The 72,089-nt window shown below is 50.0% G+C and overlaps 1 long non-coding RNA gene across 1 annotated transcript; it reads right to left on the reverse strand.

Annotated features, from left to right (window-relative positions):
• Positions 1–6,254: 6,254 nt before the first annotated feature.
• LOC140850520 (uncharacterized) lies at positions 6,255–43,146 on the reverse strand. Its single transcript, XR_012133471.1, has 4 exons — positions 42,648–43,146; positions 12,282–12,914; positions 10,771–10,840; positions 6,255–10,659 (listed from the first exon to the last, which is right to left on the reverse strand). It is a non-coding gene; the product is annotated as an uncharacterized lncRNA (long non-coding RNA).
• Between the last annotated feature and the right edge of the window lie 28,943 nt (positions 43,147–72,089).

Here is a 72,089-nt window from a genome sequence, read left to right on the forward strand (position 1 = left end):
AGTACAGACCCACCAGTTCAGCTTTAATTTAAATGCACAAATGGATTGCAACCCTTGGGTTGTTCTAAGCCAGTGACACAATGCAGACTCCTAAATCTTACTTCCTTGGGGGTATTTTCCTAAGCACATATCTCCCCTCCTTATTAGCTGCTGCACAGTGCATGCTGTCAGAAAAACAGTGAATGAATGGCCTGGGAGCCCAACTGAAGAGAGTCCAATCGTCCAGTGCAATCCGCTTCCTAATCCGGGAACTCAGGAATTCCAGGTGCATGGTTTGCCCTCTCTGAGACTGTCACGTCACTCGCTAGGGACACAGTTGTGCACAAGTGGCCCTGGCCCACTCCTGTGGGAGACTGTAGGGCAAAGCTGTGCCCACTGGCCTGCAAGTGCCCACAGGTTGATGGAAGCTGATGGGAGCGGCCCCAGAAGATGGGAGCCAAGGCCCTCGGGGCAGGTCCGTCTAACCGCACCTGCCGGTGGGTCTGGCATCCCACGAGCTGATCGAACTCACGCCCCGGTCCTTTCTAACAGCCACTCTCCCTGCTTGGACCAGTTTGCTTTCTATTTGCAACCAAGGGAATCTTCACTATCATTCAAGACTCAGCTTAGATTCCACGCTCCAGGAAGGCCTCCCCAATACCCGAGAATTCGCTTGTTTCCTCCCCTGGTGATTGCCACCTGCAGGCTGCATTTTGACTTTACTGTCATTTGACCCAAATTCTAAGTCTTTGCAGAGGATGGAGGTTATATCTCATCTCACCCTCCTCTTTCTGGAAACATGAGATGTAACCCCCAGAATTACCGCTAACTCGATACTGCACCCCACTCCGGGGACTTGCCTCCGAACAGACGGACCTTTTGCCCAGGGGACTCCAGGCTGAAGCCCAAGATGAAACACCCTTCTTGCGCCTCAGACTCCAGAGGGAGCCCAGGACTAGCCCCTGAGGCCCATCCTTTAAAGCGTCCCACACGGCCTAGGCCGAGCCAGACTCCCCCGTTTCCCCACCAGACCCAAGGGCAGCCCATGCGCCCTCCACCTTCACACTCTGTAAACATTCCTCACGCCTCCTTCTAGCCTCTCCCTGGGACTGTTTCTCCATAATAGTCTGAACTGACAGCCGTGGTTCTCTCACACCTACGGGATGGACACTCCCTTGCACCCCGTGGCTGCAGCTGCACGGCGCTCACACCTTCTCTCTGACTCCCAGCCCCTCTGAAGCTCCAGCCATCAGCCTGAGCCTCCCTTCCTGCCCCTTGTCCCAGCCACCTGCTCTCCTCCTGGCCACTCCATCCATGCTCTGAAGATGCCACCCCTGGGCCAAGGCCTTTGTCTCACCTTCACCCCTCATGGCATGCCTCAGGGTCCTTGCAATCCGCCCATCCCTGCCTCTGTGCCTGTGCCTCAGTCTCAGTTTGTCTTCCGCCCCTTCCATCACTCATCCCCATGATTTTCACTATGGTGAGCAATGAAATCAATTTACAATTACATGAAACAGAATAAATGCAATAGGAAATATGAGTATGCTTTTTGGATAAGGGACAGAATAGTGTCACAAAACTTTGTTTTGATTAAATACATGTGTACAGGTGAGTAACAAAGCACACCTTTCTTTGCTTGAGTCAGTCTAGAGTTTGAAAAACCTGCTGTAAACACCGCTACCAATAATCGCACCCCATCCTCTGTGTCCGCTCCAAGCATCTCACCCTGTAAGCGGCCCCTGTGTCTTCTCACTCATCTCTCTAGAATCCCAGCTGGCAGGTCTCCACCACGTGGCCTCCCAGTCCACCAGCTCTTCCCCTTCCCTGTCCGTGGCCATCGGTGCTCACTCCCCTCCTTGCTGGGCTGGGAGTTCCTGGCCGGCCACCCCAGGTGCTGAGATGCCCAAGGACAGGACCACATCCAGGTTAGCTCTGCACCCCTGCACGAACACTGTGCCTGGCACAAAACAGGTGTTCCAAACACCCTTGTTATATTAACAAGGCTGTTGGATTAGCAACAGGGTCCTGCCTGGCAGGCTGATAAAGAGCAGCCATCATTCATGTTTAATTTTATCCGTGACCCACGCACCAGGTCACCTCCTCCGTCATTACCCCTCACCTTCTGCATTGCAGTTTTAGCTCCAGTTTAATTCAACAAAGTCAGAATGGCCAACACAGCCTCAGTATCCCACTAGGCCACGAGGAAGACCTCAGTGAGCCATCTCCGCCATGACTCTGGCCACACACCTGGACCTAGACAAGGAAAGCCCTCAGTGTCTGCCGAAAGATTAGTAAGTTTCATATACAGTTCAACTCTGTCAGGTACAGTTCACTGGAATAAAACATTGATTCCATTTAGGAAGGATCTTTGTCATAAGATAAAGATTTTAGGCAGTGTAGCTCAGAGAAGGCAAGTAGGGACTCTGTGGCATCTTACAACATTGATGGGCAATAACTGCAATGGGGTGTGGGGGGGACTCGATAATAAGGGTGACTGTAATAACCACATTGTTTTTCTTGTGAAACCTTCATAAAAGTGCATATCGATGATACCTTAATAATTTTAAAAAAAGAAAGAAAGTACAAGAAAAAAAAAGAATAAAGATTTTACTATCTCAGTGGCTTGCATAATCCTTACCATGCGATGCAGCCTCTCCACCCATCCCACCACCTTTAGCTGAGGCCCTGATGTTCTCTTTATGTTGGACATTATCCTTTGGGGGTCCTGGAGTGTCAGGCCTGGCCATGGAGACCGAGGGAGGCCTGCGTCTTAAATGGCTCTTCACATTGAGCCCATTTGTGGTTTTACATTACTTTTTCAAAAATACCTTTACTATCATACTTAGCATTCAATCACCTAACACTGTAACCAAGCTGCAGACTGGAGCATGAAAACCAGCATGAGATCGGGAGTCCAGAGCCCCTGGATGGACGCCTGGGTCCCTCTCCATGCCTGACTCACGAGAGCACCTGGTCAGTTCCTGGCGCAGAGGGCTCCTCTGCCTCATTCAAGGCTGAGCACCAGCAGCTGTCCCCTGGGTGTCCTCCCTGACCCCACCGGCCTGTGGGCTTGTCTGTGTGCTCTCACCAAAACCTAAAAATATCCTTCTCCTTGCATTTATCCTATTTTTGCCAACCCCCTTCTTTTTGTGTTCATTTCAGTGCCTGGCATAGTAGGTTCTCAATAAATATTCATTGAACAATACAGATAGGGTGCTGCACATCCACACTGGTACGTAGTGGATGTTCAGCATGTGTACTGATTTGAAGAGGGACTTGGATGTAATTTCTATTTCTAATCCATCTGAGAAATCTAGGACTCAGAATGTTTCAAAATTCACTTCAGCCACAGTGGATATACGGCCCGAACACACGATCTGAACGTGATCTGACTGGTCCAGGCTTCCGCACACGCCACTCTTGGCACCTCCTGTGTGAGCCTCGGATTGCTCCTCGGCGTCCCCAGGCACTGAGCAGATGTTACGGGCCCACTGGAATGGCTCCAGGAGCACCAACTGTGCAGGGGGTCAAAAGACCAGCCTCCCCCTGAGAGTGGATCCCTCCCTAGGGCACATGGAACATCCTCAACAAAGGGAAGGACCCTCTTCCCTTAGGAAATGCTCGCAGCGCAGATGAGGGGTCACGGAAAGGAAGAAGAAGGGCGCAGCAGGGAAGCCACCAGCATCATCTCGCTGCAGACCCCTCCCAAGCTCATCGAGAACAAAACCATTAATGGCATTGCCAGTGCCTTCTCCAGGCCACAGAGACGGGCACTCGGTGTTGCAGAAACCAGCATGGCCCTTGCACATTTACTAGAAAGATAACATCACTTTGCTCTCCCATGTCAAGTGATTCTCTACCTAACACAGGGAGGGTGTCTAAACAATAATAAACTCACTGCCTCTTCCCAAAAAAAGGGCACAGAACCCCCTCTGTTTGCACAAGCTGGATCACATACACTTCTCCCAGCCTCACCAATTCCCCACTCAAGGGGAAATGGTTTCCAGTCTGGAGAGAGGGTGAAAGAGTGAGGGCCACATTGTCTGCCTTTAAATTTTCCTCTAATGCTTTAGACTTTTGAAACACCAGAGGTAACAATTCCTATAAACACACAAATAGCTTGTATTAACATAATAAGTAACATATGATGCTTTCCAGGGTCCATGTTGGAACATGTATCTGAACTTAATTTCCTTTATGGCTAAATACTGTTCCACCATACTGATAGATCACATTTTGTCTGTCCATTTATCAGTTAATGGAAATCTGCAACTTCACCCCTTTTACTACTATAAATAAAGCTGCTGTGGACACTTGTGTGCAAGCTTTTTGGGTTTTTTTCCCTGTTCTATAAGAAATAATGGACATGCATCACTGTATAGGTTTAAGGGTTAGAGCATAATGGTTTGGTTTACATATATGGTGAAAAGATTACCACATGGATTCAGCTAAAGTCCGTCATCTTATATACATACAATAAACAGAAAAGAAGGAAAAGAAAAAAAAGAGGGGACATTCCTTGTTATGAGACTCAAGATTTACTCTCTTCACATCTTTCTCACAGCTCACACAGCACTTAACCGTAGTCCCCACACTGCACATCACAGCCCACGGCTTGCTCGCCTCGCAGCTGGAAGTTTGCTCCTTTTGACCACTTCCTTCCCCCCCACCCACCCTCTGCCTCTGAGTAATACGAGCCTGGTCACTTTGGGTGTTTGGTTGAGGATATTTTGGGGTTTGCTTGTTTTTAGATTCCACATACAAGTGACATCACACAGCATTTGTCTTCTCTGACTTATTTCAGTCAGCATAATACCCTCAAGGTCCAGGTTGTCACAAATGTTAGCATTTCCTCATTTTTCATGGCTGAATAATATTCCTGTATATAAATAGGATTTATTTCCCAGAAATTTGTTTGTTAGCATATAGAAACACTATTGATATTTATATTAATTTTGTAGCCTGCTATTTTACCAAATTCATTAGTTAAATCTAATAGTTTTTTGGTTTAGTCTTCAGGATTTTTAATATAAAATCATGTCATTTGCAAACAGAAACTATTTTACTTCCCTCTTTCAAATTCTATATTTTTATTTGTTGTTCTCACCCGATAGCTCAGGCTAGGACTTCTAGGACTGGTTGAACAGAAGTGGTGGGAGTGGGCATGCTTGTGTGTTCCCAATCTTAGGGGAAAGCCCTCAGCCTTCTGCCACTGAGTATAGCTGTGGGCATGTCATTTGTGGCCTTTATTATGGTGAGATATGTTCCTTCTACACCTTATGTGTTAAGAGTTTTTATAATGATTCATGCTGAATTCTGTCAAATGCTTTTTCTGCATCTTGAAAAATATGTTTGAGATGACTGACTGAGATGATCATATGATCCTTTCCTTCCATTCTTTTATTGTGATGTATCATATTGATCAACTAGCAGAGGTTCATCCCACTTGATCATGGTGAATGATCCTCTTACCGCGCTGCCTAATCTGGTTTGCCAGCATTTTGCTGAGAACTTTTGCATCCCTCTTCATCAGGGATGTTGGCCTTAGCTTTCGAGCAGTGCCCTTTTCTGATTTTAGTATCAGGATGGGGATGGTGCCATGAAACGAGTTTGTGAGTGTTTCCTGTTTTCAATTATTTTGTGTACCTACCCAGGAGTCATATGCTGAGAGAAAGGAGCCAGTCACAGGAGACCACATAGCGCACGATTCCGTTTATACGAAATGCCCACAACAGGGAGATCAGTAGAGACAGAGGCAGATTCATTGCTGCCAGGGGCTGGGAGCAGGGGAGGACTGGGCGACTGCTTGGGAGGCAGAGGATTCCTTCCTGGTGATGAAATGTTCCGGATCAGGACCGTGATAGGGGCTGCATATTATGAATGTGCTAAATGCCCCTAAATTGAAGACTTTAAATGGCTAAAATGGTAAATTTTGTTATGTGTATTTTACCACAATCTAAAAAATTTGAAAAGTAATGTCATATAATATTTACTTTATATGATGTAATGTATATATAATATAAAACAATGTAAGGTTTCATATAAATGTATGACATTTAAACTGATAGTATTATACAGATATTATACACATACAGAATGTATATTAGCACAAAAACATCTCTCTGCAACCATCACCTCAACCCACAGCACATGAAAACTCTGTGTCACACTCTGAAGTGTGGGTGAAATTACAAGGACACTGAAACCACACACCAGGGACTCAGAGGGTGGCCAGCTGTCAATTAGCTCACTTCCCACAGCAGAGACTCGGTGGGTATCATTTAATGCTGAACACCAAGAAATAAAAATACATAACTAAGTGTGTTATTTAGACTATAAGGACGGTCACAGACAGCACTGTGGCCAGGCCAGCTGCTTGGGAATGTGTGAAGGGGCAAAGGTTGGAAGGTGAAAGCGGGGCTGGGGCTTCTCTGAAAGTTGGAAAGCAGGAAGTCCAAAGTAGGAGATCGGAGAGAAAAAGGGCAGTGAAAAGAATTGTTTCTGCACTAATCGGCTTACCTCTCACAGCGGGGCATCGACAGGAGCGGCCAGAAGTTCTCAAGTCAAGATATAGAAGGCTAACTATGTATTAGAGCTATCAGAAAAAGCAATGGAAATAAAACAAAAACAAAATGATAACAATACTATAAATATATGCATTATATATTTATATAACAATAACAATATATACATGCATTATTTACTGCAAATAATTTGTGATAAATCAATATTAACCACAAAATCTAAAAAACAAAGCATAAACTTTCCAGGCTCTCACAAAGAATTCATTCGCAAAACAAAACAATCACAAAATATGTACCAAAATGTAGAAAACAAACTGAAAATATAAGTTAAACCAAAATGGACGCATCAAATGAACTGTCGCATCAGTAAACATTAATAAGATGAACTCTTATGAAAGAAAATATTTCTAAGATTGCATAAAGCATAAAATCCATACACAGGCTATAAATAAAAGACAAATAAAAGACTTGGAAACTTTTTAAGCAAAGTGATGGGTAACAGTACACAAGCAAATGGAAACAGAAAGAAATCAGAACTCAACGATTACTATCAGCCTTCACTGAGAACAAAGCACAAGGCAGGAAGTGGAACTGAGAAGTGAGCTTACAGAGACTGCTATCTGCTGGAAGGCTCATCACCAATCTTCAGACAGAAACACTTATGAAGCAAGAACGACAGAGGAAAATGGCCACAGAACCAGCAGGATGCTCTTACCCCTTGTTCTCTGGCCATGAAAATAAACTAGACCACCATAAATCTAAATTACCTGAGAACATGTTATATTTATAGATGTATCAAGCCCTACATCATGAGATAGAGCATATGCCTTCTTTTCAGATACCCAAGAAACATTATTCTTATTTGGACATAATTTTGCTACAAAGAAGACTTTAATATACCCTACGAATTAGTTTTTATTCTCTGAGCTTCTCAAACAAAAACATAAAAATTTAGAAATTAATAGTGCAAATAGACAATAAAAATGCCAAACCATCAATATTTCTCTCATTTAAATAATTCTTGGCTCAAAAGAAAAATAAAAAGTAAAATTGTACAATATCTAAAATGTATTAATATTGATGGAACTAAAGCTCAGAATTCTAATGCTATAAATATATACATTATTTACTGCGAATAATTTGTAATAACACAATCTTGTTTCTCTTTTGTCAAGGTCTATCCATGTCATTATATGTATCTGAACTTTGTCCTCCACTGTATGTATACATCACATTTTGTTTGCCCATTTATCATCTAGTTAGTGGAGGAAAATTTATAGCTTTAAATACTAACTTTCTAAATGAAGAGCAATTAAAATAATTGAGTTATCCATTAAAATTTAAAGGATGAAGAAATGAACAGCAAAATAATACCAAAAAAAGCAAAATACAGAAAGTAATTTGGAAATTAAAGCAACAAATTGATAGAACAAAACACAACTATTGAACAAGTAAATGGGTCAAAGAGTTTTTTCTTACAAAAATGTATATAGATATAAAAAAGAAAACATAAACTGATAGCATTAAAAATTGAGAAAAAGTCACAGAGAGAAATTAAAAGAATCATGAAAGAAAGCCTTGCTTATTCTCTGTAAAAATGTTTGCTGATTTGGACCCAATGGATGTTAACTGAAGAAACTGTAAATAGCCAACATTCACTGACAAAAGACAAAATATATAACAAATCAATTACTATGGAAAGTTTTGAAAGAGTCATCAACATAAAACTATCCCCCTCAAAAGAAATAGCATTTTTATGACAAATTAAAATATGTATAATCCCACTCCAAATCAAAATAATAAAAATTAAGTCTAAAATGAAATACAATTTCCAAATATCAGAAGGCAGCATCAAACTGCTAGCTTGCAGTGTGAGATAACTGGTGTACACTGGGTGTGTAATTTAAAATCCTGTTTCATTTTATTTCTTTGATTCTCCTTCTAGTAAATTACCCTACATATTTTACATATATAACTTCCAAGGTGCCAGAAAATATGCACAATGGTGTTAAATTAAGCACCATTTGTAACAAGGAAAAACATTATGCATATGCCTGCAAAGAGGAAAATGTTTAACGAATTAAGGGTCATCAAACTGTGGAATATTACAAGGCCGTTAAAAAGAAGGTTGTTGGCATCAGCAGGAAGAACAAGGGATTCTGGCAATGTCCCGCTTCTTGAAGGAGATGCTGGTGATGGGGGTGTTCATTTTGTTAGACTTTACCAACTGTACACTTAGCGCTCTCCGTCACGGCATGTTGTCACCGGAGAGGGCGTCAGAGCTGAAGTAAAACAATAGCATTTATTTGGGGTCTCAGATAGCAATTCAGGGAGCATGGATTAGGCATCAGCCCAGATTGTGTCCCAGTCTGGAACAAAAGCCCAGCATTTTAAAGACAAAAGGGGATGCGTACATGGGTTGTTTATAAAACTTTGATTGGTGTTAACCACCAAAACTACCCTGGCTGAATATAACTGTTTTCCTAAGCAGCCGCCAAGCAAGCCTCTTCCGACCACAGGTTGCAGGCGTTCAGGTGGTCCCTGGAGTGTCTGCGGTCTGGCCCCATCCAAAGTTCATGGTTCCGTCAGGTGAGGACCCATGTGGCCGGCCTCCTCAGTGGCCTTCCAGCTCCAACGTAAACCCCCTGACATAGGGACTGTTCATTCTACCTGTCACAGCATCACATCGTACGTCGTATCACATCGCAGGGGTCCAAAAGCAGTTCCTTCAAGGGCCAGATGGGTGGTACTTCAGGCCTGTGGCCATACAGTCTCTGTCTCAGCCACTCCACCAAGCCCACAAGGTGGGGAAGCAGCCACAGAGCATGTGGGTAAATGACTGGGCTGTGTTCCAATAGGACTTTATGAAAATCAGCAGTGGGTCTGTAGCCACGATCTGCCAAATTCTTATATACAGTACATAGAATAAATACATACAGACCATATTACCCTAAAAGCACTTTTTCCTCAAAAAGCACGGAATGCATCTATATTTGCTAATAGGTTAAGAAACTCTAGGGCAAAACAATTAATCTCTCTGGCACACATTGGTGTCCTCAAAAAGAGATGATACAAAGCTCCTGTGCCTGTTTGTGGGTTCCCAGGCAAGGGGCCTCCCAGTGTTCACAAGACCCCCCAGAGGGACTCCTGGGGGTGCCTAGGATCTACTTGGAGACAGGCTCCATTTTTGTTGCACATCTGCAGGGTTGATTTCCACATACAATTATCCTAAGTGAGTGAAGTCTGACCAGCTTGATCATGAATATAGGTTTATTGACCCAGTGTTAAACTTCCTAAAAATGATCACTTCTCCCCTATGAAAATGATAACAAAATAATAATCAAAGATAACAGCACTTTTGTGAATGTGTGGCAAACTTGTCTATCTTATAACAGGGAATAAAAACACTTTAAAAATGGGTTGGTAGCACCTTTTTGTTTCATTGACTTCTTTTCTCATTTATTTATAACAGCAAGTTAAAACTTCACTGTCTCCAAAAAAACCAATACCATTTTTTCAATTACTATTTGAATCCATGGGCAGCTGTGAAAATAAAGTGAAAAGGGAGTGAAAAGGGAGGAAGACTATGAAGCATCCATTAATAGCTTTCTTTTAGGAAGTCACAAATGTGCATTATTTTGCAAGTATGCTCTTCAGTCTCTAAGATATCAGGATAAATCCCATTACAGAAAAAGAAATGAAGATATCTCATCACTGACATATAATCAACTTAATGCCATATTTTTATAATCATGCAGAATGGAAAATCCTTGCAATCTAAGGAGACTCCTTCAGCAACAGACAAACCTTAGGTCACTTGAGGGGTCTGGACAGAAACAGACAAATTTCAGCTGCATGAGTCCAACGTGAAAAATGAAAGGATTAAACCTAAAGATAGTTCTGGGGCCGGTGTTTTCCTGTTGAAGGGCTAGTAGAAGTCCCAGTGGAGGACACAGGGATGCAGAGTGTTCCTGCAGTGGGGGCAAGAGTCGTGCAGACAGAGGTCAGGGTGGGGAACACACAGACACGTCTGGGCAGCCGTGGAAGTAGGGCCAACGATTCCAGTAATAAACGCAGCATTTGCATCTCGCCATCAGTGAGATGTCCCTTTTCCCAAGTGTTTACGCTCTTGTATCATCCTCAAGTTTCTCAGGGACTTAATGAAAATGCCAGATCATTATTAAAGCATGGGAACAGACCCATTTTTGTAAAAAATTAAAGATGTCAGCAAAGCTGCCATCTACCCTCAGGCTTTCCCAGTGCTTACCGGTCTCACGGGTCCCTTTTGTCATGGAATGCTTGTGGCCCTCCGAGGTGCTGTAGAATTTTACTAGGTGCTGTGGGAGGAGATCAAACACACAGTTAGAAACTACTGAGATTTAATTGAAGATATCTGGAAAATGTCTCCTCCAGCAAGTACTGATCTGATCTTTTCATCTTTAATTTTAATGAGAATGCATCCTGCCTGAACTCTCCAGGGTGCATAGACTCATGTGCACAAGTGACTGATGGTTCTGGCAGATCATAGAAGTGGACAATACCAGCCTGTGGCCTCACTGTCCCCATCAGTCCTCTGCTTTAAGAGCGTATCTTGGACCTCGGCCTTGGCTCACTGAAGTGTCTCCTTTGGTATGAAGCCAATTCAATTTTTCAGATAACAAAGATTTTATGCTTCTAATCGATTGGTGCCTGAATCCCTGATCATTGCCAGACTATCTGTGTGCTTTTGATCTGATATATCTTCCAAAATATATTTTCTAATGTTAAATCCTGGATAAGGGGGAAAATCCCAATTAGCTTTGGCATTTAAAGTTTGTAATTTAATACCTGTCCAATTCTCATTGACCAGTTATCTCCTAGAATGTCCCCAAGACACAAAGGTGGTCCTGCACTATCAGCACAGACTCTTGTAAGTTTCTCTTACTGCCTAAATCTCTCTAATTCAAACTACAAACACTTAAAATAGTAAGCATGGGCAGAGCAACTCCCAGCTTTACATGCTTTGCGTGGGATGGTTTCAATCCTAATTGCAGCCTTGGAAATAGATAGTATGGCCCTCTTCACTTCTCAGAGGAAGGACTGGGGTGCCACAGAGGGAGGGCTGAGGACAGGCAGCTGGCTGCAGCGCTGTACTTCCTCTCTGGTCTCTCAGGTGTAAAGATTTAAGCTTCGCCTACTCACTGTGGTGGGCATTTAGTAATGTATATAATTATCAATTCACCATGCACACCCAATACCAATATAACATTCCAATAAAATATTTTAAAATCAGAACAATTGCTTCAGTGAAAAAAGTAGTTTGTTCTTTGCCTCCTGAAGTTATTTGTTGTGGTAAAAAGGGAAAAAATCCATCATGTATGGTAAGTATCATTTGAATGAGCAGCCCCATGGCTATAAATGGTGTCGCCCAGGCGTCTCACCCAGTGCTGACTTTCCCCTGCCATGTTGTGGATGCACTGCAGTTACTAGAAGCTTACTTACACTGGCATGAATTTATTGATGACTTACTGTGTCCACGCTGTCCTCCATTATCTCAGCAGAGGGGTCACCACAGATAGAGCAGGTGAGGGACTCGCCCCTCACAGGCAGCAGGTTTTCGGCTTCAGTCTGTGCTCATGAGATGCTGTCAGCCCCCTGAAAACTAAGTATCTCCCTTTCCCCTGACCAGTTTCTTCCCCCATCATGGATGTCTATCATCATGGGAACCCAAAATGCTCCTTTTAAGTCATAAAATAGACCGGTGGCCACTGTTATCTTTAAAAAAAAAAAGATACTTACACAGACATTCTTTTTCTAAGATGCCAGTGTTAATGTCCAGGCTCACTCGCTGCTCTCCCATCTGTGGTGCCTGCAAGTCCTACCGAGGCAGCCGGGACACCAGGGGCTCCAGGGGGGCTGGGAAGTTCCCTGCAGCAGCTTTCATGGGGCTACCTTGTGGTATGTTCCTAGATGGAGTGACCCTGACCACCTCCAGACATCACCTTCCCACGGAATGGAGATGACGGGTGCACTGATAGAAACTGCAGGTCATTCCTCTGCTGCAGAGCAAAAACAATTCCTGTTTCTGGGGCTTGAAGCCCACTGGGCATTCCCAGCCATCATGCCATCCTCCTAATTTAAACACTGCCGCTGTGCTGCCAGGCTCCCCTGGGACTCGTGGAGAAAACTGTAAGCGTTCAGGGACAAAGGAAACTTTTGGCTCCTGTTTTTGAGGCTTTGCTCCCAGCCTCAGACAAGTTCTTCGCTCGTTCTTGTTCATTACTCACAACAGGGCTTCTCGCCGGATGCCGCCGCCGTGCAGCCTGTTCCACCCGCACACGGGAGAGCTCGCTGGGAGTCGGTCCGCCTTGCCTTGCTCTGCCCGAGGGCGCTGGGCAGGATAAGCATTCAACTTCCCGCTGGTCAGCAGCCCTGCAGTGGGAAAGAAGCGCAAACAGAGGGCGAACGACGGTCCCCAGGGAGCCAGGTCACCCCGTGTGTCACACCGGCCTACGGAGTCCCGAGGCCGCCGCGCGCCCTGGCGGCTGCTGTAGACACGCGGCAGCCAGTCTAACCCCCTAATGCCGGTGAAAAGGTAAGTTTTGTGGGCGTCTGCCCCGCACGAACTCACCTCTCCTCACTGAGAATGAGGCGCTAAGGCTAAGAGCCCAGTCAGCCATCATCCGTGGGCCTTTCAGGGGCAACTGAATCTGAAACTGTGGGCTCGGACCTGGTGATACCCTGAAATTTCTTTCGCCGTATTTTATGATAAGCTAGTGATCCGCCGAGGAGAAAGTACATCTCAGACTGGAAGACGGCAGATGAAGACAAAGAGGGAGGAGAGGGGGAAACCGGAGTGGGGAGGGTGGGGGGTGAGGCAGACGGCCTGGGGGGCAGATGGTCTGGGGGGGCAGAGGGCCTGGGGGGCAGATGGCCTGGGGGGGAATTGGGGGATCCACGTCCAGGAGCAGCGCCCAGATGCAGGAACCATGGCTCATTTCCGGTTCAGCGCTGAACGTATTTTAACATTTCTTACCTACTAGTTTTCAGAACATTAATACTAGTTTTCTAGGATAAAAGATAATTTTGATTAGACATCCAGTTAAAGCCAAACAAGGTGAAGGCTGACAAGGACGTTCAGTCGGATGCCCGCACTGGCACCCGGAGCCCCGAGTTCACTTTCAGCTCTGTGCGTGCATCTGCAGCCCCCGCGTGGTCACGCCTGCTCACACCCACTCACACCCACGCCCCGTCACACGTGCCCAGGGCGAAGCCTTGTGCGTCGTCCGCAAGCCACGGGCGCTCGTTGTCACTGTCTTATGTGCTGGAGAAGAAATTCTCGGAGCCTCTGGCTGAACTCTCGGTATTGTCTTGGAGAAGGTGTGAGAACCAGGCCGCTCAGGCAACCCCAAGAGATCGGCCCCCTTCAGAGACAGGGACACATCACTGCGTCCACGTGTACGGCCTGTACACCTGTATGAGCCTGCGAGACCCCCTCCCACACACCCAGGACAAACGGCCAGGCACCAGCGCTCTTCCTGGTGTTCGCTGTAATGGAATAAGCCATGATTAACCCGCTAAATTCTCATGCACAGACACGCAGCATTTCCACGGTGATTTGCCAAGAAATGACGCACCACCATTCTGCCGCTATGCCAAGAGGAGCCGTGGAAGCCCATGAGCGGACGGTGGCTTTTCAGTCCATCCGATAGCACAGCCACCCCGTGTTGTGGCATCTCACCTTCACGTGGAGTCCCCTGGACACACGCGTTGTGTGGGTCTGGCCCCCAGCCCTAGTCCCCTGTCCTGGAGGAGCGCCCATCCATTCTAGTTCCTCCCCGGATCTCACTGCAACCACCAGCCCCGTTAAACTCCTGCTCTGAAAGCTGCTGCCCATAGGGGTGCAGCCCTTACAGAGGAAGAAGAGCTCTTCATCCGGGAGGCTTACTGGCACGTAGACGCCTGACTGATCGGGAACCCACCATGCTCTGCAGTGCCAGGAACATGAGCGGCCCGAGCCTCAGCCCTCACCGCCGCTCTGCGCTGTTGCATTGAATCCTTACAGAGGCTAATGTGATGTAGCTGTCATCTCATCCCTCATGGGAGGAAGAAACGGGGATGGTAGCCGGTAATGAACTCTACAGCTAGTGAATGCCAGAGCCGGCCAAACCCAGGGGTGTCTGACCCACAGCCCACCCGCCACACCATGTCTGCCTAGTGGGTCAGAGAGGAGAACCCACGGTGGGCACAGAACACGTCACACAGGACAACCAGGGAGCCAAACCAGAACGCAGTTGACTGTCAGGTTGTCCATAATGGACACTGTGGTGAGCTGGCCTGGGCATCGAATCATAGAGAATTTTATTTCATTTCGGTTTCATTGGCTGTATTTTAGGTCAGCATTTTTCAGTCTTTTAAATGCTCTTTTGACTTCTTTAAAATATGAAACAAAACTTGCAAGCATGTGTAACTGCAATAAGTGAAATAAATGAAAATTCAAATATAACACCCTGTATTATTACCATTCTAGGTTCTAGGATTCTAGAGCCCCAGGTTCAAGTGAGATGCATCTAATGTCAGATGCCCATTGTGCAAGATGAAGATCCTTTTTATTTTCAAGGACAGAAATTAATTTATTTTATTCTGAGAAGCATTCAGGCCTCAGTGTCTTAACAAATTAATGTTGTCCATTTGGTTTCTTTACTGGCAGGACCAGCGTCGTGAGGGCTACTAGAGACGAGAAGAGCTGTGGGCAGAAGGCTTTCACTGCAGGTTTGAGTCCTTCCTTTGCTGCTGGCAGCAAAGGAGTATTGAGGAAATTTGTATAACAGTTTGGTGGGTTTATCTGAACCTTAATAGGTTCTGCTCCAATTACTTTTCCCACTTCCATGGAATTAAACCCGTAGAACTTCAGGGATGTGTCAAGATCTTTACTTGCAGAATCATCGACCATAATGAAGGTCTGTCGGTGGCAGGAACCACCCAATTTTAAGTAGAGGGGTCCTCTGGACCTCGGGAGGGCCTTGTGGTGTGCACACCCTACTACAATTCTGCTTGCAAAGTACGTCTGTCCCTACTAGACTTGCAGGACTGGCTGAGAGCACAGTGGAGCGCTCTGCGGTCCAGGGCTGACACGGTGCCCACAAGAGGTAGGAGCCTGTAGAAAGCTGTGGGTTGTTTGGAATGCCTACCCTCCGTGGGCAGGCTTACACTAAGAAGTGGGCAGGGTTCAGTGTAGAAAGTGCGGCAGCCACAGCCCCCAGGAGCCCACAACACTGGCCGTCTGCGCTGACAGTGAGTTTGCCCCAAGTGCGGAGGGTGCGTTCTCCTTCCTTGGAGAACCCTCACTGATTTGAATAAAAGGATTTTTTCTTTGTCTCGTGTTTTGCTCTGCGAAATGGGATCATCACAGCTCCAGTGTGCCTTCTGCGCACAGTGCCTCTAAGTGCCCCAGTCAGGTGATCACCCAGAGGTGTGCCCCCGAGCTTCGCCTTCATCTGCAGGGCATATGCTTGTTTTAGTATTTTAGACACTGTTCCTATTCGTTTATTCTAATGCCCTTTCAAAACGGCCTCCCCAGTGTTGAAGTTCAAATAAAGGACTGTTTCCCATTCTAATTTCTGGTTTTAAATTAGGTCTCCATTTTCAGATTTTATTTCATTGTTGGAATGTTAATCATGATACACTGGTACCTTCTTTAACTCCTGAATGTTGGAAAGTGTTTTCTTGTCTATCCTGAAAAATCTACCGGAGTTGCATGTCTCCCATGTTTTTCGTGATTAAATCATGGTTCAGTCAATTCTTATTGGAAATGTTTCAGACATGTTTTTTAGGAAAACTTTCCTGGACTTTTTCTTTTAACCCTTCAGGTTTATTACAGAAAGAGGCACCCCACAGATCCCTCCCCACGTTGGTCTGATGACATTTTGCCAGCCAGGGTTAGCATCTGAGCCCTGGCCCACATGGGTACAAGCTGATACAGGTCAGATAGCCCTGGGTCCCGTGCACCCAAAACAATTCTGAATCCTTCCATGGAGAGTTGCAAGTTTTGACTTTAGGGAGATCCTTAATTCATCTCAGGTCTTAAGTCTTCAATTTTATTGTTTCCTAAATAGCTGGCTCCTGGATCTTTAGAGGCAACTGGCATTTTGGAGTCAGAGCATTCATTAGCAAAGCAGTGGGGGTCTGGGGAAGGGGAAGAAGGGGGAGGGCTGTCTGGGGCAGGAGGAGACACAGGGAAGGATAAGGGGAGGGAGCTGGACATAGAGAAGCAACCGAGGGCAGGATGGAAGAGGGTTTTCTAGGGAAAGGGTCTTGCTCATTGTCCCTAAGTTAGTCACATCACTCATTAGCTTTGGACACTCTTAGTGAAGCAGGATTTCTTTTGGGGACTTTTCACACCAACCAGAAAAATGAGGCCCTTGGGGCCTGAGACATCACATCCCCTTCTTGTCTAGGCATCTCCCAAACGAACTCTTCCTTGAATCGTTCCCCAGAGTGGCTGCTGGGGGTCCCAAATCACCCTGGTGACGTTTTGCCATTGAGAGACAGACACAGAATTAGGATTGTAATGAGTGGACAGACATGTGAGAAGCAGGAGATTTTCCTGGTGGAGGATTTAGATCCAGACAACCCATGCAAGCTGGCAAAGGTGAGCAGGAATGTCACACGGTGCATCTCGGGCCTCTGGTCCTTGCCGATGGCTGTCCTCCTCCAAATGCAGACCCACCCATCTGTGCCTGTGGCAGGCAAACACCAGAAGGACCATTCTCACCGGATCTGAGTCGATCATGCAGCACAAGAACCTGAGATGGAAGAATCTCGTCCAGCCTGTGGTCACAGCAGAGTCTGTCCAAGGAACGTGGGCCCAGTGGAACTGAAAACTCACCAGATTGTGAGTGGGCTTGGACAACAGACGACAGGGTCTGTGCCTATGTCCTACCCTGGGAATCTCCCTCCTAAAGCAATCAGCACTTTAGACAGTGCAGGATGAAACAGAGATGCAGGCGAAAGGTTTTACAAGGTGCCAATCAAACGGGAGCCAGGAGCACGACCCAGCCTCCAGCCCGGGGGGAAGAGGCTGAGGTGCTCTGGACAGCACAGCCAGACCTGCAACGACTTCCTGTGCCTGCTGGCACCGAGTGGCCTCAGGCGTGCCTCGCCTCATGGGAGGCCTGAGCCTCCAGGCCTGCGCTGTCAGGGGCAGCCCTCTGAACTGCCTGTGGGTGAGTCTCCCTTTCCCGGAAGGAGAACAGGTGTTGGCACGGGAGAGCGCTGTCACCTGCCTCCTTCCGGCAGAGCCCAGGAGAACCGCAGCCTTGAGCAGATGTGAGCAGAGGTCTGGACGATTCAGACATGCAATCCATTTCAGGGGGAATCAGCAGGAGGACAGAAGATCAAGGTGGTAGGGACAGATTCGCAGATTCTCTGGGATTGCTCAGGAACCAGAAGTGAACACAGGTCTGATTCTAGATCCACCATGCCTTCTGCCATATGATACTCTTTGTCTTTGCTGGTTTGAAGTGGAATTTAAAGTACAACCTCATAGCACACAGTGAGGGGAGGCCTGTGGCCTTGTCTTCTCACCTGCCATCAGGTGACCACTGGAAGTAAAGGCAGCGTAGTATTGTACAAATCTGAGCAGCTTCTCCATCATTGAATGAAATGCACATCTTAAGAGATTTCCTCACTCACAGAGACCAGCAGTCCTCACTTTAATTGAAAGATTGGCTCCCTAAAAATGTGAATTAAAATAATCTCTGGACCTTCACCTTCTTTCAAAGAAGAAGCATAGCTTTAAAAGATATTTTAAAGTTTTTTTTATGTATGTCTCTACAGCTATATTCACATCCTTGTGAAACCCAGCAGGATTGCTTTCCCTCCATGTGATGAGTAAAAAATTGAGATAGAGGAACAAAATTCAACTTGTCGAACTTTATGATGGTCCAGCTGGGACTAGGAAGCAGTGGGGCCAGCTATAGGGGCAATGGCCAGTTGCAAGGGGGCTGAAGATCAAGTCACTCGAGGGCCACCTGTCTTGGTTTCTCTGTGGCCACACACCTCCCTACACGCTTCCTGAGCTGGTGGGATATAAAATCGCTTGTTGTCAAACAAAGTAAACTCCACAAAGAGCTGTCACTGAACTTTCAAAGAGCAGCCGCTGCCTTCTGAGGGGACCCTGTTGTCACTTCTGTAACTAATGCAAGGTGGCCAGTTGGCTCCACGCAAAACCACTTTTTCTACTCTTCCTGGAAAGCCTTAAATCAAGTAGTAGAGGATTTCCAAAAGATTCTCCATATGCTGAGGAATGAAAAGAATTAGGGTATGCGCTGCACGACTTGAGCAGACACACAGGCCCCCTGGGAGCTGGATGGCAGTTTCTAACACAGACATTTGCAAAAATAAGAATGAGAATGAGCAAACAATAATAGAGGACATTTTCTCAGGGCTCAATCTGTGCTGGACAGGAATGCGAGGGCTTTTACATGGTGCACATTTGCTCACAACAGTCCAGTGACTTGGGCCCTGTGTTACTAGGCTTCTGCAGATGAGAACAGAGGGACAAAGAGAACTTACCCCATCACAGAGCCACTGTGGAGCCATGTCAACTGTCAGATCCAGGCAGCCCTACCTAAAGCCATGAGCTAAGCAGTCTTTGTGCAAGTGCACCTGTAGATATCAGAGGGAAGGTCACATTTTGGTTGTTAAAGATGGAGATGGATAGAATGCTAGATTACTTATGGGTGTTACAACTATGTTTATGAAGACTCTGAAGAAACACTGAAATGTGTTTAGTGTAAATGAGTAAAAAAGAAGTCAAGCTGACGAGCACATCTAATGTTTAAAAAAGTGCATCTACAGATAAATGGAAATAAAGGTAGCAATACACCATTAAACAGGTGGTTATGATTTCAAATCATGGTGAGACATCACGTTCTTTAACCACAAAGCTATGGTGAGAACGTTTTGTTGGCCAGGAAGAGGACAGAAAGCTGTGGCAGATGTGTGATTCTTTGTCTCGTGAGAAAAGCTGAGGATGCAGATTTGGTGAAGGTAGTGGTGATGGTGATGGACATCTTGGGACAAATTGCACCAAAAACAATTCCATGTGGGGCCTGCAGAAATTGAGGTCAGGGCCTGAAGAAGAGCCATGCAGGACAGGCACCTCCCATAATCCTGGCCCCCGAAGGACAGGGTCTGAGACTCATGGCTGAGCCCTGGCTCTCAGGTGGGAGTCGTAGGGCCTCCTGTCCACACCTGCCACCTTCAAACCCTGACGATGCTGGTGCCCTCAAGCTACCTGACAGCTTCCAGACCAGGTATCCCAGCCTGGCTCCAAGTAGGGCAAGATATGTCCCACATCCAGGCCATGCCATGGGGCCAGATGTCCAAGCAGTCTGAGGACAGCTCTACCCCCCACAGGGGTAACATGCTGGGTGGGGTGGGGGGCACTGTGTGCTGACTTGTCCTCACCCACCCCTTGGAGAGAGAATCTGCTTTGCAGCCATCTCATGAGATTGGAACACTCTCCTAGCAGACACAGCAGGAGAGAAAACAAGTAGTTACTAGAATTTCAGGAAACCTATGAAAGTGACAGACTGTCTAGGTTGGTCCCTGAAAAGCCGCTCAGATGTGGGAAGGAGAAGAGCAGGGAGGTAGTGGGGGAAAAGATTCCAGCCCCCAAGCAGCCCTGTTGGGGGAGGCTGCCTGTCAGTTCACATGAAGGTCAATGGAGCCCGAGAGGGCAGGCGGGAGGCACGCGGGGGGCTGTCAGGCCCGGGCGATCACCTCAGCAGCACACCTGGGGCCCAGGCCATCAGGGGTGTGATCGGCTGCAGGAACAGCCACGGGAGCAGGGCAAGGTCTCCACTGAAAACAATGGAAAAGCCACGGAGCTGGGACGGCCCAGCCTTGCCTGGGCCCAGGAACCTGGGGGCTGGGCCGAGTTGTGCCAGATCTCTGGGGGCTGAGGAAGCCTTCTGAGCCTATGAGACTCCATCTCCAGAGAGAAGAATAGGCTTTCCTGTATGTAGCGCCTGCCTGGCTCAGAATAAGACCCCGTCCAGTATGTGCTCCGCTTTCGAGCCTGAAGAACCTACTCTGTGTGGGACGTGCCGGGGACCACGTGCCTGTTTCCAAGTACCTCTGATCCTGTTGGACAGGCATCTCCTGTGAGTGCCCCCTGGGGACAGCAGAGGCAGTGCGGAGCCAAAGTGCTCAGTGCCACCCCGCCCTCCCTGCACACGCAGCCCTCACCCCACCCTCCCTGCACACACACAGCCCTCACCCCACCCTCCATACACACACACAGCCCTCACCTGCCCTCCATACACAAACACAGTCCTCACTTGCCCTCCATACACAAACACAGCCCTCACCTGCCCTCCATACACACACACAGCCCTCACCCCACCCTCCATACACACACACAGCCGTCACCCCACCCTCCATACACACACACAGCCTGCACGCCACCCTCCATACACACACAGCCCTCACCCCACCCTCCATACACACACACAGCCCTCACCCCACCCCCCCCGCACACACGCAGCCCGCACGCCACCCTCCATACACACACACAGCCCTCACCCCACCATTCCTGTACACACGCAGCCCTCACCTGCTTTCCCCACACACACAGCCCTCACCCCACCATTCCTGCATACACAGCCCTCACCCCACCCTCCCTGCACACACACAGCCCTCACCCCACCCTCCATACACACACACAGCCCTCACCCCACCGTTCCTGCACACACGCAGCCCTCACCCGCCTTCCCCACACACACAGCCCTCACCCCGCACCCCCTGCTCACACTCACTGCTCTCAAAGGCCCTCCGTTCCCTCCTGGGCTAGCCCCTGTCTGTCTTTCATGAATTTCAGATGTGCCACCATCTCTGCAGAACCTGCTGGGACCCACAGAGAGGCCTGTCCATACCATCCGTGTTCTGTGGACACCTGGCTCTTAACTGGGACTCTGCCGTCCTGCCCAGCCTGTGAACCGGTCCCAGCCCCACAGAACCACGAGGGAAGAGGCCTTCCTGCAGTTTCAGGTGATCGGGATGAGGAACATTGCTGATGGAGCGCTCTCCTCCACCGGCAAAGTCCACAGGCTCACGGCTCCTGGACCATTTCAGGGAAGTTAAGTATTTGCAGCTTCCATAAAATTCCAGCAAGGACGGGTCAGGCAGGGGGAGCTGGAGAAGGACGACCACAGAGCTCCAGGAGCACGAAGGGGGCCCGCCGAGGGCAGGAAGTGTGCAGCCGGAGGGGCAGAGCAGGGGGGCAGAGTCCCCGGGCCCAGGGCTTGTTGGCAGGCACTGACTCTCTCCGTGGCCTCAGACTCGGACCCTGACCAGCAGCATCGGCACCACCTGGGACCTCGTCAGCAGGCAGGCCCACAGTCCCCGCTGCAGGTCTGTGGAGTCAGAGGCAGGAGGGGGCTACCAGAAAGCCCCAGAGCCGGAGGTCCCCGCGATTCTGGAAGAAGAGCCCTCTTCCCAGCTCCCGAGCCAGGCCCCACTCTCGCCCCAGGGACCAAGCAGGACCGCAGTGAACAGGTGGTCGCCCTATCAGAAGCACCCTTCCTCGGACGTTTGCCCCAACCCTGCAGGCTGGAACCCCCGAGGAGGCTCCTTTCACCCTGGGAAGCAGTGAGAAATGTTGACGTTCGGGCCTGCCCGTTTCATTTTTAAATTAGAAACACTTACATATTAATTTATGTTCTCAACATTTTTGTTATTACTTTTAAGCACTGAAATTATTTGTGCCCTGCTTTTATGAGGCCCCTAATCTTGGGCTCCAAGGACCTAAAATTGTCATGCAGACTGAATTAATAGCGGCTCTATTGGCTCATTATTTTTGACATCTGGCTGGCAGTGCAAAGCTGTAACTATTAGTTAATAACTGCAGTGGGTTCTGGTTAGAAGCCACAGCAGGGCGACAAGCCTTACAGCCCAGAGGGAGGGAGGCAGGGCCGCCCGCAAGGACAGGGGCCAGGGCACAGGACGGAGCCCCTCCCCGCCCCCGCCCTGTCGCTGCGCCCGTGTCCCCGCAGCAGGAATCATGGCGGCAGGAATCACACTGCTGGGACGGAAACAGGAGGAGTGTTCTGCATCCGCACGTGTCCAGGCCATGCGCGAGGACCTCTGGGGCTGCCCCTCAGGCTGGCTCTTCCCTCCTCGGGGCTGTCCTCGCCCTGTCACTGCCGCTGTTCCTCAAGCCCCGACCGTGGCCCTGGTGTGCGGTCCTCACGGGGACCCTGGGGCTACCGCCGTCGGGGTTCCCGTGTACAGACAGGGCCTGGCACAGCGTGGGCCCGTGTCCTGGGCCGCACGGACGAGGATGCCTGGCCCAGGGGAGCTTGAACGCACCCTCTGACCAGGCACCTGACTGCCACTTCTGGCAGCTTCCGTTTTTAGCCTATGTCACGGAGCCCCTACCATCCGCAGGCCTGTGTCTGTGCACTGTGGCCAAGGGAGGCAGGCACAAGGAGGCACAGGCGGATGTGGGCTGGGCACCAGCCGGTTGCCTGCATCACCGCCAGAGCTTCTAGCGCACAGCATGGCCCCTGTTCCTCTGGCTTTTCCCTACAAAGCGACCGAGGGCTGTCAGAACGTGACTCAGTCCATGTCACGCTGGCCTCAGAACCCAAAAAACCCCCTACCTTCCAGTCTCACTTGCAATAGAAATCAAATTCGGCAGAATAGCCCTGTCGTCCCAGAGAGCCCTGGCCTACCCCACCTGTCACCTCCTCTACTGCCCCCCAACCTGTTTGGGCCAAGCAGCCCCCAGCCATCTCGCACTCCAGCACCTCTTACCCGGGGCCTCTGTGCCTGCCTCCGCCTGGAACCCTCCTACCACAGAGAGCCTCCTGCTATCTGTTCCCTGTCCCTTATCTTTCACATTCTGCTCCATGTCACCATATGAAGAGACTGTCTCTGAACAGCACTTTTAAAATTATGAACCCCTCCTCCGATGACATTCCATCCTCTTTCTCAGTGTTTTTCCTCTGTGGCACTTTCTCCATCTAGCAAAAGAGATGGGTCAGTTAGCTGGCATAGTTGGTAAGTGCTGTTACTTAACCTGACAATGCTCTTCCCACTGAAGTACGTTTCGCCCCTCTCTGTATCCCCAGTGCCTAGAATGGTTCTGGAGCAAAGCAAGTGAGTAGATATGTCTGTGGGATGCCTAAACATGTCCTGTACAGAGCAAGCTACACCCTCCCACTGACAACCGGAGAAGCCCTCCATGCCACGCAGTACACAAGCCTCGGGCATGGTACAGCATCTAGGACCACGTGAGGAGGGTGCAGGGTGGGAGTCACATGGGCCAGCAGCCATGTGCGGCCTCAGAAGGGCCAGTTGAGGAAGCCTCGTGGGAGGAAGTAGAAGCGAGGCTGGGGTTGCACAAAGAGACAGAAACGTGCATTAGGAAACGTCGCCCACCACGCCTGCTGCAACTGACCTCCTCCCTGGGCCTCAAACATCAGGGGACTGGGAAAATGGAGACGGGGCAGATGGCTCTCCTCACAGGCCCACATGTGCACAGGCTGGGAAGTGGGAGAGCAGCTCAGGCCCAGCCACCACCGCGTGCCCTCCCTGCCCACACCTTTGAGCCTCCTGGTGGTCCCGCCCTCCCTACCCCCACTGGCCCTCCCCCATGGGCTCCGTGCCTCCTGCTGTGTCCTCACAGGCCTTCAGCTCTGCCGATGGCCCCACGCATGCACCTCCTCCCTGCACACCGTGACTCCCGCTGCCACAGGTATCCTCTCCCAATGCGCACCTGGCCCTGAAGCCCAAATTCTGCTCTGCTTGTGGTGTTTGGAAACAATGCCTCCGGCCCTGAGCCACGTGCAGTTTGCTGTGATTGTCAGAGGCCTGCTTTGGGACAAGGTGCTAGGGTATTGGATATGTCTGCTTTTCCGCTCAGGACCAAGGGGAGCAGCGCTCCCCAGCAAGGGAAGCCCTTCAGGAGCAGACAGCTCAGTGTTCAGGAAATGAGGGTGAGTCCTAGTGTCATTCACGACTCCTCTGCAGGGGGTGCTGGCAGCAGTGGGGCTTCGAGACAGGTATGTGTGTGCATGTGTACTGTAAAGTGGGGGCAAGAAATAGAAGTCCTGCCAGTCTCACAGGTCGGCATGAGCATCACCAGGTAGGACCAGCCTCACTTGCCGCCATGTCCCCAGGCAGCTCCTCAGAACTGCTCCTCCTGAGCCCAGCACCCTGGGCTGTGACTTGCTCTTTGGGGTCATGTTACGGGCCCCACATTCGTGGAGGGAGGGGCTGGCAGTGCTTAGCTCTGCATCCTCACGGCTGGTACTGCATAGGGACTGGAGAGCGCACCCCGAGAACACCTCTCTAGCCCCTCAGACACTTGGGTGGACACTGATGTGCACCTGAGGAGCAGCAGTGGAAATGAAGCTCAGTGTCTTCACCAGGGACGCTCAGCAGGACAGGGGCCCCAGGAGCCATGTGGCGAGGTGCCCAGGGCCAGGGCAGGGCTTCAAAAGAGAAAGCTGGCCATGCTGGGCAGGGTGCTCATGTCACAAGACTGCATGGGGTAGACGCAGCTCACCAGTCACTGCAAACCCAGATGGGCTCCTGGACACCACGCTCCAGACAGTCGTTCCAGCCAGATGGCACTCGCGGTGGGACCTGCTCTGTGGTTCAGGGCTAGCCACACCAGCCTGCCCCCCATACGCACTCAGTGTCTCCTCCAGCCCCTGCCTCTGGTAAGAGGGCCTTGATTTTCTTTGGGGAGCCGCCCGTGCTCCACACCTTCCTTTCCAGGATCTGGGTGGTTATCCCATGTCTCCGGGGGTGGGCTCGTGTGCGAGGCCTGGTTCCATTTTCAAATCCTCCAGCAACAAGCAATTCTGAGAGGGTAGGAAGGTGGAAGGAAGCAGAAGCTGTCATTGCTCCCAAGCAGCTGGGCACTGGGCCTCAGCAACAGCAAGACAGAGGCTCTGCAAAGCTTCTAGAATCTCTGTGATGAACCAAGCCCTTTGGTGATGAGCAGATGAGATTATCAACAGCCACTTCTTGCTCCACCTCCCCAGAATCTGCCACGTTCTGCCTACCTTTCTGGAGGCCAGGCAAGGGTGTGGGGATGGAACTGTGTGTCTGACTCCCCGGGCAGTGAGGTGCCCAGGTGAGGACGCCACGGAGCATCCTTATGGGGGAAGACTGGCCCCTCCCGAAGGGGGAGGGAGGTCTTCTGCTAGGAAGGAAGAAAGGAGGTTTGCAATATCATCTCATCAGAATTCACACATATTTGCTGTGTTGAGTACAGGCCCTGCGCCTCCTCAACCAGTGCTCTGACCTTCACATAAGGAATGTGGTCAGCCCAAGGCATTCTGCTACAGCCTAGGGCTGACCCTGGAAGTGTAGTGATTCATAAGCAGTAACTAATGCTTGGTGACCTGAGAGAAGGCTTGAAGCAGATCAGAGGAATGATGGCCCCAAGTCTTGCGGGGGCTGGGAAGAGTGAGCACAGGTATGAGACACCACTCTTCACCAAAGTGCACCTCCTGCACAGGTTGGTCTCAGTGACCCAGCAGTGAAGGCGATCCCATCTAGACAAGGCAGCCTCTTCCCCTGCAACCCCAAGTGCTTGCTCTGTGGGTTCCTGAGCCAGGCAGCCAGGACATAGGCTCAAGATGTGTTCAGCTCAGCAATATGAATCTCTGCTGGCCACAATGCTTGCCAAACAACCCACCTGCCAAAATTAGAGATGGAAACCACGTTCATGATATGGCATCATTCCCTAAAGAAACAGCCAGGCACCTGGTGGCAGTTAGATTATATTGGGCCCCCTCTGGCAAAGGGTCAGCAGTCTGTCTTCACTAGAACATACTCCTGTGGACTTGGACTTGCCTTTCTTGTCCCTGACACTCTGTTGGACCATCATCCCTGCACCTACTAAATGCCTTTGTTGTTACCGTGATGTTGCTTCCATATGACATTGCTTCACACAAAGAAACTCATTTCATCACGATGAGTAAAGCTATGACTTGTGCCCTTCACAGCGGCATCCTAACCACGTTTTGCATTATGCAGAAACAGCAGGCCTTCTAGAAAATTGTAACAGCCTGTTAAGTTATAGCACCAGCTCAGGAAAATCACCATACAGAGTCGGAAAGAAATATGATAAAATGCAGCATGTGCTGAGACCCAGTAACCAGTAAAGGGCTCCTGGTCTGACAGCCAGACACAGAGGTGGGGATCCAAGCAATGCAGGTGGAAGTCGCCACCCTCGTTCTGCTCCTGTAAACAACTTGCAAACATTTTCCACACAGTTCCATGACTCTGAGTCTGCTGGTTTCAAGGTCTTTGTCCCTGAGGCAGTAGTGCGTTTGCTGGAGGAAGGCGACAGCTGTTCCACTGAACTCTCACTTGAGATGACCCGGCCCCTCTGGGCAACTCCTTCCACTGACCAGCAGGTGGAGAGGAGGGTCACTGTGCCCACGTGAACTCTCCTGATCATCGGGGAGAAACGGCTGCTGCTGAGCAGTGCAAATGGGAAGAATGCGTCAGGAATCCATGGTATCCCCACAGTCACCTGGCGAGTCCCTGCCCAATGGCAAGAGTCACGGGAAACCGGAACCCGAGGTATTGAGGGTCACCAGGGCGCAGACTTCATGAGGGAAGGTTCGGGCCATCCCACCAGGTAAGGAACCGTGACCACCTGAGGTGCTGGGTACAGGGAGGTTGGAAGGGAGAGGGAAGACTGAAGGACAGATGCCAGGGATGGCCTCATAAGCCTGCACAGACAGGGCCTAGAGTGGCTACCTGCACACCTTGTCTACGATGGCTATATTTGCATAGGATAATCAGCTTCCCTTCCCCCTCCTATTCCCTATGCATTGTGATGCTTATTTGACCTTATAATTCAGTCCTGCAGCGGTAAGACGCTGAGGGAGAGCTGTGGGTGACAGAGAAGGCCATGAGTGGTCCTCAGGCCGCACACTGACCACTGCGACTGTTTCCCCTACTCCATGGAGAGATGAGAGCATCTCGCTGTGAGAGACACAGTCACACTGTCACTACCAGAAGCAGGACAGTCTGCTGTTCATGTTCTTTGGCATCTTAAGCGTGCGCAGAGGTGTGTTACGGGTGCTGGCCAGGCAGAGGTGCTCTAAGCGACAGCACCATGTCCCCTTATCTTCCACCCTGGGGTGCAAGTCTGAGAACTGCATTTCCCAAACTCCCTCTGAATAAGGTTCCCACTAAGAACTTCCAAGACTGGGGAGGCAAAGGCAAGGAGGGGAGGCACATGGGCTCTGATCACCGGCAGGTACAGGGCCTTGTCACCAGCTCCCACCTGACCTGAGGCAGAACATGTCTTACCTCTGGCCTTTAGTGAGGACTTAGGAAATACTTTTTTGACTGGATGGATAAATAAATAACCACATGGATATATAAGAGGATGGGTGGATGGATGGATGGATGGATGGATGGATGGATGGATGGGTGGGTGGACAGATGGATACCATTCTTAAGTGGGATTTTGTGTCTATAAATTGTTATGATTAGTAACTACAGGCTTATTTATTCATTCAACAAATATTAAAATGCACCAAACATGTGCCAAGACATGTGACTCAGGCTGCAACTCTAGAGATAAATAAGACACATGTTCTGCCCTCCAGGAGTCCATGGCGTTTCATCACCTAGGCCAAGCAAAGTTAAATCCCTTTGTTACTGTCCTAAGAACCACTTGGGGCCCGTCTGTCTCTGACTCCTGAGTATTGTGCCATCAGGGAGTAGGCACCCAGCCCCAAGACAGGGCAGCACTCCAGGACTCAGTGCAGTCACCCAACATAGCCTAGTGACCTGATGGATGCTTGTTAACCAAACCAACAACTAAACGGAAGGGTTGCTGGGACACCCCAAGGCCAACTTCTCCGACGGTAGGCCAGGAGGGAGAAGTGCTCTATGGGCAGCCCCACGGCCAGGCCGTGACCAAGCTGACTCTGAAATTTCAGCCCTGACTCCTTCAGCTCTTGTGCCATGTCCTGCAGAGAGACAAGGCAGGAGGCCTTGAGTGCTGGGTATGAGGTAGGAACCCAGTGGCCATGGGCACAAAGATCCCTTGCAGGGATCGGCAGGAGAGGGGCACACAATATGGCGTGGGGAGGGCAGCTGGGCAGGGAGGCACCAAGGAAAGTTGGGGGTCCGCCAACCATCCAATGAGCAGTGGACAGGGCCTGGGGGAGTAGGGTGCTTGCTGCCCCCAAGTTGGGCTCCAGGCTGGCACCAGCTTCCGCCGAAGGGCAGCACACCTTGGAAAGAGCCACGCCTGCCACGTACAGCTTTAAGGAAAGGTGTCATGAAACCGCACGGGCAGCAATGGAGCTACTGAATTTTAAAACCTGTACCTCAGCCCAACCTGTTGGTGTGCCACAGGGGCAGCAAATCGGAGCCTGGCCAAACCCAGCCCACCCCCTGTTCTCACACATAAAGGTTTACCAGAACACGAGCATGTCCAGTCATGCACATATGGCCCACTACTCATTCGGCCTCAGCAAAGACTGGAGCCTGCAAGGCCCAACGTATTCATGACCTGCCCTTTTGTGGGTATCGCACCCAGGATGATGCTAAAGGAGTGAGTTTCTAATAAGAACAGGGCATTCACTGTTTCCTCATGAATTCTGATCAAATCTTCAATTCAAGTTCCCCCCAAATCACAAGCTTGGCTTGATGAGATAGGGATTTGGCAGGAGGTTTTCAGCAGCCTCCTGCAGGCCCACCTCCCTTTCCAGGCTTCTCCTCTCTTGCAGGAGATGCTCTGCACATGCGCAGTCCAGCCTAAGGGCCATCGCCTGCCTGCAGCCTCCTGCTGACCCTCACCAGCACCTCGCCAGCCCCTGCTCTGTTCCCACATCAGTCCCAGCAGGCAGTCATCACCCCATAGGTGTCTCGTCAAGGCACATGTCACTCAATGGCTGCACCCACCTTGTATGGCATCCCTGACCTTGGAGAAGGGGGCTTGTTCACTCCCTTCGTGCCTCAGCAGGTCTGGTGGGCAGAGGTTACACTGAAGCCAGTTTGAGAGGCACGACCTCTTACCACATCATCCCGTCAAATTCTTTCATTTTACAAATGAGAAAACTGAGGCCCAACGTCCAAAGGCTGGCGGCAGAGCAGAGACATGGCTAATCGCCTCTCTTGGGGAGCAAAGTACTGTTTTCATGCCAACCTTCTCTGAATGTCAGTAAAACAAACAGCATTTACACAGACGGCCTCCAAAAAATAAACTCCTCAAGGAGGCAGAGGTCTACTCAGTCCACTGCTGGACGGTTAAATCACTTTTTATTGAATTCGAGTTTCACGGCCCATTAGAGGCCTGCAGGCAGAATTCCCAGGGACTCTTGTGGACTAATGAGTATTTTGCAAATTGTTTTTCTAAGAGATCCCTTGTTCTTTCCTCTCAGAATTGTAAGAAACTTTGGTTTATGTAATTTGCCCCTTGAACACAGCTGCAAATATTTCAAGGATCCTAATTTAGTTCCATAATCAAGAGATGGTGGTATTTTGTATCCTCCTAATGCATTTTTGACACCAGTCTGAATAGCTGACATCAATCAAAACACAGCAATCTCTCCACTCGTGTTCTCACAGATACCCTCTGGCAGGGTTCTGAGGATGGGGCTCCCTCGTGGGCCAGAAACCCAAAGGGCAACTGTCCAGAGGTGCTCCGCTGTGCACTGACTCCCTGCTCCTGCTTCCCTAGTCCCCTTTGTGCCAGGACGGGGCAGGGAGGGAAGGCTGGCATGCCCAGAGACAGAGAGGCCCTCCCTGCCAGGCCAGCCCCAGACTGGACCACCCCACTCCCAGAGGCAGGCAAGTCTGGCCAGCATCCTCCCTGGAAGTATCCTGCAGGGCCACCAGGAAAGTCGGCCTCAGATGGTCCTTGGTTATGAGTGAAGAAAGATCCCAGGGCCTGTACCCAGTAACTGCACCCCAGTCCCAGCCCCATCTCAGCCCCAAAGGCAGGAAAGAAGCCAGCAAGAGCTGCACCCCATGTCTCCCCCGACCCTGACCCACCCGCTCCTGCTCCTGGGAGCTGGGCTCACAGCCCTCCCGCCTCCCAAGGGTGCTGATCCCACACCCTGTTCACATCACTGGCTGTTTTAGTGCCCACTGGGCCATTCCCACAGGTATACAAACATGATGTTCTGGCCCTCACCTTAAAAAAATTTTTTGACACCATACGGCCTCTACCAACCTTCTATTGCCCTTTACAGCAAAACTCTGAGTTTCTAAAGCATGCCCACCTCCTCTCCTGTGCCTCTTCCGTGAATTCACTGTATTTAGCCTTTTCCTGCCTCCTGTGGAGGGCGCCATACACCCAGCCTGCTGGACCCAATCCTCAGTCCAAGTCCCCATGACCAGGCTCTCCAGGACCTGACGCAGGCTTCCCTGCTTCCAGCACTCTCTCCCGGCTCTTCCCACCCCAGCCACACTGCCCTCTGTCCTCACATCTCCCTTTCTGTCTGTCCCTACTCCCTAAGTGACCATGTCCACTCCCACCCTTCTGCTAAATGCAACTTCTCCTAAATTTACATCACCAGCCTGACCTCTCCACTGAGTACCAAATGCAGGCATCTAAGTGAACTTTGGACTTCACCATCTGGTGTCTGACACCCGATCCAAAGCTCAGCGTCCACTCTGTCTGCCCTGTCCCCCCCAGTCTGCCCCATCTCATAAATACATTTCCATCCTACCAGCAGCTGCAGACAAAATCACTGGAGTCACACTGTACTAGTCACTTTCTTGAAACCCACATTTAATCTGCCAGCAATTCCTGTTGGCCCCACCCAAGGCTACTGACTGACTGACCGTCTGCCCTGGAACTCCCCACATCCACTCAATTCCAGTGACCTTCCTATTGCTTCTCAAATAAGCCAAGTATGTCCCTGCCTTTGGACGGCTCCATCCACTGTTCCTCCCGGTATCCATGAATGACCTCTCACTTCCTTCCACATGCTTCTCAGATGGAACCTTTGCATAATGGCCTCCTGGCCACTGGCACAAAGCGAAACCCCAACCCCATCCCCCTGCTTTGCTTTATTTCTCTCTGTAGCATTTGCACACACTTATATAATGCACACCCTGTCTCCTTGTCTATTTCTTTGCTGTCCCTCCCTCCCGAAACCCACCCTGAGTGCCAGTCTACAGCTGGCTGCACACAGGGTCCTGCGTAAGGGCAACAGCCCCTCCTGGAGTATTTGCATTCTGCCCGGGACTCCAGATGGTGGTGCCTCAGATATTATAAGGTGAGCCCTGGTTGGGAGAGACACCCAGGTCCAGAAACCACCGACTTTTTCCTGGCACAAAACCAGACCCGTAGCTCAATAGAACAGAAGAAGAACCTAGAAATAAACCCTGGCATGTATGATCAATTATTATGGTAAAGGAGCCATGAATATACAATGGGGAAAAGACAGCCTCTTCAACAGTGGGTGTTGGGAAAACTGGACAGCTGCATGGCAAGAGAGTGAAATTGGATTACTGCCTAACTCCATACACAAAGTAAACTCAAAATGGATCAAAGACCTGAATGTAAAACATGAAACCATAAAACTCTTGGAAGAAAACAGGCAAAAATCTCTTGAACATGAGCATGAGCAACTTTTTTGTGGCTACATCTCCTCAGGCAAGGGAAACAAAAGCAAAAATGAACAAATGGGACTACATGAAACTAAAAAGCTTCTGCACAGCAAAGGACACTATCAACAAAATGAAAAGTCAACTTATTGAATGGAAGGAGATATTTGCAAATGATACACTGAATAAGGAGCTGATATCCAAAATATATAAAGAACTCATATACTTCAACATCAAAAAAAACAACCTGATTAAAAAATGAGCAGAAGACCTGAGCAGACATTTTTTTCCAAAGGAGACACACAGATGCCCCCAGGCACATGAAAAGCTGCTCCACCTCACTAATCATCAGGGAAATGTGAACCAAAACCACAGTGAGGTATCCCCGCACAGCAGCCAGAACGGTCAGCATCCAAAAGACAAGAAATAACAAGTGTTGGTGAGGACGCAGAGGAAAATGAACCCTTGTGCACTGTTGGTGTGAATGTAAATTGGTGGAAAGCAGTGTGAAGGTTCCTCAAAACACTAAGAATAGAAATACTATATGACCCAGTAATTCCACTTCTAGGAATTTACCAGAAAAAAACAAAATCCCTGATTCGAAAGGATATATGCACCCTTGTGATTACTGCCACATCACTTACAACAGTCAAGATATGGAAGCAACCTGAGTGTCCATCTATAGATGAATGGATAACGAAGAGGTGGTACATATACCCAGTGGAATATTACTCAGCCTTAAAATAGAAAAATATCCCACCATTTGCAACAATATGGATAGACTGAGCATTATGCTCAGTGAAATAAGCCAGGCAGAGAAAGACAAATACCATATGATTCCACATTGTGGAATGTAAAAGCAAAACAAACAAAACATAAATAGACTCCTTAACACAGAGGATAGGCAGGTGGTTACCATAGGGAGGGGAGGTAGGAGTTGGTTGAAATAGGTGGAAGGGATTAAGAGATACAAACTTCCAATTATAAAATAAATAAGTCACAGAGATAGATAGAAGAACAGCATAGGGAATAAACTCAAGGATCCTGTAACATCTTTGTACTGTGACAGATGGTAACTACAGCTACCATGGGGAGCATTTCATAATGTGTGTAATCGTAGTCACATGCTGTCCACTTGAAACAAATAAGATATTGTATATCAACTCCATTTAAATTAAAAATAAAAACAAATGGGCATTTGCTATTCCCCCATCCTGCCCGCACACACACCCTCTCCAGCCTCCACTGGCTTCTGTCTGGAGAAGGAAGTGGGTGGCATCTCTGGCCTGGACCCTAGAGTGAGATGGAAAGGCTTCGCTCCCTGGCAGGTTTCCAGTCCAAAAAGGGAGAGTTTGAAAGGACAACAAAGGGAAGGGGCCTCTACAGGGCCAGCAAACCCGGGGTCCATACTGATTCCACCTTCAAAACCCAGGAGACACGAGCAGAGAACAGTACTCACCCTGTGTGGGCCTCAGGGGGTGGAGACACTGAATCCATGTCCTTGCTTGGAAGCGTCTGGTCACTACATGCTTAGAGCCTTTTACAGATGAAAGAGAGGCTCTGAGATAAGAGGAACACACACAGAGGGTTAGGGGTGGCCGGACACCAGGCAGCCCCCAAGGTGAGCCTTTTATTGCACCCGCTTCCCTGGGTAGCTCAGATCTCACGCTTCAGCCACATCCATTCATGGAAAGAAGTTCCCTCACTAACAGTTTCTTGTACTGATTACACATTGAAATGATAACATTCTGGACCTATTTAAGTAAAATAGTGCTATTAAGTTTATTTTCTCCTGTTTCTCTGTCCTTTTATAATGTGACCACTAGGAAGCCAAATGGCCCATGTGGCCTGAATTACGTCCCTATTGGACGCCACGGGACTGACGGTGATCAAGCGCCCTCGGTTTCCAAAGCCTTTCTTGTGCTTTAAGCGGCTCAAACAGGCATTCACAGTTTAGAAAAACTCCCAAGTGATTTCCATGTACAGCTCCAGTGAGGAGCCATTTTTCCTGGCCTTGATTCAAGAGCGGTGGCCCTCTGGTGACTCGGTGCCGTTGTCACGAGCTGCTACGCAGACCACCTGCCCAGGCCCTGCCCGTGCCTGCCGAGCCCCTTACAGGGAAATCACGTTCCAGAGCAGCACCCAGAGGTGAGCACCCGTTTTCTCATCTAACCATTTCCATCACTCTTTGCTAATCATATCATTAAAACCATCTCATTAAAGACACTCCATTCCACAAACACTCATCCACACAGGGTGCCACGGTTCGATGCTTCCCTTTTGAGAACCGACACGGCAGTGGGCCGTCTTCCTGGAGTTGGCACCCTGGCACACAGTGGGTCGGTGAGGATGCAATTGGCTACCAGAAACAGAACCCAACCCAAATGGGCACAAACCTCTTCATGTGCCCAGAAGCCCAGTCACTGGGGGTCCCAGTGGTCCGGCCCTCCTTTCTGAGTTTCTCAGGGACCCACCTGGCTCCCTCCCTATGCCCAATCTCAGGCTGCCTCCCACGCCATGTCCCTCCCAGGTCCTCCCGCGTACCCTGAGAGCCGTCCCTGGGGACGCCCTCCAGTCCTGAGTTTGATGGCTTCCCTCAGCTTTGGCCTCCACATCCCTAAGCTAGGGCAGGGGCCAGGGAGGGTTGGCAGTGGGGTTAGGGCTGCCCCAGGATGCTCCTGGCACACCTGCTCCCTCCGGCTCTCAGTCTGCTGGACGTCCCACTACAGTGCCTCCCACCATGCTGCGCGGACGTGGTCTGAAGTCCCCTGTGCCCCTCACTTGATGAGACGGAGCCCGGAGAAGGCAGTCCTCTAGGATTCAAGGGCACAGGATGAGGAGAGGGGAGGGATGCTCCACACGCCGCCCACAGTTGCTGACGGCACCGGTGCTCCATGCCTGGTGGGAAGATGGCTCTCGCAAAGCCAGATAAAGGAGGTGAGCTGATCAGAGTCCTGCCCTACTTGTAAGAACATAGCCTGTGAGGTGGGTAAGTCCCAGTCCTAATGGGTGCCTCGCTAGACAGCCCCGGGCAGGCGGGCTCCTGGCAGGAGCCCAGCAGGGGGAGAGCTGTATTTGCTCAAACTTGCAGCCCCGGCCTTCCCTCTTTCCAGAGGCGAGCCGCGCCAGGACCAGATACCAGGGGGCATGGCCCACGTGCAGCAGGGCCACCCCACCTGAGCAGGGGCACCTGTTCCAAGGGAGGAAGAAGACTCTGCCTCATGCCACCAGTGAACTCCAGGCACAAAGCAACGTGAGCCTTCATCCTGCGTCGGCTGCTTCCCCCCAGTCAACAGGTGCGCGAGTTCCCAGTGTGGCAGCTGAATGCTCGGAGGGATGGGGTCGTCTGCTAGGGAGGGCTGACACCCAGCCATGCCCCCCCACCTGGATGATTCCAGTACTGAGAGGGTCCTCGGCAATTCTTGGATATGCCTGAGCCCCGCCCCTTCCCCCTACAGACAGACCCTCTCTTGGTGAGCCCACCTCAGCCGCGGTGCCAGCTTTCCCGGCTTCAGTGTCGCTCCCTGCCCGCCCAGGACACGGGTCACCTCCAGATCACATCTCCCCGCCCTTCCCACCGTCTCTCCTGGAATTACTGCCTGGCTACCCAGCTGGAACCCAGCTCCAGTCCCGTCACTCTCTGACTTTCTCCGAACTCCTAAGCCTCCCCTGCCCGAGAAAGCCAAGCTCCTCACTTCCCGGAGGAGAAAGTCTGGGAGCACCTCGTCACAGGGAGTGTCAGGGTTAGCGGTTCCTCAGGCCTAAAGGAGAAGGAAGCTCTAGGCAGATTCTGATCGTGACAATGAAGTTGACAATAAACGGGGATGGTGTGTCAAGCTCATCACATACCTTTTCTCATTAATCCCTGTATCAAACCTAAAAGTTGGTGCTTTTACCTGACTTTATAGAAAAGAGCACCGAGGCCCAGAGAGGAGGAAATTCCCCGAGTGATCAGGTTGACTCGTGACCCAGTGTGCGTTCCAGCCCAGCCGTCTGAGCCTCACACATGGGCTCACAGGCAGCAGACAAGGGCAGCTGTGTGGGTTACTCCCCGGGGCCTAAAAGAGGGCCTGGCACATAGCCGGTGACAATTAACTCTTGTGGGATGAGTGAGTGCTGGGAGGGTGCCAGCAAGAGCACGGGACAATGGGTTTTTGTAGAAAAGAATATGAATAAACAAGTTTTGTTCAGATCACAAACAGCTTTAAATGTCTCTATGAAAAATAAGAATTACTGTCTGTTGATAAAGGGAAGTGAGTGCCGCTTTTTAGTTAATGAGCCCACGTTCCAACAGCTGCACCTGAGTCTGTTACCAAGGGTTTTAGAAGAGGAGCTCATGAACGGGGGACCCTCCTGACAGCTTCTCTCCTCATGAGGATGCTCCCTCTCCAGCAAGACCCAAAACTACCGATTTTTGCTCCATCTTCACCAATTTGCACAGATCTGCCCTTTGAGAGCCGCAAATGTACAATTGTCACGCTACCATTCAGTCTCCTAAAATATTGATTTCAAAAGCGAATTCCCATCCTCGCCCATTACCTTCAAAAGAAGAGTGTCAGAAAAAAACTTCATTCCCCCACCCTTTGCTCTGGGTCCAAAGTCACTTGTAATTTAACATTAAGTTAAGAGCAGCTGGTATTTCAATCCAAGCTCCAGAAGTGGGGAAGCTGAGACCACAAGGACGATGCACCACATTCAAGGAAAATGACTCTCAGGGTCCCTGAGCTTGGCTCACTTTATTCTGCAACAGACCCTGGGGACCCAGGTTCAGGAAGAACAAATGCTGTCCGGGGTCTGCCCTCCCCCTGGTACTCAGCTCTGGAACCCACCCCCTGCCCCTCATCATTCCCCAGGCTGCTTTCTTGAAGATCACCCACAGTCTTTACATGCCCAGAAGGTCTCTTCTTGAGCTAATCGCCGTTGACCGTTTGAGTCAACTCACATCTGGCCTCTTCTGGGACGTGTCCCCTCGGGTTCTGTGATGCTCTTGCTTCGGCCTCTGACCAGGCCCTGCAGTGGCCCTGAGCTCGCCAACCTTCTCCGGCTCTCCCCCAGCGAGGGCCTTTCTGCTCTATTTCAGACATTTGCTTTCACGGTTTCTTCTTGAAAATGTTCAGATCTTAAGGCCCATTAACAACCCTCTCTTGAGCTCCAGACCCTGATTTACAAGCACCCACCTCAGCCTCTCCCCAGGATGCCCAAGTGACATAGAGACAAATAGCTCCTTCCCAGGGGTGGTCCTCTTCCTGCCAGCATCCCAGAGCTGACACCCCTCTGCTCCCTCCCAGCCACCCTGGTCAGGTGCCCCCACCTGTGCCCATTGGTCAGTGTCCACCTTACACTCGACCCACTGCATCCACAAGGCCGTGCACAGCTTCTCCAATTCTAGCATCTTCTCTTTGTCCTCCAAACACATCTGTTTGCTAAACATTTACTGAATGCTATGATCCAGCCCCAGGATAGCCACTGAGGATCTAAGGAGCAATAAGACTCAGCTCTGGTCCTCAAAGGTTTCAGTGTCCAAGGGAGGGGCCTGTAGGTGAGAACAACTCGGATGTGTATGGGATTTGTCATCCAGAATCCCTTCCTCCTACCAAGACACACACCTGAGCCCACACAGGTCCAGCTGGAGCAGCACCTCTGACGTCCACAAGGCCACACTGGGACAACAGTCAGCTCGGGAATGGGTGTGTGACTGAGTCAGTCAGAACTTTCACTGAAATTTCTGGAAAAGAAGTGGTCTCTCCAGTTCTCTAAAAAAGAAATTCAGATGGCCAACAGACACATGAAAAGATGCTCCACATCGCTGATTATCAGAGAAATGCAAATTAAAACTACAATGAGGTATCACCTCACACCAGTAAGGATGGCTGCCATCCAAAAGACAAACAACAACAAATGTTGGTGAGGCTGTGGAGAAAGGGGAACCCTCCTGCGCTGCTGGTGGGAATGTAAATTAGTTCAACCATTGTGGAAAGCAGTATGGAGGTTCATCAAAATGCTCAAAACAGACTTACCATTTGACCCAGGAATTCCACTCCTAGGAATTTACCCTAAGAACGCAGCAATCAAGTTTGAGAAAGACAGATGCACCCCTATGTTTATCGCAGCACTATTTACAATAGCCAAGAATTGGAAGCAACCTAAATGTCCATCTGTAGATGAATGGATAAAGAAGATGTGGTACATATACACAATGGAATACTACTCAGCCATAAGAAGTGGAAAAATCCAACCATTTGCAGCAACATGGATGGAGCTGGAGAGTATTATGCTCAGTGAAATAAGCCAAGCGGAGAAAGAGAAATACCAAATGATTTCACTCATCTGTGGAGTATAAGAACAAAGGAAAAACTGAAGAAACAAAACAGCAGCAGAATCACAGAACTCAAGAATGGACTAACAGGTACCAAGGGGAAAGGGACAGGGGAGGATGGGTGGGTAGGGAGGGATAAGGGGGGGAGAAGAAGGGGGGTATTAAGATTAGCATGCATAGGGGGGGAGGGAGAAAGGGGAGGGCTGTACAACACAGAGAAGACAAGTAGTGATTCTACAACACTTTGCTATGCTGATGGACAGTGACTATAAAGGGGTTTATAGGGGGGACCTGGTATAGGGGAGAGCCTAGTAAACATAATATTCATCATGTAAGTGTAGATTAAGATAACAAAAAAAAAACAACAAAAAAAGCAGTTCCTGTGTGGTGACCTCCAATGAGGTCTACACAATGGTATAAAGGGCATATAAAAGTGTAGGCAAAGGGTTTGTTTGTGTTTATACAGCAGATCAAAACCTAATTTGACTACCCCGAAAATGAACTAAGATACGATATGAAAAAGAACTTCCAACATCAGCACTCTCTGGAAGACTCATACCAGAAGATAACATCAAAAAATCCCAACAAAGATCCATGCGCTGCTACAGGTGTAGATGCACTCATCCCACTGGTTCCTGGACTTGCTATGGGAATGAAGAAGGAGATATCTAAGCTGGCCTGTGCATACAGTAAAACTACAAATTTGACTGGCTCTATACTGTTGGAACTCAACCAAGAATTAGGAGAAGTGCAAATTGTAGCACTCCAAAATCTTACAACTACAGACTATTTACTGTTAAAAGAACATATGGGATGTGAACAGTTCCCAGGAATGGGTTGTTTTAATTTGTCTGATTTCTCTCAGACTGTTCAAGTTCAGTTGGACAATATCCACCATATCATAGATAAGTTTTCACAAATGCCTAAGGTGCCTAACTGGTTTTCTTGGTTTCACTGGAGATGGCTGGTAATTATAAGTATGCTTTGGTTATGTAACTGTATTCCTATTATGTTAATGTGTGTGCACAATTTAATTAGTAGTTTAAAACCTATACATGCTGAAGTTACTCTACAAGAAGATATGTCCAAGAAATAATCAATCTTCCCATGTTTTCTTCCGCCTGCTACTTCTATAGCTTTTCTTCTTCCTTCCTAATTACAACCCCTAAATAGAATTCGTGCCTCATATCGAATTTACCGTGTATCACAATTCTTCCAAGTGGTAAAGATACCTCAAGACAAATGCTGGGCATAGAAGCCACAGGGCATAAATATGCAAAGAAGTAAAAAACTAACCTTTTCAAACAATAAGGCTTCTCTCCCACTTACCAACTTTACATTTCCCTGTATGGCCCCGGAAGATGACTGGTTGGCCAGAGACGGGTAAGATTCCTCAAGGGAGGAACAACCTAAGACAGGCACAGTCGCAGGAGGGCCATCAGGTGAGGAATTGGGGATCAACAGAGGTGAGGCTTACAACCTCCGCCCGCCCCCCCGTTCTGAGAGAAATCTGCTGCATCTGTGGATGTTTTATTGCCCTTGTCTAGCTTGGATTAACACATAGTCTACAGGCACACACCTGATCATCTACATTCACTCTCTTACAACACTAAACTATGTTTTCTACCTTTATCTTGCATCTACCTACCACTTCAGCATTTTATTAAAAATAATAATAATAAAGAGGGAAATGTGGTATCCACATATAAATCAAGTATAAAAATCAAACCAATATTCATGTTTGAACTGTTTATAGTTCATAATGCATGATCAAAACTGAAAGTTTCTGTGATGACTGCCCTTGTACTGTTCACCATGTAACTTATTCACTATGTAAGAATTTGTTCTCCATGTAAGAACTTGTTTGTTATACTTCAGAAGATTGAAGACATAAAAATTAGGCTTGGCGTGGATTCATGATTATACATTGAGCATTGAGTCCCCTATACAGAATGTTATTGTTGTTAACAACCATTTGATCAATAAATAGGAGAGATGTCCTCACAAAAAAAAAAAAAGTACACACTTCCAATTGTAAAATAAGTAAGTAACCGGGATGTAATGTATAGCATAAGGAATATAGTCAAAATATTGTAACAACTTGGTATGGTGATAGCTGGTACCTAGAATTATCATGTATATAAACGTTGGATCACTGTGTTGTACACCTGAAACTAATGTAATACTGTGTGTCAACTACCCTTCAATAAAAAATAATTATCTTAAAAAAAAAAAAAGAAGTGATCTCTCCTCATTAGCATAACCGGGAGCTGCTAGCAGCGTGTTCACCTCCCAGTGGGGTCTGCATGAGAGCAAAGCCCCATGGAGGAATGGAGCCCATCAATGGGAAAAGGAGACTACAATTGGCATGTCTTGATAGAGCTGTATCTGAAGCTTGCATCACTTGTTGAGTTTCCTAAAGTCCTGGGCCTCCTTAAAGAAAAACCACAACTACAGCTACATTTTTCATTTAAGCTGGTTTGATCAGATTTCAGCTACTTGCAACTAAAGAGTTCTTTTTACAGACAGAGACACTCATAACAGTGCTCACTGCGTGCACGAGGGAGAGATGCGTGAGAAATGGGTTCAGCCCAGAGCAGACAGAGAGTAACGCGGATGGGCAGGAAGGGAAATGGGGCATAAGCAGAGCTCCACAGAAGTCATGGAGCATGAGGCATGGGCACACCTAGAGGGCAGAGCAGCAGGGCCGCAAGGACACTGAAGGGTTTACCTGAGGAGGAGCCACAGCCCCAAGGGCACTCCCAGAGCACCCCTGCCATCAACGGCAGGGCAGACTAGGGGCCCTGAACACATGCCCGAGTGCAAGCTCTCCCCTTGGAGTAGAAGGCTCGTGACTGAGAGCATCTCACATTTACAGTGTGACATGACGTGCAGCGTGTTCCCTGGGGAGGCATCTAACCTTCCCCAGAACTATTTCCATGAGGGATATTACTCATTGCTTGGAACTGAAGCCACGGGGCATCTAAGTGCCCCAGCCAAGGGCTCACCGGGGTCCCCTCGGTCCCAGAGCATGACCCCTGTGCCGCGCTGGCTGTCCCCTACCTGGCCTGCGCAGTGCCATCACCAAAAGCAGGAGGGCAGGTGCGAGCTCCCGGCCAGTGTGAAGCGAGGGGCCTGCCATAGGCATAGCCTGGGGATGAGTGGAACACCTCCCTTTTGGGGCGTCTACCATGGAAAACAACCTGCCTACTGGTGTGCCCGCCTCCTCAGCAAACCCTATGCTTTCTAAGGGCAGGGACTCTGTCTTTTCTTTAACTACTGTGTAAACAATGCCTGGCACAGAGCAGCTGTAACATATGTATGACTCGAGTGGATTAATGAGAAAAAGCACGGAGGTGAGCCCTTTGCCTCAGCCGTAGCACCCACACTTTTCCAGAGCAGCCTGGACCGTGGGTATGGTGGAGGCAGTGCGATCAGACGTCTGCAGGGAAGACCAAGTCTGAGGACCACAGCCTGCTTGGCATCAGTCCAGCACCTCCCAGCACCGCTCGGGGGCCCTAGGCCCATGGTGGACAGACCCCACCAGGGTAGGTGCCTCTGGCTGCCTGCGGGGTCTTCTCTGGGGCTGATTTGAGGACGTGCATGGGGGCAGGCTGGGGCTGCTCTGCTCGGTTCACGCCCGTCCGCCTGATCGGAGAAGCGAGCGATTGGCGTGTTCAGTGCTGTTTCCCACAAAGAAGGCCCTTCAGGAATCCCGCCGGTGCGCAGGGAGCAGCTCTGACGTGCTCACTACGGGGAGAGAAGGGCCACAGACCAGGAGCCGGCCGTACTGCCTGGACGGGGCTGCCAGGCAGGCTGTCTCCACAATATGTATTAAAATTAGTTTCCCACGTTCCTCTTTTACCTCTTTAATGTGGCTTTCAGTGAATGTAAAACCCACCTACGTGGCTCCCACATTTGCACGGAGCGCTCGGCATAGGGCGCCACCCCCTGCCTGCCGGGCCCGCCCCACGTCTCCTACCCGGGACGGGAGGAGAGGGAGCGCTCGACCCCCTCACCGCCTCCCCCAGGGGCCCCTCCCCTGAGCTCTCCACTCCTGGCACGCGGCGCCACTTCCCCATCCCCGACGGAAGAACGCCCACACGTTCCCGCAGGAGCCCGACTCCTCCGCTCCCCACCTCCAGCCCGTTTCCCAGCGATCCCACCTCCGACGCAGGCCCCAGACTGGGCACGGTCCCCGCCCTGCCGGAGCAGCGCCCCTGAGGCCTTACCCGGCTCGCGCGGTGGAAACCGAAGAAGCCACAGCCACCAGCGGACATGGACACACTGGGCGTTCCCAGACCCCAGAAGCCCCCTCTCCCTGACGGCCGGGGGCACATCTGGCTCGCCGAGGCGCAGGGTACATCCAGACCAGGCGCAGACGCTCAGGGCCGCCCCGCCCCGCCGAGGGGGCGGCCGCCGGGGCCTGGGGGGCTCCTGCTCCGGGAGCCTGGCTCCTCCCGCAGCACAAACTGAACTCTGCTGTCACGCGGCGCCCCTTTGTGAAGAGCGAAAGACCTCGACTTTCTTTGCATGAGTGAAAACAGCACTAATGTAGGTCTGTCGTAAAAGCCATGTGGCGCGCGAGGCGAGCGAACTTTCAGAAAGCGGGATGCCTGGACTTCCCATCCCACCTCCATCCCGGCGCCAGGGCCTCTCCGCCAGGCACGGGAGGAGCCCGGCCGCCTCCCCGTCCGCCCGTGGCCCTCACAGGCCAGCCCCCGGGAAACCTCCCCTGTCCTCCGTGCGGACTTAAAGTGAAGGCCAAGCCCTCACCACGGCCCCCCCAGTCCCCTGTACCTGGCCCCGCCCCCAGGCCTTCTGCACCTGGCCCCTCCCCCCGGTCCCCTGTACCTGGCCCCGCCCCCCAGGCCCTCTATACCTGGCCCTGCCCCCGGTCCTCTGTACCTGGCCCCTCCCCAGGTCCTCTGCACCTGTCCCGAGCAGCCCGACCTCAGGGAGCATGTGAGGTTTGACAGATGAGTGAGAGCAGACAAATTCCCCACATTCCACCTTTGGACCCAAGAGATGTGTGCTTGTCTCCACCCCAGCCCTTTCCTCTATATGTCCCTCCACTTACCTGTCTCCCAACTAGACAAGAACCTAAGGGGGCCTTATTTTATCTCAGCCGCGTCACAGGAACTGAGATGCAGGATGTGGTGAGTGCATGTGGAATGGGAGAGCTATCCTCTGGGAGCTGTCAACGGCTACACTGCCCAGAGCTAAATGGCTACTGCAGGCTCACCCTCTCGGGCTGCCACAAAGGTTGGGGTGTCTGTGGGCTGTCAGTGACCTCCTTCTCCAGCAAGGCCCCGTGTGCAAGCAGAGGCAGATGAAGCCAGACTGCCAGACAGGATGGAGCCGCCTGCCTGGGACCCTCACATTCTCACCTCCTGGTCAGTCCTGCCCTGGGAGTCCAGGAAATCGCTGTTTCCTTACGGTTAAGTTCCTTTCCTTTCCTGCTCAGGCCGGCTCCGGAACACAAAGGCTCTTTGCTCATATCTTCACAGACTCAGAACCCAGAGTCCTCACAGTTGCAGGTCTCCAATGGAAAGAGGGGGCGCAGCCCACACTGCTACTCAAGGCCTCACATTAGCAAACGCAGCCACCCCTGGCGACAGGAGCCTCAGGAATGAAAAGTACCCCCTTGCTAACACTTCAGGTCCTGGCTGTGACACGAGGTGGGTGCCAGCTTCTCCCCTGACTGCCCAATGCTGTGACCAGGGCTGGGGCCAGCCTCCTGGGCTGGCAGGCACATCAATGTGAAAAATTCTAGTCTAGCTACTTGCTTCCTGAAAACTGTATGTGAGTCACATTTTTTAAAATTGAGTCCCATTTCCCCACTGACCGTGGGTGTCTGCCCTGGGTGCTTTCTCCTCCTTTCTGATTTCTCTCCAGCTGTCAGTCTCCCATATACCCCTCCCCAGGTGCCACCTCAGTCAACAGCAGTTTCACTCGGAGCCTGTTACATGTAGGACATTGTTCATGATCTGCAAAGAGAATGGGGGTTATAGGAAGGAACCAGGGCATTCAGTCTGTGATTCAGTCTGTGAATCTCCATAAACCATGTGAAGAGCCAACCTCTCATTTATCTCATCTGTAATTTCAGATTTTCTTCGATCAGGTTTTCCCAAAGCAGGGCTCATGTGCACCAAGCAGCCTATCTGGGTTTCCATAGAAATGGAGAATCATGAAAGGTCGTCAGAAACTAAAGCACTTCTGTAAATCCTCAGTAACAGTGACCACAGTTGTTTGGAGCCACAACAGAGACTCCTGGTAGTGTGTGCTGAGCAACAGCCGCAAATCACTCACCAATCGGCTACTCCTGGCAAAGCAACAGCCAATAGGAAAGGCTAATAATATGCTTTAAAAGGCAGTCATGTCAGGCCAACATCATTTCCCTTTGTGGCCAAAGAGAGACCCCAACAATGGAGGGGCCCCAGGTCCACCACCCACCTCCCTGTGGGCAGACCTCTCCCAGGCCGTCTTGTCACCTGCCTGGGTGACCTGCCTGGGCAGCTCCCACCCAGCCTCAGAAGAACAGACCTAAGTTCTTTCCAGGTGTTCGTGATCCACCTGCTCCCACCCTGGGTTCTGAGGCTCCTTGGAAGGATGGCCCAGCATCACTCCATAAACACTGAAAAGGCGAAGCTCTGGAGCAAAGGGATTAAGAATTTCTCTTCATTTACAAGTCAAATGAATTCAAACTAGCTCTATGGGAAACCAGGGGTGGGGGGTTTGCAATAAAAACCACAGGAGATTTAATCAGTGGACCCAAGTGCGAGAAGGCAGAGGGTCCCAGGAGGACATTCCAGCATAGGCCTCTGTCCGCCTCCACCGGTCCTGCTTACTTCCGTGCTCTCCTCTCCTCCTCCAACCGGCCTTCCTGCCGCCCACCCACAGTTCCCTGCAGCCCCAAGTCTCCTTCCCAGGGCTCAGCCACCAGAGGGGGGCTGGCTCCCAGGGAAGAACAGATTTATGGCCCTGCTTGTCATGGATGGTGGCCACCTATGCAGTAGTTAGCTGAGGCTGGGATGGGTATGGTACTCAGCCTCGGCTGCCATAACAAAATGCCACAGACCCTGTGGCTTAAAAAGCAGGGGTTTGTGTTCCCACAGCTCTGGAGCCTGAGTCCTAGATCAGCAGCCAGCTCAGTGGGTGTCTGCTGAGCCTCCCCTGCCCCCCAAAATGCAGATGGGCACCTTCTCCCTCTGGCCCCGCTCGGCCTTTGCTCACGCACACAGGCAGAGGGACAGACAGAAGCCAGCTCGGAGTCTCTTCCCGCAAGGACTGAGGAGGCCACCCAACCCCATCATGGGACCACCCTCATGTGAGTCAGTCCCCAGCCGTGGGTGACGTTATTCAGAGTAGCAGTGTGGGGTCCACCACCAGGGTGACAGGGAGCAGCCACTGCAAACTAGGCTGCAATCCAGACGTAGCCATTAAAACTCAGTGGTGTAGCCAAGCAGAGCTGGTGCTTGGAGGCACTGTTTGCTGGAGAGGACACACATTCTGCTCTGAGCCTCCTCGGCAGCCAGAGTACAGTGCAAACAATTCCCAGACATGCCTGATACAAAGCAAACCCTCTCATGGGTGAATCCAGCCTCACCCAGTAATGAGCCCAAGAGAATTCACCCTCCCATCCACATGCAGACCTATGTGGGATGCAGGTTGGTCTTCAGGCATCCCTACAGAAAGTACAGTCACAAGCATCCCATGGTCTTCACATACAATAAGGATGAACCCAAGCCAACAGAGTCCTCAAAGGTCAATTCTATTCCATTTTACAGGTGAGGAGACCAAGGCAGAGAAGCCAGCCATTGCCCAAGGCCATTCATCTGGTAGAGATCAGCCAGCCGACATGAGAGGGTGCACCCTGGCCCCTCGGGAAGAGCAAGGTGTCCTCGCTGGGCCCTGGGCTGGGCTCATTTCCTGGAGTCTTGCTTGTGACATCTAAGTTTCCAGCTTAAAACACTCCAGAAGTTCCCCACAATTGAAGTCAAGTCTTTTACAGGGGTTCCCCATGCACTGGTCTGGTCTCCTGACCTTCCCACCTCTCCATGTCCACTTCAGCCCACGGGTCTCCGAATGCAGGGCAATGTAGCTGCCTGCCATCTGTTCTCACTGCTTTTACCCGGTTAATCCTACCTCTCCTGAACTGAGATTCAGTTAGGGCATCTCTTCCTCCAGCAAGTCTTCTCTGACCTGCCGACTGACCAGGTTTAGTCCCATTTTGACCTCCGAATTTCTCTCTCTACCCCTACAATCACCATGTTTTACAAACACACTGAGACATCTATGTCCTGCACCTGAGTGTGAGCCCCTTGAGAAGAGGAAGTGATTCATACCTCAGCTTTTTGTCCTCATCATCTGATACCATGACTCACACAAGCTCAAAAATATTTTCTAATGAAGGAACCATCGTGTTCCCCTCAAGAGCCAAGCATGCCAGGAAATGCAGAAGAAGCAAAAAAACCACATGGCAATTGAGCAGAGAGCAGGCGGGGACTAGCCCATGATGACTGGATGGACGGCAAGGACACTGTGTAGGATGAGACCAGAACTCAAAGTGCCAGTGAGCAGCTGTCAGGAAAGGCGCCAGGAGGCCCCAAGCGTTTCTTGGCAAAGCTGCGTTCACATCTTTACAGACCTGAATACCCTTTGTGAAATAGATCGCTGTCTTTCCCGCTAGCCAGGTCGTCTACTATGAGCGGCCTTCCAGGGAAATCCTAGGCTGAGACTAAAGGAAGTCATCACTGATTGATCAGTTGTCATGGAGACAACTGGCGGAAGGTGCTGGTCACCAGGACACAAGGAGTGATACCAACCATCACAAGAGAGGAAGAGAAGCAGCCGTGGACACAGGTGCTTCCTGGCTAAGTCTGTGAAGAATAAATGGGCTCAGGGGTCCCAGGAGCCAGTCCCTGCACAGCCAGTCGGTGGTGCAGCCATGAGTGTGGCTGCGAGGACAGCGTGCCCCACAGTGCCTGGCACACCCGCAGGCCAGCTGCTCCTCCACCAGGAAGCTGGAATCCCCTAGAAAACATCTGTTGGATTGGGTGTGGGGGAACAAGTAAAACACGTTTCTGCTGTGCAGTCTCCTCCAGCATATCCATGAAGGCAAATACTCTTAAGAACAAGGGCTTGAATTCAGAAATAAATTGCACTCACAGATCATGCCTCAGAACGTGCATCCTGTGTTTAGCCGGCAAAACTGGATGGAGAAGACAGATGATCCCATGGAAAAAAGCCAAATTGGATTTTGGAGAGACTTTGACTTGCCCCCTTTCTGCTTCTTCCTCCCAAAGGTGAATCAGGCACCAAGTTTCCACATATGGTATTTGTGCTCTGCGGTGACCCCAGAGCCTGTCACCCCAGAGCTGCTCAGCTGTGGTCCCTTTTATCCACTGATGATGGGGCTCAGGGAGGAAGCCTGGGACGAAAACTATCCTCATCTCCGCATCAAGCAACGTGAATGTGTGTCTGCCTTCCCCTCTCTATTTAGAGCTGAAAAGCAGCCCCCTATTTTCTTCAGACCAGAATCTTATTACTTACAAGTCATTGACCTGTCCCTCACTTTGCTCTGAAATGCCCCACAGCCAGGATCTTTGAGATGATCAAGGTGGGGATAAAAGGGCTACAAAGGCAGAGCAACATCAAAAAACAGCACCTAGACCCATTCATCTGCTCCTCCTGACAAAGGAATTGTGCTGGACAGTATGATTACCACCACACGTGGGGCAAATGGAGGGTGAAGAAGACATGATCTCAGTGCCCCTGCCTCTCTTGCTAAGGCACCCCTCTTTCCCCTCCTTGAGCTCCCACAGGCCTCATGAGCTCCAGACGGGGCTCCTGGTCCTCCAGGAAGGACACATGTCCCAGAAGCAGAAGGTTCAGCTGCGGCTCCTGGGTTCCACCTTCCAGTCCAGGGGAAAGGCCAGCACAAGCCCACAAGGAAGGCCAGAGGCCGACGCAGGCTGGCCCAGAATGGGGCGGAAGAAAGACTGGGGCAGATGAAGCAGGGAGTCCTGGAATTTCCCGTGGAGGAACTGCAGGGCATGACATGCATCTCCTGATCACCCACAGCAAGACCTGGACAGGGAAGTAGGCGCAGTCATAGTGCTGCATTTACCCTAAAGGCAAGGACGCCCCTCTGTGCCCCCCCCTAACCATCAGGGAATGGGGTCAGTCTTCAAGTGACTCTTCCCCTAGTCATTATAACGGTGGCTTTACATGGCCTTTTAGTGCAATGGCTTGAGCATGAGTCACAGAATCTATTCCTTCCTAAATGCAGTGCCAACTGCCAGGCTGCAGAGTAACCACTTATTCCTCAGAATCATTAGTTATTAAATAAGAACATCAAAAATCACACACACACACATACACATAAGCCTATATACGCACAACCCTCAAAGCTTCAAATCTGCTTACACTGCTTGACCAGATGTGCACACAGGTGCCCCCCACATGCTTGCTGCCACCCGACACATGCCTCAGACCGTGTTAGGTCGCAAGAGTCCACCTACAGTTAGGAAGGCACAGCACAGGGGCAGAGGGCACCACTGCCGTGTGGAAAGCCAAGGGCACAACAAGAAAAAAGTCTCTCTTTTCTTTTATGGTGTCTTTATGAGAGGATGGATGTTAGTTGAGCCTATAGTGGTAATCATTTCACAATATATGTAAACCAAACCATCGTCCTGTAAGCCTTAAACCTATACAGTGATGGATATCAATTATGTCTCAAAAAAACAAAAAAAAAATTTGCTTCCACAGCAGATGAACCCATTTCAAATCCTGGCTCTTCCTCCTATTGTGACCTGACACAATTGTTTTAACTGCCATGCAAGATACAGAACAGTCTGAATAATTTGACCCTTTATGGATAAATAATAGGAAAATAGACAAACCCTTTCATTGGCCCCAAGATGCATATGTAACCTTTCTGAAAAAGAGGGTGCCTTTTACAGCCTGGGACCTCTACCACCATGGCCAGCCAGGTGGCAGCCACCAGGTCTATGGGAAGGATGTCCACTGACACTTTGTAGTAAGACCAGGAAAAGGCCAACCTAGGCCTCTTAGATTCTATGAAATATGATACATTTGCTGGTAAGTGTATATAAATTCTTTCTGGAAAGAATCAAAGATACATTTAGAAGTAGTTACCTCCAGGGAGAGAAAAAGAAAATGGGAAATGAGGCTTAACTTCCCATTTCTTAGATGCTACGTGGTTTGACTTCTTCAACCTGTGAAATGTATAAATAATAAATGGGCCATTTGGGGCTTATTTTCTCCTTTGTACTTCCATGGCTTTAAAAAGGCTTAATCTTAATTTTTCTAGTTAAAGAATAAGTGAAGTAAATAATTAAGTCCATCATCTTAATTCTCGATCTTTCTTACTCTCAGCTTATTTTTGCATTTGAGATGGTGGGAGAAGTTTCCAAAACTGTAGAGACAGAAAGGCATTACAGTATAGTGCAAAATACACTAAGTCAGAGATGGGAGACAGGGATGGACATCACCCCAAATTAGAAAAATGTCAGGAGACCTACAGTCATGCATTTCCAGCAGCTGACAAATTTTGTACTGCCCTTTTAGAAAACCATTTGTCAAAATAGAACAATTACATATTCATGCCTTTGACCCAAAGACTTCACTAGAGTGTTTTTATTGTGAAGAAAGTTTTTATAATACTTTAAAAACTCCATGCATAAAAATATTTACATAATTCCTTTTAATAGCAAAAATAATTGGCAATATCTCAAATTTACATCAGTAGGTTAATAGCTTAGTAAAATACAATACATCCAGGGAGTGGAAATGAATCCATAATAACATCATTAAAATATTTATTAAAAATATGATAACCTGATTAAATTTAACAAAGCAAGATATAAAATTGTATATATAGCACAAGTGAGTCAAAGAAACAACACTTTTTACATGCAGGAAACATAGATTGTTGAAGAAACAGACAAATTAATTCAAACAAGGAAAATAAATAGGGAAAAGAAGATAGACACCCTAAACCTAGCATCCATCCATCTGTCTATCCACCTATCCACCAATCCATTCACCCACCCATCCATTCATCCACATATCCATACACACATACATTCACCCACCCACCCACCCATCCATCCATCCGTCTGTCACTCCCTCCCTCCATCCATCCCTTCCTCCATCCCTCCATCTATCCATCTGTCCCGCCATCCATCCCTCCATCCATTCATTCATCCATCCATCTATTCACCCACCCATCCACCCCTCCCTCCCTCCCTCCACCCATCCATCCAGCCAACCATCCACCATCCATTCTCCCACCCAGCATCCCTCCATCCATCCAACCATCTGCCCATACGGCTTAAGTACTTTCTTTGTGCCTCACACTGTGCTCTAAACTGAAGTACAGCAGTGAAGAAGCACGCATGGTCCTTGTCCCAAAGACACTCACAGTCTCCTAACATACAGATAATTCATTTCTCTAAGGAGGTTACCAAAATCAAGGATCCAAGTAAAATTGAGAAATGATGGAATAAGAATACACCAACTTGAAAAACCAGAAGAGTAGTGGCAAAATAAAACCTACAGAAAGAAAGAGGTATTGCCAAATATAAAGGCTAAGTATAATTCATTCAAATCCTAAAAAGCAGAATCAATAAAAAGAACTGATTTTTTGATGACACTGTGATACAGACAAACGTCTTTCTAATCAACTAAGACAATAGCAGAATCCAAACCATGAAGCAGAAAGGACTCGTGAGACCAGGTGCTGCATGTAAAGAGTGAGGAGGCACCCTTCTTGTCTTCACAACACAGAAAGAGAGGAATAAACTGCAAATCTACAGCTCTTCCCAGACCCACCAAAGAACTGAGACCACAGGGCAAACCGCTGCCTCAAGACAGGTAGACGCAGGGAGTCACAGCTCACTGGAGCAGAAGCCCCCCCGCCAGGAACCAGCATGGGAAGAAACACAGCAGCTCAGCAGGATGTATTTGATGGTTAAAATCTCCAGGGTCCTGTTTTAGGGGGTCTCACACTTTTGTGAGCTTTACCTCCAGGGGCTCTGTGAAGCTCTCCCAGTGAAGACTGGAGACAATCCCCATACAACAGATGGAGGCAGAGGGACCCTTCTGAAATATGCCCAGAACATCCTGTTCTTACCAAAATGTTAAGAATGGAAAGGGCTTACAACCACCTGCATGAGACAGTTGTTTGTCATTATAAAAGAAAGCTATGTACAACTCTAGATAAATTTTAAAATCTCAGAGAAATGGTTGATTTTCAAAGACACAAATTGACCAAAACTAATGAAGTAAGAGGAAAATTTGAATGAAGCAAGATAAGGGTGTGGAAAAATGAACTTTCTCCTTCACTTCTGTAAAAAAAAACCAGATGGTGTTCTTCTGAAATGCAATTTGGAGTCCACATCAAATATCTCTAAAACATGCAAACAGAGAGACCTATAAACTACCCTCATGCAAATTCCTTCTAACAAAATAACAAGTAAGACCACAAGTTAAATTCTTCCATGGTCAAAGATATTTAGAAATAAACTTCACATAATAGCAAAAACTGGAAACAACTTACATGTCTAATAATGGCAATTTTGATGAATAAAGTACAGCAAATCTCTACAGTGGGCTGCTATCCAGTCATTACAAACAAGGCTGTGGGTACTTGTTGGTCCCAAAAGATGTTCATGATATACTAGTAAGACAAAAAACACGATTCCGGTGTTTTACTCAGTGGAAGAGGAGAGTGTCTGCGCCTCCCACAGTACCTGACTGGGGGCTTGAGTTATGCGGGATTTTTCACTTACTTCTTCAGGCTGTATATTTTTCTTTGTAGATTTACATTTTTATTAAAATAAGTGTAAAATATATACACATGGGGAAACCAACTCAAGAAAATACTGAAATACTGTCATTATCTTGGTTGCTAAAAATATGGGCCAATACTTTTTTACTCTTGCCCTCTACCCGCGCAGCTCGGGGGTCCTCAGCGATGACCCCGTGGACGACTGGCAAACAGGCCGGTGAGTGACGCAGATGCCCAGGTCACGGAGCAGCCCCGCCACCAGCCCTGGGAGCTCCGCAGGTTCCCCGTCCGTCTTCCTCTCTCGTCTCTGCCCCGGGGACAGGAGGCCCTTCCCAGAGGCCGGGCTGCGAAGCCCCCGTGATGCTCTCCGGAGCCACCACAGGGCCGTGCGGGAACTTCTATGGCTGAGCGAGCTTGGTGCACAGTTCACTCAGAAACGGATTTCCAATAAGGAAAGAAATAAAGCAAGCGATGTCCATTTGTTTCATTACGGCACTTTAATAGGTACAACCGCCCAGAACATGGAGAAAGTCAAGCGGGGTATTGGAGGCCTCAAGAGGCTACCGAAGGGCACGTCTAGGCGCAATTATTAAAGGGGCGACCTCCGCAGAGGAAGCGGGGTGCCACCGCAGCTCACAGGCCGCCTGGCCTTAGCGATGACCGTGCGGGCAGCTTGAGATCCGCAGCGGCCAACGAGGCCTCCCGGGGCGCAGTGGTGCTGGGAGCCCTGGCCGGGCCCCTTCGGGGACAGGGATTCCCCTCCCGTCCCTTCCGTGTGGTCCCCTGCCGGGTCCCCGAGTCATTCCCGGCCACGCGCTGTGTGGCAGCCGGGAACAGGCAGGGAACCGGCCCAGGCTGCCCCACGGATCTCAGCCGCCCACCGAGGTGGGGAAAGCGGAGAGCCGACCTCAGTCATCGGGCAGCACAGCCCGGGGGGCGCTGGACCGAGGCCGGGCGTCCTGGGCCCCCAGGTGGGCGGGCTCGCCATGCCGTGAGGACAGCGGGGGAACCGGCGGGGGCCCCGCAGGCCCGCAGTGCCCGTCTCCGCAGCCCCGCGCAGGGTGGGCGGCGGGGCGGCTCTGCAGGCGCAGGGGCCGCGAGCTTCCGGCCGGACGGTCACACGCTCAGGCTTCACCTCGGACTCAGGAAGCAGCTCCTCCGAGAACTGGAAATCCGGGCCCGAGAAGGCGCGTCCGGGCCCGGCCCCGCCCCGCCCCAGCCCCAGGCGGCCTGTTATGAGCGGAACGGTGCTTCCAGACGCTGCATTTGAAGCCGAAGCTCCAGGAACAAGGTCACTGGAGGGGTGGGGGGCCTGGCCCGATGCCCCGACGTGCCCTCGGCTTCCAGCTGCCGCACACACACAAACACAGGAGAGCAGAAGGCTTGGTCTTCGTGTTCCCAGTTCGCCACACTTAGTTCCGATCTGCAACTTCTTCAAGGTCTCTGCTTCCAGTTAAATTAAATCTGCAGAAAATGATTATCTGGTAATTTTCCAGTGGAAGAAAAAAAATCCAACAAACTATGTGCCTTAGGGCCATTTACTGCCCCTCACAGTCCAGGACTGAGTGGGGTGGGGCCCAGGGTCAAGGTGGGGGACCCGAGCTGACGCGGCAAGCAGTGCTCTTGAGCCTGCGCGGAGCAGAACAGCTCTGGCGGCCTGGGGCCCAGGAGGGGACGCTGCAGAAGGGAGGGACGGCCAGGTAACACGGGTGAGTGGCAGAGCAGGACGGCCCCAGGCAGACGTGGCAGGACTGCGGGGACGAAGGCAGGGCATTCCTCGGTCACAGTCGCAGTGGTCTTTCCCTGAACATCACTGGTGTCACATTCCCGAGGAGAAGTAGGGAGGCCTGGTCCCGGCGGACATACCCGGCTTCACAACAGTTCGCAGAAACAAGGCCGCCCCAGCAGGGCCTCCCTCCTGCCGTTCACCTGACCTGACTTCTGACGGCCTCTCCTGGTGGGGTGAGGCCCCTGCAGACGGCAGGCTGGGGCTGCAAGTCCGGGACGCAAAGGAGAGGGAGGCGGGGGCTCTCAGGGAGCGTCATCACCCCTGACGTGTTCCTGAGCTCACCGGGGTGCCGGCAAGGATGCCAGCTAGGTGCCCGGAGAGCTCACTGGAGTCTTGAGCAGAACCTAAGAGAGCATGACTGTGGTGTGTGCAAGGGTGAGGGGGCTGGAGAGGATGGGGGGCACCGAGGAGATCAGCAGCTGAGACTGAGGGGTGTGCAGCAGCAGAGACCTGGGACCAGGACCCTGCAGCCGGGGCACAGCCCCATGAAAGCAGGAGAGACCCAGCCTCACACCCCTGCCAACGCCTCGCTGACCACATCAGAGGTAGCAGAGGGCAAAGAAGCCCACAGATGGGATGTGAGTATGGGCCCTGCCCTCACGGCTCCAGGACACGGAGCCCGGGAAAGGAAGGCCGCTGAGGCACAGAGGGGCAAACGGGTGGCCTGCACGGACAGGCACTACCAAGGCTGTTCACCTGCATTACCTTACTTCACTCGCGATTCTCGACAATCCCACTGAAAAGCATCTTGATCCTCATTTACAAATGATGAAACTGCATCACATGAAGATTCATTAACTTGCCCTAAGAACTTGCCTCAGAATTTAAAAAATGACTGAGCCAGGATCAGAACGCAGATGTGGAGCAGGTACACTCCACCTGTGGGATCAACGCTGGAAGAGTGAATGTAATTAATTAACGCAATGGTGTCTCTTCTGCATTGGTCCTTGTACTGACAGCGCCTGAGACGGCCTGGGCGGGCAGATGCAGCAGTGACCCCCTGAAGCAAGGTTAGAGGGAGAGGGTGGGGTGGGGCAGAGGGGCCAGTCCTGAAGGAGACCGGGGAGTACAGACCCCCGCTTTTTCCCGTTTCTGAACAGCTTGGCCCTTGGCCATCACACTGAGAGAAGACCCGGGCTGCAGCCCCTCCTCCACCCGTAGAGGTGGTCCTCTCTCTCCCTGCTGGTCTAGGCTCCAGGAAACTCTGAAATGCCCAGAAAACTGGTGGAGGAGATGCTGCATGGATTCACCTGATAGGAAATAGTGTCCTTTCTTAATCTGGTTTTGTATCATGCTTCTTTCATGCTACCATTAAACTATTGGATTTTGTCCATCTACTTTCTACCTTATTTATATTCTTCAATGAAAAGAAAGACTCCATATCCTAGCCTCTAACATAAAGCTATTCCATGGGAAATGTATATGACCTCATCACCTTTCTCTCCAGAAAGAAACGAATTCTCTTCTAAAAGTCATCTATGCCAATTCACATTGGGCATCACTGATTTCCAGCCAATGATCAATACAACTACAGATACACTCCATCATCTTCACAATCATTTCTATTTTTCAGTCATCCGCCACGCGCTGAGCACTAGTACACACACTGCGTGTGTTACTTCTAAGCTTCATAACAACTCCAGTAAGGCCTCGCTGTTGCACTATTTCATAGGTAAGGAAACCAAGGCCCAAAGTAATGTGCCTCGTCTGGCTGGCACGTGAATGGGCCGCTGTTTGAACCCAGGAGGCTCAACGTACTCCAGAGCCCAGCTGACCCAGTTTCTAGGGTCTTCCGAGCACCGTTTTTCCCTGATCAGCCGCGGCCTTCTAGCGCGTTCTCCTCCACTCTCTGCCACACGAGCCACACCTCCCTGATGGCGGCAGAACCTGGCTCATGAGAAGAGGACCCACTGGCGTTCCCAAAGGCCACACGGGAGGCGTGCTCACTCCCCCAGGCTCGCGGCCGGCCCTGAGACACCGCCGTTCTCTCCCTTTCTCAGGGTCTGTTCCTCCTGTGCTCTGCGGACTCCCTGGCTTATGCTTGGTGCCTGAAATTCCAATCACTTGTTTAAAAACGAATTAAGAAAATCTCTTTCTTGCTCACTCTGTGTGTTTTTTCCCATTATCCTTGGAGCAATTAACTCTCTCTGGACATTTGGGGAAACAAAGCACGGAAGTCGGAAATATCTGGTTCGATGTAGCAGGGGAAAAGCTCAGAAGGACTAAACAAAGGCTTTGTTATCTCCAGATGCCAGCATTTCAAAATCTCTTGCCACCAACCATTTTCCTGAGTCCTAACAGGTTAATGCAGCAGACAGGCAAATGCTGCAGTTTTCCCACTGGGCAGATTTCCCATCACTGCCCTGCATCTAAGAATACCTGTGCATCCGCTTACATGTTTTCTGGGGACATGTGAGACAAGTGCATAAGCAAACAGTGTCACTCAAAACTGATTATTAGTAGACCTGGCCTCCCTGAGGTCTCAAAAAAATGTGGAGAACCAAAGTCATTTGAACTACAGATTAGATTCAGCTCAAAGGGAGGGAGGCGTATCTCCTGTTCACAATCCCTGCAGGTGGCAGAGTGTGGCTGCCAAACTGTATTTTCTTTGTATTCAGAATGGTACTTAGTGTCCTACCCAAAGCAATCTGCAAGAGAAAGAAATAAAAGGCACCCAAATTGGAGAAGAAGTAAAATTGTCTGTTTTATAGATTATATGATCTTAGAAAATCCTCAGGATTACACCAAAAAACTGGTAAACTAACAAACAAATTTAGTGAAGTTGCAGGAAATAAAATCAACATATAATAATCAGTTGCATTTCTCTACATTAACAACAAACTATCCATAAAAGAAATAAAATAATCTCACTTATAATACTATCTAAAACAGGAAAATATACTTAGGAATAACTGTAACCAAGAATCTGAAAGATGTTTACACTGAAAACTATAAAACATCGATTTAAAAAATTGAAAAAGACACAAACATATGGAAAGAGATCAGAAGAATTAATATTGTTAAACTGTCCATACTACCCAAGTGATCTATAATCCATACAATCCCCATCAAAATTTCAATAACATTTTAATGGAAATATTTTTAAAAATCCCAAAATTCACTTGGACTGCAGTAGACCCCAAATACCCAAAGCAATCTTGGGAAAGCACAAAGCTGAAGATGCCGCACGTCCTGAGTGTGAACTACACTGTGAAGCTGTAGTGATCAAAACCGTGTGTCAATGTGGTGCTGGCATAAGAATAGACACAGAATGGAAGAGAATCAAGAGCCCAGGAATAAACCTGTGCATATAAGGTCAAATACACTTGACAAAGGAGTCAAAAATATTCAATGAGGAAAAAGAAGCCCTTCAAAAATGGTGCTGGGAAACCTGGATATTTGCAAGCAAAAGAAAGACACTGGACCCATATCTTAGCACATGTGAAAAATCTGCGCAACAGGAGCCGTGTTGAAATGGGGCCAATATGGCCAGTGGAGAGAGATCACCTTACTCTCCTTTGTCTGAACGGAGCAAAAACCCTGGCCTGGGCAAACCAGCGACTGTTGCAGTGACAGTTGGAGAGGTCAGCAGGAAGGCCAGAATCCTGATCACAAGGCTGAGAGTTACGGGCTTTCCAAAGGTAAATCAGCAGTCAATCAATGTACAACCAGGATAGGCAAGGAAAACTCGCTTATTCTTCAGCTCATGTAATTGCCACTTCTTCTACCTCATAAGCACTCTTTGCTTTCACCCTGCAAGCAGGAACATGCTTTGGGTTTCTACCTGAATCTGTGTGCTCCAATCAGCACTCTTTAATCCCAAATAAGTACTCATTAGCCTCTCACTACGGCTCTTTATTTGCAGATTGGCCACATCTCTCACAAAATCTAACTCAATGTGGATTGAAGACTTAAGAAGACTTGAAACCATACAACTCCAAGAAGAAAAAGCTCCTTGAGACTGACCTTGGCAATGATTGTTTGGATATGACCCCTAAAACACAAGGAACAACAACAAAAATAGACAGGTGGGGCAACATCAAACTAAAAGCATCTGCACAGCAAAAGAACCGTCAACACAGTGAGCAGGCAGCCCACTGAGTGGGAGATGCTTGCAACTCATGTATCTGATTAGATGCTGACATCTAAAGTATATAGGGAATTCATGCAGCTCAATAGCAAAAAAAAATCTGCTTTTTAAAATGAGCAGAGAATCTGAACAGACATTTTCCAAAGAAGACATGCAGATGCCAACAGGTACAAGAAAAGGTGCTGCCTCCTAATCAGCAGGGACATGCAGATCAAACCTACATTGAGACGGCACCTCATTCCTGCTAGAATGACCATCACCAGAGAGACAAGAGAAAGCTAGTGCTGGTGAGGATGTGGGGAAACAGGAGCTCTGCTCGGGAACATGGTGTGCAACTGCGCAGCAGCACCCAGGACTGGGATCCACCCTTCTGATTTTCTGTGACCAGAGTCAAGGTTCCTGCCCCCTACAAAGAGCAGGGCCACAAACCACAAACATTCCACTAGTCACAAAGAAGACAGAACACTGAGGCAAGGATCTCAAATTGTGACACTGGGACAATGTATACCAGTAACTGAAAGTTACTACATCTAAAAGTAAAAAAAAGCTATGGTAGGTTAAGGGTCAAATCAACTTGGGAAGGAAATTCAGTGCACAGCAGTGCTCTCTGGTGGTTCACAATGTAATAGCATTAATGTGCAAAGGCTCTGAGATGTCCTGCAGTCCAAGTTTATTTGACCACAGAACTCTTTTCTGTGTAACTTAGACTCCTGTGGAATTAATGTTTCCCTGAGAAGTTTGCAGGAACTGTTATTTTAAATTAACAGGGAATGCAAGCTGTTTCTGTCAAAGAATTAAACTCACAAAGGAGCCTTTTAAAGAAAACCCAAAAAAAGAGCACAGAGAATGGAGATCTGGCAGTTTGAACACTCACTGCCGTACTGGCCAGTGACCCTCGTGTCTCTTTGTGGATCTCCTTTGTACACCTTCAGCAGAGCTGTGGGTACCCCTGTGTAGGGTGTGCACAGAAGCACACTGGGGTGTGTGCGAGGGGTCCCCAGGACGAGGGTGTCCTTGGACAAAGGAAACAGGCTGCCTCCCACACATCACCACGGCAGCAAACACTGCCCTCTAGGCTTCAGCCCTGAGCTCAAAATCAGAATTAACACACAGTACCGTGAGGGTTGTTTTCTCCCCTCACACAGCTAGTTAGCTCACAGTAGGTAAAAGCCAAGTCATCCAGGAAAAGGTGATGATGGCTTTTCAGTCCTGAGAGGATTCAGTCCTGCTGAGGATTCATGTCACTCCACTGTGATAAGGGATTTGACGCCTGCCACCAGGACAGCGCTACCTCGTTCCCCAGCAGCTCCGAGTCACTTGTGAGAGAAAAGCCCACACCTGCAGAGGCAGCCAAGGCCCCAGCTCAACATGCCTGGTGGGGCAGCAGGGACGACACCCACGGCCTCACCAAATTCACCCTGGAGGCTGAATGGAGAAGGGCCAGCAGTGGGGAAGGGACAGTCCGAGGCATGAGCTGTGAGAGCCCCATCCCCACATCCCATCGACCATCCCCAGATCTCCACAGTGAGTCGCTTTCAGGGACTGGTGAGAGATCCGAGTAGTAACTCTGCAGGGTTCTTTCCCTGTGCAGAAAGCTTGGTTTGCTTGTGAACCCTATTAGGATGGATGCCAGCATGGAGGAGTAGTCTCCCTAGAAAAGATCTGACTGAGCAGACTTCCAATCTTTAGTCACCAAAGAAACACAGAGCTCTTTACACGTTCCCTGTGCCCACGTGTTCTCCTCTTTTACACGCTCCCCTGGTCCACATGCTCCTGGTCCACATGCACATGCCCCTCGAAGATGTCTAATGCCCCAGCCTCAGCAGGAATTCTGTAGGATAAGCATTGTCTTCTCCACCCTTCCTGAAGTGAAATAATCTCAGGAAGTTAAACCTACCTCTCCAGCACCGAAGTTCAGTCTAAGAAGCACACACAGCAGATGGTAACTACAGTTACTGTGCTGAGCATTTAGCAAGGTATGTGGTCATCGATCTCCATGTTGTACATCTGCATCCAGTGCAATGCTGTGTATCAGCTACATGCCAACCCTTAGAAAAGGAAGGAACTTACTCCTGCCTGCCTGTGCAGGGTCTGAGGGATGAAGCAAACGGAGAGCATACTGCTCCTTGACGGACATGCAGTCTCCGGGACAGGCATGCACGGGGGAGTCACAGGCAGTGTGAGGCGCATGGGGATTCGGGGTGGGAGGCCAGGCGGGCAGACAACCACTAGTTCCTCTGGGGGCAGGGAAGGGCTTCAGGGGAGAAGGAAGGCTGGGGGATTTGGGAATGGCAGAAGTGCCACTGCAGACCAAGCAAGAAATGCCCTTCAGGGGACCCGCAGGCTTCGGCATCCGGACAGGATGGGAGCCACCTGAGAAACAGCCTGTCTGGCTTCGTCTGGGCTGACAGAGATGGGCTTGCCGGGCTGCTTCCCTTCCTTGGGAATTATGTGGCACCACTGGAAGGTGGCCAGTGGTTTCCATGGGGGAGGGGTTGGGGTGGGGGAGGGGGATAAAGGGCAAAAAAATCTCAATCATAATATAAGCAGGGACGGAAGTGCAGCATGGAGAATATAGCCAGTGGTTCTGTAACGTCTTCCTAAGTTGACAGATAGCAACTGCCCTAGCCCAGGCGAGGATTTAATAATGTGGGTAACTGTCAAACTGCCGTGTTGTATACTTGAAACCAAAGTAAGATTGTGTATCAACTGTACCTCAATAAAAATAAGTGACAAACGCACCCGGCCAGGCTCACCTGCAGTCCAGCTGCTCATTTCACACCAGCTCCTTCTCTTACCGCGAGCGCCGGCGGCCGCTCGGAGCCTGTGGCGGTGCAATGCTCTGCTTCGCTGTCTGGCCAGTTGGAACTGGGGGCCTGCTTTTTCATCTTGCACTGAGCCCCACATACGTAGCAAGTCCTTCCTGTAGATGCTTCTCCTCCTCACGGTCTGCAGAGGCTCGTCTGACCTTGTAAACAGTCACGCCTGTTCATCGGCATGAACAAACCCGGTAGCACACACCGTCAGACGCTGTACAGCTCGGACCAGTTTGGCCCCCCTTGTGGCCCCTTCCTCCCTGAGCGCCGGCTCTGCAGTAGAGACCCTGACGAACAAGAGGATGGGTCATAGACAGAAAGCTGCCGATGCGGGGGAACCCGCCGTGTCCTCGTCGTCCTTTGCTGCCTGCAGCTACCGGTCAGCCACATGCCTGAGCTGGGAGAAAGGAGGCTCCATTTTAATCAAGGAGGAAGCTTTAGAATATTACAAGGGACTAGACACATTCACTCCCTGAGGTGCTCACAAGAACCCCGGGAGGGTGGGGCCGCTGTCCCGGTTTCTCGGTGAGGAGCCTAGAGGTGCCCAGGGCACCCAGTTGGCAATCAGCTTCAGCACTCAACGGCCATGTTTTCCTGCCCCAGCCAGCAGACCCAGAAACTCGCAGGAATAACACAAAAAAAGTCCTGAATTAAAAAAAAATAATCCCAGCTTTAAGTTGAGTAGAAACATCAACTTCCTTTTAGTAATTCTTCTTTGAATATAAACTTTGCAATTAGGAAGCATATACTGGGCACCTCACTTTGGTGTTCGCCTAATCGTATATTATATTAATCACTAATTAATATGTTTTTGCTTTTTATTCATGCAGAAAGAATCAATACTTTAGTTACAGACTGCTTCCTAGTATTTATTTGTCTGTCCTTTAATGGCAGTGCCATTTTATTTAGATGCAGATACAGAAGGATTTTTAAGTACCCCCAACCAGTTTCTCTTCTAAATGTTTCCAGTGACACAGTTGCTTTAAGACCATAAACAAGCCAAGGAGACATAGCATGAAATTGCACTCTGTAGCCAGAGCTTCTGTAATTAAATAAAAATGTGTCACTTATAAGGTTGTAATTCTTAGTCGGTGGACTTCCTGAAGGAGACAGGTGGCTTCATTAGCTGGCTGGTGTTAACAGCATGATCTTTAAGAATCACTGAGTTAGGAAGAGACATTGAGAATCTTCTTTGCTGAAAGGGGTGGCCCCATACTGGCCTGACACCAGGCACACCTGGGTTTGAATGTTGGTTGTCGTTTCCCAGCTGGGTGGCCTTGAGCACTTTACCCAACCTCTCTGAGCCTCTGCAATCTCTTCTGAAAAACACGGAGAGCAACAGCTCTTAGCTGTTGTGAGGATTGAACAGGTTTACACATGCCCAGCACGTTCGCACTTTTCTATCACTATTGCTGACACCAGGGAAAGACAGAGCTCAGACCGCCCCTCGCATGTGCCCCTGAGGGGGTCGCAGTGATCACTGTGGCCCTGGACCTTGGGGCCCGTGAATCGCCAATAGGTTTTGCAACACCAAATTATGCACTTTTCCAGGGTGTGGTCTGTTTTCACTCCTGAGCAGAAGCCATTCAAAGGTGCATCCTCACTGCCCAAAAGAGAGGGGATGAGGAATGAGGTGGTGGAGCCCCTCCTGACCTTCTCTGCTTTCCCATTCCATACTTCCTGGGAGTGAGGAAAGGTCTCCAGCTTTTTCTGTCTGGGGATTTTCTGGGAGGTTCTCCGACCCAGTGGAGCTAAGCCGAACAGTCTTTAAATCTCAACACTGGAAAGGGATCGTCTCCCTCTTGGCAGAGACAGGGAACTCAGGAGGGGGCTGGACCCCTGGCAGCCGGGTTCTCTGGCAGTGTCTGGATCTGTCCTGCAGGCCCTGCCCACGGACAGGCAGGTATGCCTGCTGATGGGGATGTGGGATCTGGGAGCCACAGAGAGGGGACCTCCCCAGACGGGATGACTCTAGAATGTTCCGCATTTGGCCCCGGGAGGAGAACAACAGGATCCCTCACAGGAGCGTCAGACACCAGTCCTGTGACATCAGCGACCCTGCAGCGATAGGCCCTTCTTACATTCAGTTTGCGGTAAAGGTCATTCCCACAAAAGGAGATGGATGGCCCGACCTGGAATCCAATCCAGAAAACAGGACAAGTCCTGCCTGAAGATAGAGGGGCTCAAAGCCTGCCAACACCCCCTTTACAGTTTCCTCCTGAATTAAAACTAAATCACTCAGGAGCCTCAGAAGCCCTCCTACTTTTCTCCTGACTTCCATTTCACACCTGGTGGCCCCGATACCCTCATAGAAATCAGCTTTCAGGGAAGGCATCAGAGACCCGGTGGCAGACGGCGCTGCTGAAGCGTCTGTGGGATCTGCTACTCTTGGCAACCACAAGTGGGCCATGAAGTCCCTTGTGTCCCCGGCAGACAAGACCCTGCGACCGCCACGAGCCCACCCCTGGCCACCTGTTGGCAGTGACTGGCCCTGTGTGATCCAGTCAGCCAGCCAACTGGCTGGAAAGCTGAGCCCAAGGCCCACTCAGACCCGTACAGGGAAAGGACATGTGGAGGGGTGTGTCCACCCCTCCCTGATACTGCAGAGGACCTGCAGCTCAGTGCATGAAACAGCCCTATCCTGGTGCGGGGCCAGGGCACTGAATGCAGCCGAAGGAATTGCCCAGACCAGCAGCAGCAGCCCCGGAAGCCCCAGAAATGCAAAACGTCAGGCCCCATCCCAGACCTTCCTACTCACGGTCGCAGCGGGGGGCCCATACTCACATTCAGACAAGGCCTCCAGGTAGGCTGATGCCCCCTCAGCTGGAGAACCCTGCTCTCAGGAGACGGAGACATTTAGTCCAAAATTCCTTTAGGGACCTTAGAGATTCAGCTACCAGGGTTCAAACCCAATTCCCCTAGAACAGGGGACCTCATCCTCTGACTTGCTGGCTTGTAATCTCCCAGAGGCATTAATAGCCTGTGACTTGCTATGAGCTTAAAGTTTAGGAGCTGATCAATCAGTAACTCCCCTCCATGTTTTATATGGGCAGAGAATGGGGAGAGGCTTGGAAGTGTGATTGCACTAATATATAATTAATTATACTAATCCACCAAATTACCAGTTCACAGGAGCTCACAGAGGGAATGATGACATCATTCTGTTTTCATCTCCATATCCCAACAGCCCTGCACAAAACTGGCCCAGGATTATGCTTCATGAGGGGAGGAACGTGTGGGCAAACGAAAAAAGGTCCATGTGGGTGAAGTGGAGACACTGGTAAAGGCAGCCTGTACCCGTGAACCACTTGTGGGCTGGCACCACGCACAGCTCTGACCATCGCCCCCAGCCATTCACAGTGAAATGTCAGCAGCACCTGAAGAAAACATGTGGTGCCTTGTGTACACAAGACCTAAATCTGAAAACCTCCCAAAATAGAAACCTTGATTCCATCTGTCTCTTAAAACAAAACTCATAACTGCTTAGATTCACATTCGTGTGCCATTTTCCCAAATGCTTAACAGCTGGTGGGGGGGCGCAGGCCTGAAGGGTAGGAGGAGACATGGTTAATTAATAAAAGCCATTATCTTGTGTTGGTTTTAAATGGTATCAGTGCTTAAAATGTCAAAAGAGTGTCCCTGTTCCTCAGATGACTTGCCCAGGACCTGCCATGGTGCCGAATCCCCCACTCAGGCACCTGTTCCTGTTGACTCGCCCTCGGAGAACCTGCGGAAGTCTGACTGCCTCTTTCAGAGATGACCAAGAGCAGTATATGGAAAATATTTATGTCGTGACCTTCAGAGCGACTTCTTTTCCCGAGGCTGGGGAGTGGGACGTGACCCGTCTGACTCTGCAGGGGCGTGGCTGGTGGGGCCTGGCTGCGGGCCGCTCCCGGGAGCGCTGCAGCTGCGGTACTTCCAGGCGCCGCTGCTGAGCGGGTGGCAGTCTTCCCGGGGGGCAGTTCATCTCCACCCAAAGCTACAGCAGGCGTACCCCTCCGGCCGGCTCCTCCGCTCCCAGGCAGTTCCTGCTCGGGAAGTCCCTGCGTGTACGTAGGAAGGCACATTGAGGATCACTCATTGCATCCCCTGTTCATAATAGCAGGAATTTGGAAGTCGGCACGCTATTTTCTGTAAGCGGAAGTTAAAGAAATGGCATTGATCTGTGTGAACTGACAGACAGACTTAAGGTAAAACAGATTGGCAGGCAAGCTTTTTCTGTGAAGGGCCAGACACTACTTATTTCAGTCTTTACAGGCCGTACAGTTTCCGTCACACTGTTTAATTCTGCCACTGTGGAGCAAAAGCAGTTATGAAAAGTAAATAAACAAGTCGGCTGTGTTCCAATAAGGCTTTATTTACAAAAACAGGCTTGGGGCTTGATTTGGCCCATAGGCCGTAGTTTGCCAACCTGAGTTTTACAAAAAGGTAAATTCTAAATTCCATACAAATCTGTTCAGTTGAAACAATATATTCTTCTGTCCACTCTAGTACATACTGGAAATTTTTCATAATGAAAAGGTTTTTTAAAGCGAGGGGAGGCGACCGGGCGGAGGCGCACCGACCCTGCTGCGGGGAAGGGGGCAGGGCCCGCACACCCCGCGCCCTAGCGGAGGGAGGACACTAAGGGGTGAGCTCCGAGGCCCGCACTTCCCTCCCCGAGCACCCTTCTTCACCGTGTCAATTCTTTAGCAAGTATTTGTCGTTTTGACCACCAGGAAAACCAGGCTGTTGGATTTTTAAAATCTGAGTAAGTAAGCGCCTGGCTCCTTCAGCCCCGGGGCAGCCCCGGACCCGCGCCCTCCAGGCTGCACCCTCTTCTCTCCGCCCGACCCCCTCCCGCAGCAGACGCTGCAGGCCGCACTCCTGCCCCGGATACGCATTCCCTGTGACAACGCCAGCCGGGCGCCCTGGGGAGGGTCAGGGTGAACCCGATGCTGACCCCGTCCGCCCGGAGCCCCCGTCAGAGGTCCCGGTGACCCCCTCCTTGGTTCCATCGCTTTCCTGGGGCAGCTCACAGAAGCAGGGAGACCTAGGCTGGTTTCAAATCTTTCAATATGTAGCAAATGATAAAGTAATGGTCTCAAAATTATGAAAGAAAATGATTTCCAGTTTAAAATTCTGTACTCAGCTAAGCTATTCTAAACTTGTGCAAGGACCCCAGAAAACTACCTGCCTTGTACCATTTCTCAGGAAGCTGATGGAGGCTTCATTCCACCCAGTGAAGATGGTGCATAGAGAAAAGATTCGGGGCACAGCTCAGGAGAAAGGTAAGGTCCTTGGGTGCCCATGGGAGCTGAGTCCCTGAGATTCAGCCCTTCCAGGAAATAAAACAACAAGACGGCTAATGCATCTGAACCTCTCGAGAAGAAATTTTGGTAACTGTCAGAGTGTTGAAGTGGAACAAATGATGAGCAGATAAAAAACTGGGCAAACAAGTCAAAAACAAAACCATTCCTAACTCCAAGCAGAACTGAAAGCAATCCAGGAAGGTCAGTGTGATATTACTGTGCTGCCCAGTCAGCTGCAGACACGTCTACATGCTCACGATAGTGGGAGCACCGCATGACAGTAAAACCAAAACCCTAATGCAACTGTGCTGGGAAGATGGGAACACGCAGAGGGTGCTTGTGTTCATGTGATGCAATGGGACAGTCACTAGCTTCTATGAAGGAGGGTCAGTAGATACTTTAAAATATTTTTAGATCAAGAAGTCGCAATAGAAGCATGTTATTGATGATATGGAGGTAATACAATAAGACTGGCTAAAGAGATACAAATGCTCACAGGTGCAGAGGATAAAGTCAGGGGGCCAGGGTGTCACAGGATGTCTGCAGACCTATTTGCCTTCAAGTTGTGTGCACATACAACTTGGACAAACACCATTTTCTTAAGAAGAATGCACTGACTAAGCTGTTGGCTCTAAACACCCACCTGTGACGTTTCCAGGGGCTCAGTCTTACCATTTCAGGGCATCTTCAAGTCATAGCTGGCCAAAAGCTGTCGTGTCACAAGCAGCGGCAAAGTAACCCATTCTCTGAATTTTTGCCTTTAGTAATACAAGATGAAAGCCCCTTTGGAAGGCAAGAGGCCTGATGTGTGACTCAGAACATCAATGTTTCATTTCCCATTCATCAATCATTCACCACCTGCCAGCAAATAGTGCCTTTCAGGCGGGCAGCTCCTGGCTCCATCCAGCGCCAGGACCATCAATATTTTACATCTGAAGATGAAGTTGCTATGCAGGCACATTATCCCCTGCCCAGGCAGCATGCAGAGGAAGCTCCTCCCTCCTCCAGGCACTGCCAGGGCACAGGGCACAAGACCCTCGCAGGCTCCAGCTCCCGCTGTGAGGCCCAGACACAGAGGGCCACATGGTGGACCAGGGCTGCGGTTGCAGAGATGTGCTTTCGCAGAGGGAATGGGGCAACCTTCACCCAGAACATCCTCTTCTGACCTCACACCCCAACCAAGGTGTGAATGGAAGAACTGGTTTGCCCTAAAACCTTTCTCATTCTTCAAAAAGCATTGGCTAACAAGAATGTGCCAGGCATAGTGGAGAGGTGCTGGGAATACAAGAATACATATGACACATGTGTGCACATACACATCTGTTGTCTCATTTTCTGACCACTTATGCACCAACCAATATCCAGGGCATTTTACCTATGCCACCTTTAATTTTTGTATCAAGGTAAAAGGTAATCAAATTAGATTTCAAGGGAGATTTCAGGGTCTCTAAGGGCTGTCAGTAAAGGCTATTTTTTCCTTATCAAGTGTAATGAGAGATAATTTACATGCAATAAACTACATCAGGTTATGCTGCACAGAGTGTGATTCTATGAGTTTGGACATGTAGACGCCTTGAAACCACAACGGCCTCCAAGAGATTCCTCATGTCCTATCGTGGTCCACACACCCCCGCATCCCCAAGCAACCACCAGCATGCTCCATGTCACTACACATGGGTTGTGCTTCACATGAACGGAGCCGTGAGCTCTTCCGTGTCTTTCATTCAGTATGAGTCTGAGATGTTCACGCTGTCAGGTGAGTCAGCGGCTCCTCTTACTCCTGGGGGCTTTCCAGTGAGCACAAAGTCCGTCCACCTGCCCGTTCGCTGTGCACCCAGGGAGGACACTGGGACTGCTTCCAGTTTTCAGCTGCTGGAACAAAGCCGTTGTGGACGCTCAGATCCAAGCCTTGATGCACACACTGTCATCTCTCTTTGGGAAGTATCTACAAGCAGATTGACCAAGCCGTGTCACAGACACATGAAGTCTTTCCTTTCTAGTATTTTTTGATTATTGGACATTTGATTCTTTTGAATGACACACCAAGAGAGCAGACAGGTCCTCAAGCTGCTGTTTCAGAGGCTCTTCCAGAAATCATTCCCAGGGGCCGCTTCTTACAGAGGGGCGCAGGAGCTTACAACTTCTCATTTGTGAGGGGCAACTTGGCAGAAGCAGCAAAATCCCTTAAAATATGTATATCCTTTGACCCAGTGATTTCACTTCCAGGAATTTATCCCAAAGATTTAGTGACCAAATCAATTAATTTGGCTTCACACAGACTAAGTAAGATGTTTATGAGACAGTCTAGAAAGTGTGAGTTCTGGCAGGATGTTTGGTAATATTCAGAAATCATTATTGATGTTTTATGAATAGAAGTCCACCCTTTGTTCAGATAGCCTTTGTTTTTTACGTTTTTTACTATTCTTCCTCCACTGTGGTAAGATGCTCGTGGCACAAGGCCATCCTCGCCACATCTGTGCGTGCAGCGAACTGGATGCCCCTGTCCGTCACCACACCCCCAGGGCTTTCTCCTGCAGACCTGGAAGTCTGTGCCCTCCTCCCACCCCGGCCCCGCTGGCCCAGTTCCTGCCCAGATTCAGCTCCTCCGAGCACCGCCTGCCAGCCAGGTCTGCAACATCTGTGCCTGGTTCACCTTGCTGAGCAGTGACCTCACGGCACATCGGCGCTGTGGCCTGTCAGAAGCCTTCCTCTTCAGGCCAGATGACTCTATGTGGGTTCCTGACCCAGGTCTAACCTCCCCCTGCATGTGTGCACATGTGCATGTTAAGCTTCCTTGAGCAACTGCTATCTCCTGAATAAAATCAGTTGGTGGTGTTTGGGGGCAGCTACATTCCTAACCTAAGGCGTTATTGATTCACTCATAACTAGTGTGACTGGGAAGTGTCAGCTAATCAAAGCCACGCTCCTCAGACTGACAGGCCTAGTCAAGACCCTTTGGTCAGTCACAGACCAACATCAGGAGACCCCAAGTCAGTGGTTCTGAAAGTGTGGACACAGGAGAGTGGGGTGGCGGACCAGGGACCCCATGCGCACCCTGCCCATACCCTGCCCGGGGCCTCCGTTTGGCTGCTCCTACGTTGCTCCTTTATAACAACCAAGTAAAGGTGATTAGGTTGCATGAGTCACCCCAGCAAACTACCAAATGTGAGGGAGTTGTGGGAACCCCACATCTGCAGCCAGCTGGAAGGTGGCCCCACGTTCTGCGACTGGCACCTTCCTTGTCCAGCAACCCCACCCCAGCTGGAGGGCAGAGCCTTGTGGTGTTCGCCCAAGCCCCGGCCCCCCACACTGCCTGCCTACAACGGTATCACAAATGATGCTGAGGTAAACTGAGGCTTGGGCAGATGCAGTGCCTCCTGTCGCCCCCACTCTCAGCCCCTGAATGCTTCCCCCTGAGGGGGCATGTCATACACCCAACCTGCTGACAGTTCGTTTCCCTGGGTCCACAGACAGGGGACAGGGTGTTGGGCAGCACACAGAAAGGGCAGCCCAAGCTTCGAGCACAGCCGAGTGGATGCAATCCTGGGGCACCGGGGGTCCTCAGAGCCACAGCTCCCCTCTGCGAGGGGGTTCTATGTCATGGCTGCCAATCACCCAGGCTCTCGGGGGGTGGAGGGCAGGACTTGGGGGGGGGCCAGGACCCATACCACGCCCCCTGGCACAAGTACATTCCCAGTGAGTGGTCTTCCCCTCTGTCCCCCCCAGGAACTCACAGCCTGCAATGCCCTAATCCATCCAACCCAGTGTGGTGTTCCACCTTCATCCCTCTGACTCGTTCCTTGAGGGGCAAATTGCACCTCTGAGGATACACTGGGGATCCATGAGACTTATCAAATAATATCCAGTTATCCTGTATTTCAGAAAAATGGCAAATCATTTTTAGACGTATAGGACATACTTGTACTAAAAAGGACTCATTCTTTCTCTGAGGCACAAAGGCCACTAGGCATCCCGTACGTCATCTGGCAACTCTGGTGAAACTCACTGGGTGGGGTCTGATCGGTGGCTGTTGCTCTGAGGGCTCTGACCTGCTCCCCACATGGAAGTTGCTCTGAAGCTGCGGGGAGGGGTCTCCCAGCACCTTGTAACTGGCTTCGGAAGGAATCTCAGAGCATCAGGCCACGAACAAGAAACTCTTGACCCTTAGTCCCTACAGCGTGGAGCTCACCCAGGCCCGCACCCCAATCCCCACTGGGAGCGGCTTCCTTAATGACATTGCAGCAGATGGTCACTCTGTGGCCGCCTTCAGCTAATTAAAGCAATCTCCTTCCGACTTTTAAGGCTTAGTTCTACTTGTTTTAGAGCTTCAGCCTCATTTTCAATTCAAAGTACTCCCTGCCCCTCCAGCTCAGGTCCTCTTCTGGCTGGAAGGCCCCTCCTGAGAAGCGCCCCTCTTCCAGCCAGACCCCAGCTCAGGGCCTCCCTGCACACTCCTCTGACCACGGCTCATGCTACAGGGGTCCAGGCCAGCAAGGGCTCTATCTGCAACCTGTTGTGCATGCAGGCACGAGGCTCTCCTGGTACTCAAAGCAGGTGGTCTATGCCCCCTGCCCACCAGCCGCCGGCATCAAGCTCCAGTCCGGCAATTCTATCACAGGTCAGGTTTCCCAGCAGCAGACTCAGAAATGGGAATCTGTCATCGACTGAATTATTAATGGAGCATTCCTGGGGGAGCCTCTGGGAGCAGGGGAAGCTGGCAGGGAAGGGACAGCCAAAAAGTTTCTGATTTCATCTCGCAGAAGCTATAGGAACCAGGTGATTATAGCCTGGGAGCCTCGGCCGGCCGACCACCTGTAGTATGTGGTGCAATGAGCTAAGAAAGGTTCTGGATTTTTAAATGTAAAAAGTAAGAGTCTTTATTTAGCCCCATTAGATTTTTTTTCTTGACCTATCAAGCCTAAAACAATTATCTGGCCCTTTATGAAAGAAGTTTGCCAATTCCTGGGCAAGACCGTTGATTGGACCCTGTTTTGACAAAGGTCTGTAAAATATATTTGGGGATAATTAGGACATTGTTACTATGAACTGGTGTTATGTGAGATTAGATATTTTATTAGAGATGTATGCCTAATTATTTAGGGTTGAAAAGTCATAATGATTGTAATTTATTTTAAATGCTTCAGTAAAGCAGGAGTCAAATATGGTAAAATGTTAATGATTATTTAGTCCAGGTGATGGATTTCATTATACCATCTCCATTATTATTTGTTTGGAATTTTTATAATTAAAAAATATGCAATTAATATCCATCTCCCTCTTTTTCACTTTCCATATCTAGTCCATCACCTAGTCCTGTCTATTTTACTCTTGAATTTGCTCTCAAATTTGTCCCTCTCCATCATCCCAATCACCAGCCCAGGCCTTCACCAAAGACAGTGGCATTTTGCACGGGAATAAAACAGCAAACGGCCCTCATGTGGGCCCTCCTTCAGCAAGTACTGAGTGCCTGCTGCATGCTGGGCATGGAGGACGCAGCTGTGACCTTGCAGAGCTGTGCCCCCTGGAGCTGCCAGGCCTCCGGGACACCCACAGCCAGGCGCTCGCAAGGACATCTCTGGGCCATCAAGAAAGGGTTCCATCAGGCCCAGAATATCCTGGTAGAAAGAAAGGAGCTGGTACCACCCACTCCAGAAAGATTTCCAGGAATTGTTTTTAATTTCTTTTTTAACTTTGGCTACCAAACGTGCTGGAAGGCTGTTGCAATGCCAGGGACGAGCCCCCTGGCATTCCCCTCACTGTGCCACCCTCTCCCCACCTCATCCACAGTCCTATCCAGCCATGTGCAGGCAAAGAGCTCCAGACCAGCTCTCTAGAAAGGGGAGGAGAGGCCCGGAGTGCATGCTGGCCA

This window comes from Manis javanica, chromosome 7 (genome assembly GCF_040802235.1).
Source record: "Manis javanica isolate MJ-LG chromosome 7, MJ_LKY, whole genome shotgun sequence".
Classification (NCBI taxonomy): Eukaryota; Metazoa; Chordata; class Mammalia; order Pholidota; family Manidae; genus Manis; species Manis javanica.